General features: G+C 41.1%; 1 long non-coding RNA gene across 1 annotated transcript; it reads right to left on the bottom strand.

Moving 5' to 3' along the window:
* Nucleotides 1–24613: 24613 nt before the first annotated feature.
* Nucleotides 24614–56710, bottom strand: LOC129324575 (uncharacterized). Its single transcript, XR_008596544.1, has 3 exons — nucleotides 56617–56710; nucleotides 55884–56153; nucleotides 24614–24670 (listed from the first exon to the last, which is right to left on the bottom strand). It is a non-coding gene; the product is annotated as an uncharacterized LOC129324575 (long non-coding RNA).
* Between the last annotated feature and the right edge of the window lie 15379 nt (nucleotides 56711–72089).

Below are 72089 nucleotides of genomic sequence, written 5' to 3'. Positions count from 1 at the left end.
TGAAATTTTATACATCTGTATGCACCAGTAGCTTCCTTCCTTCTTTATTTGCATCTTCTTTCTTGGGGCCAAAATCGGCCCACAGTGAAGCGTGGGAGTGCTCTTGGGGCGGCACAATAATGTCACTCCTGGGAGTGACGTTGTTGCACTGCCCCTGAAGCATGCCCAGGAAGCCTGTTCCTGCACCTTTCCCCTTGCTGGCCAGGTGAGTGGTGGTGGCAGGGATCGGAGGGTGAAAGCGGGGGATCCCTGCCCCCACCAGCAGAATGGGATCCCTGGCTTTAATCCATAAGACCCCAAATGGCCTGGATCCATCTCTAAAGCAGAAGGGAAACAGACTTTTGGGGAGCAATTTATGTTTTTTTTCCAAAGCCTTGGAAACTACCAGTTCCAAAATAGCAGCTCAGTGGGTAGTGCCATTCACAAAATGGCTTGTTCAAAAATTACAGCATTTCAGAGCAGCTCTGCAGTCTTAGCTGGGGAAAACTTTCCTCTTCTGTTTCCCAAAGCAAACCACCCCCACCCCACCCCCAAACTGTTACTTGTCTTTCAAGGGAAAAATATGTCTGTTTTTCCTGAAAGAGAACAATAACAACTTTGATGCAGGCAGAAAGAGTCAATAGTATTCTCCTTTTCTGTCCAGACCTCTTGTCCTTCCTTTTCATTCTAAAGGACCTCCTCTTCCCCTATTCACTTGCATGCCCATCATTGAAGACCCTTGTTTGCAATCGCTTTTCCTTCAAAGGTTAGGGGAGTGGTAACTAGGCTTTCTCTATTCGGCACTATGTCCTGGAATTCCCTGTGTTGAGACATCAGTTTATTTTCATTGGTGTTTTCTCATATATCCTTAATAAATCCCTCCATTTGTTCTACCCAAACTTGTTTTGATTTATTGTAGCAGTGCTACTATTTTTTGCAAAATTCCAGAGGAGTATGCATGTTTATCTTCAGTAATCAAAATAACAGAATGTCTTGTCACACCTTAAAGTTAAATGTATTTATTTTGGCACAATCTTTTTAAAATCATGGCAGAGTATACCTCAATAAATTTATTAATTGTTAAGGTATTGCTTGGCACTTTGTTATTTTTTGCAATATAATTTTAATATGACTTTATCATTTCATTGCCATTGTATTTGATTATTTTTTGTAAACTGGGTGGTGGTTGGTGATTGGTGGGGATAATCTGGAAATTGCCCTCATATTGACTGTGTGGTATCATTTTAGGGGTGAACCAGGCAGTCACATCTGGCCATAGATGTGAATCTTTAGGATTCACTGGAAATTCTGAGGTTTGCTCCAGCATTGTGACATCACTTCAGGGTTTGCCCCAGATATGTCATTATGCCCTCAATGTGATGATGTCCCTGTGTTCCCGACCTCAAGTCTCCCAAAGGATGCCAGCCACTGGCTGGCTATGTTAGGTGGAACGCAGGAAGGAGGAAACAATAGGATAGATTTCTGCATGGAAATCCAGTGAGGAAGCCTGGATTATGGTTATGTATTCAGGAATCAATGTTCTCTGGTTAAGCAATATTTATTTAATAACCTAACCATCCATAGACCAGTCACATGAACACATGAAGCTGCTTTATACTGAGTCAGACCTTAGTCGATCAAGGTCAGAAGTACATTCCTCAGGAAGGGAGAGCGCTCCTCTCCCATGGAACCTAGAGAAATATTCTCCACTTGAAACCCACAAGGTTGCCAAAAGCGACAGCGGGGCGCCTTTACTAAATGTTACATGGACCAGAGGAATGGGCATGAATGAAAAGCCTATGAAAGAGATGTGTGGGAAATGAAGGGAGATGTTCCTTCTAGAGACAGAACAAGGATAGATAAGATAAGCAATGCCAATTGGGTAATATTGTAATTGTGCTGTTGACCTAAGTTGTTTCTTCCAATAAGAATACCCCTGGACGCTTGTATCATGAGAGGTGGTTGCCCATTTGAGCCAATGGGGGCCCCTGTATTTTCTGAGCCAATAGAATAACAAATATTATAATTAACCAAAAGGCATTAATTGCTTTGTACTGCTATTGTAGCTTTGATGAGCGTTGGACATGAGGAGACCTTTTACACTCTGTGTAACCATCGTTCCTCCATCGTTTAATAAACAGTTATAGATTGCTTCATCCGCAGGACTCCGTGTCTGTCTCTTATTATGATTGGCTGAGGGACATTTGGACCACAAGTTGTGTGGAACATCTTGAATATATTCCTGTCTCAGCGCCATGCAGCCTCTATTTCCTAGCCATAAGCTACAGCCAGATCAACACTCAGGTGTGTCTGAGATTTTAATTGTCACACCTTAGAGCTGTAAGGTCTTTGATTACATTCCTTGAGCTGCTGGGCCTCAGTAGGTTTCATTATCCATCCGTTTCTGGATCAAAACTAATCACATTCTTGTCATATTTCTACTCAGTTTGAAAAAAAGGACATTAGCAGACCTCCATGGCATCAAGTGCTGTTTTTAATTTAGATGTAGGAGGTGTACTTGATTCAAAGTTGAAAATGGTTCAGTCAGAAGGAAAAAAAATCAGCATAACTTTATTAAATAATAAGCTTGATTCTGAACCCTTTCAACAAATTAAATACTGAGGTATTGCATGCATACCTCTAGCCACTTACTATCTTGAGCTATGGAGCTTTGATCCTGAAACAGAATTTGAAAGCAAAACATTTTCAAAAGTCATTAAATAATAACATGAAAAACAATTAGAAAGTGAAACAAAATGATAATTAGCAGAAAGACTGGAAAATATATTACACACAAGGCACAGAAAAAATGTTCTCTTTAAATGAACAATCCTGCCTTCCAGTAGAATAGAAGGAAAGTATTAAGAGACCTTTGCTATGTTTGGACTCTATTATTTAATGACTAAAGATCATTATGTGACTGATTCTGAATTAAATCCAGAATGTAATTTTTTATAATTCTGATCATATTTTATTCTTACATTAAAAAAGATGAAAATAAAATTACCTGGCGGTTAAGAATATATTTTCTTTATCCATACTTATTTTATATTTATATTTATTTATCATTTAATTGTTCATACATTGTAATTATTTGTGAAATTAAGGGATAATTCTTCTGTCTATAAAAATCTTCAAAATTAACAGAAGGTTTTTTTTTCCAATTTGATAATCTAGGAGACAATTAGATTGGATTCAACCAATTAAAATTAGTGGGTTTAAATATGCACAGTTCTTTGGGGAATGATACCCCTTACAGATAGGATGATGGCCTCAGATCTGGGAGACCTGCTTCTGTTTGAGGGCTGTAGGCTAAGCCCTGTGCAAGTCACCACTTCTCTACTATCTGAGTTTTGCTTATACAAGAATGTTCCAAGAATGTCACAAGTCATTATGTGAGACCCAGCCAACAACACTGAAAGTAACGTTAGCAACTTTTCACTTGTTCTAGTAAAACTATCTTTAAGATACTAGGGTTTAAAGGTGAGCAATTAACTGAAAAACTAGAAGTTTTCCCAGTGTTGTGTTGTTTGACTGCCATTTATTTTAAACTAAAAGAGACAAGAAGTGCAGAAAATGCCATTCTAAGACTGATGGTGTAAACCTAAGCAGAGTTACAGCCTTTTAAACTTCAATGGATATATTAGGCTGTAACTCTTAGGATCGAACTGGTAGCCTCTTGACAGTGCTATCACTAGTTCCACCTAATAGCTATGATTGACCAGTCTTTATTGCTATATATTTCCTGTTCCTTCCACGAATTGTTAGAATCTTTGTCTGATTAAACATCAGGGATGCTAATGTGATTTGCAATATCAAAAATCTGTGAATGTAGTTACGAGGTATTGGCATGGGACACCACACCGGGGGGGGGGAGTAGAGGCAACAGGGTGGGAGCTTCAAAAGGAGGACATGCAGCCTGGGGGGGCATTGGAGAGTGGAGTGGTGGAGGTGGAGCGCAAGAGATCGAGACAGGAAGGAGTGAGGAGCTGAGGTGCAAAGTTGAAGCCGCTGCAACTGGCGGTGCCCTGAAATGGGACAGCAGAGATGGAGGTCTCATCTTGGTGAGCCAGGGAGGTGGGAGCTGAGCTGCTTGGTGCAGAGCCCAGTTAGGCAACCCAGGACTCCCCATCCTGAAAGATGCTACAGCTTACTCACTGGATAAGCAATCTGGCATTGAGCTTGGGAGAAGCACAGGAAACACTAGAGACCAGGAAGTCCCAGTCAGGCCAGGGATGAGCTGGGAGGCTGCAGCTCACTGTTCATTTAATTGTACCTTTTACCAAAGTTCTGTATCCACCTATTTGCTGTTGACTTGGATATGACAAATATGATTCTCAGCACCTCTGTCTTTGGGATCCATATGGAGGAGTATGAGTTCTCTTGGCTGCTAGCATAAAAGGGATGAGACCCTAGGGCTGTTGTTTTTTTTATCAGAGGTCATCCTGGCTACTTTATGCTCACCCTATCTGCTTAGGTGGTATTGTGGGACAGGTGTTTACATAGTGCCATCTCTCCCCCAATCCATACCATTATCTCCCTCATATTCAGGTGAGTTTCCCGCTATTTTACTGAAGTGATTCACTCCTCTGGAAAAATGGTTGTTCTCATATCCTCCTTTCCTTTCTTCTTCCATCCTGTATTCAGGTTTGAAAAATATCCTAAAGGTTTTCTTATTCCCTTGTCAAACCCTTCCCTGTTAGTTATCAGTTTGTCTGCCCGCTCTGCTGCTTGTGCAACATCCTGAGGTAACTTGTCCTTGACAAGAATTTTGATGCCAGAAGGAAATTGGAATAAGAACTGGTTAAGTATCATTAGATCCTACACTTTTCCTACTGTATTTGATTTTGCTGAAGTAATCTATTTGTCAAAAAGATCTCCCAGCTTTTCCCGAAAGGATACATATGACTTCCCAAACAGGGGGTTGTAAAGTTCTGAATCTCTTTCTGAAATTATCAGGCCCTAACTTGAACCTGTCATATACTATCTGTTTAAAATCTTCATATTTTATCACTTTGCCTGCTTTTCAGAACCTCTGTGTACTTTACCACTTTCCAGTGTCTGATGCTGTATTAGAAACACTCTTAATGTCTCTACAGACTTCTCCAACTTTATACACTTTTCAATTAGTGTCCTTCCTCATTCCCAGAAACTGCCATTTCTCTCTTTGTTGTATGCTCTTCCCAATTCTTGGTAAAGTATTCAGTATACCAATATTTGGATCCAAAAATATCAGTATAGCATTCAGATGTGGGTTTGGTTTTTTTTGAATTCTAAATATATTTGGCTCGATTATTCCTTATGGGGAAGTCTTTATAGGCGGCTGGAGGAGCCATTTTCCAAGCAAACGAAACCAAAATTATAGGGAACCTAGTCTTGCCTGTCCACTAAAGACCCCGGCCTACTATTGTATATTGGTATAAACTGAACCACGCTTAAGACTCAATGGCCGTGTTTTACATTACATTTCATGCCAGTAATACTAAGGCAGCAGCCAGACTTCGTAATGGCTATGGCAAGCAAACACCAACACAGTAATGCTGCCTCCCTCCCTACTCTCCTGTTGCCTGGGAAACCTGGGAAGCCTGCAAAGGAGGAGAGGAACAAGCTGCTGCAATTTTTAAAATGAGATTCTCATACATTCCCAAAAATAATCAGATTATTTGAGAACGTAAATTCTGGTTTATTTGAATATATTCAAATAAGTCCGATATACCTGGATTTACCCAATAATACCAAATAAGTATTATTTATTTATGTATCCAATTTTTAGCCCTCCCTCCCTGCGAACAGGCTCAGTGCGGGGTGTTTTCAGGTATATATTCAGCTCAGCTATACCAAATCACACGCCCCAATTCAGATGTATATTCTTTCCTTTGGGAATTCTCTCCTTTTTCTCTCCCTGATTCTGCACGTGTTGGATAATGTACTTTCAATGCACTTTATCAATCGTTTGGGGTGGATTTTTTGTTCTGTACACAAAAAAATCAATTCCAAATGATCTATAAAGAGGATTGGAAGTGCATTATCCAACATGTGCGGAATCACTGAGAAACTCAAAAAACTGATGTTTCGTACACTGATATCCCACCACTGCTGCCACCAGTGGCATTTTTCTCCCTTTGTCAGATTTGTATTATACTGCCTCACTGTCTTTCTTGGTGTTCCCAAATTATTTTCACTGCCACCAAAGACCTCTCACCTTACGTCTCTCTCAGTTTGACCTGCAGTATAGGAAAGTTTAATAGTATTTGGTAGATTGACAGAACAGTAAGCATGTGGGAGGGTGGTTGTGAGGTAAGAGGGGATCCTTTATTCTAAATAAAATGGATATTTTACTTAAACAGTAAAAGAGTTTATTTGTAAGTACATATGTATAATGGTTCAGATGAATTCTTAAGTGTAATGTTTTCATGGTAGGTACAGATCTTCAAACATTTCTAAACAGACTCAGTTACAAAGACTTATTTTTCCTCAGCTACCTCTTTAGCTAATTATATCCACAAATAAAAGAAGACACAGTCTTCCCTGAGATTACAGCACCTCACTCCTTCTCCCACTTTCCCCAGAACAGCTCTCAACAACACTTAAACAATGCATTAAACTCTTTCCCTCAGAACTCCTTTCTAAAACCTATAGCTCACCCCGCCTCTTAAGGTACAGCTACCATGCAATCACAGCACACTTCACCCACCCATACAGCCCCCATCCTTCTTGCTTTAGAAGGCTGCATTTTTAACCATAGTAAACAGACATTCTAAACCCCACCCTAATAAACAGTAGGGGTGTGCGATTCGGGTTTCAGATTCAGGTAAAGTACCCAAATCAGACCCGCCAAGCAGCTGATCCAGCCAGCTGGAGTTTAAATGCCCCTTTCTGTGCCACTGTGGCGCAGCATGGAAAGGGCATTTAAATCCACAGATCAGCTGTTTGACGGGGAGATCCCCACCAAGCAGCTGATCTGGGCCTTTCTCACCACCCAGCTTGCTGCTGTGGAGGAGGAAGCAGGGGCCCTGCAGGAGACGGCTCTGTGCTTCCCTGCCGCCCAGCTGGCCAGTAAGGTGGCAGAGGAGGTGGCGGGGCGGAGCCCCTGCAGGAACCAGCTCCATGCTTCCCCGCCACCCAGCTGATCAGCCTCCCCTCTCCCTGCTGGCCAGGTAAGTGGGGTGGGTGGGTTTGCCCCAGGAGGGGTGGGGGTGCTGCTTCAGGATTCTGGTAATTCCGGATTTTTTCCTTGATTCGAGTAAACCCGAAGTGGGAAACCTGAATTTTGGGGGGTTGCACACCCCTAATAAGCAGTAATAAAACACACAAAAATATTTACACAGCAAAACATTACAACAGCCATAGATAAGGGAATTTGGTGTTGCCTCCATCTCCATTTTTGCATTGTGAAACCACCCCCAGGAGCTGCCATTGTGTAGCCATGTGTGGTGGTGGAGAGTGCCCTCAAGTCGTAGCTGACATGGTAACCCCTGGTGGATTTTCAGAGGTGGTTTGCCATTGCCTGGCTCTGGAACCTTGGATTTCATTGGAGGTCTCCCATCCAATTACCTATCAAGATCAACCCTGCTTAGCTTCTGAGATCTGATGAGATCAGGCTCACCTGGACTATCCAGGTCAGGGCATGTAGACATGTAACTTAATGTGATTTTAAAAGAAACAAATAGTGGTTCCCTGAGTAGTTTCATGATAGAAAAAGTCACTTATACAAGCACACTGCAGTTATGATAAGAATTGGGCCTGAATATGTCTGGAAGACAAAGTTCTATTGCACATCTGGCACAAATTGCTCATGGAAGTTGCTCATCAGTCACCACTAATACAAACACCATTAGTGTGTATGGTAAGTTGGGAGTTTTTGTCCCAATGTATATCACTTAGAGTTATTCATATTAAGCTGCGTTTGCTCATCAAATTTGGACAGATCCTCTTGGACCTCTTCACAATGTACTTATTTTTACCATCCTGAATAATTTGGTGGGATCGGCAGACTCAGCCACTTCACTGTTCACTCTTGATTCCAAACCACTTAAAACCAAATTAAATATTGCTGGTGCCAATACAAATCTCTGTGGGAACCTCCGTTTACCCCCTCCATTGTTAGAACAGTTGAATTTCCAGGAAATGGTAGTATACATTTTCTTCATATTATTGGCACATTAACACAAGGCTTAGAAATATTGTGACTGCTATGAAAATGTGTGTATTAATAGTAATGAAAACAAAAATAAGGGACAGCTGGTCCTTTTTAAAAAATATAGTTTATCTATAGCAATAGTCATTGTAAATATTTGAATTACAAATTTAAAAATTTCAAGGAATCATGAGAAGATCATTGGGAAATACCCTCTGCCCCTATTGCAATAACATGAGAATGCTGAGGAGCAGGATTAGGTGAGGAGTTCCCTGCTCACCTCCTTGCTGACTGCCATCATTCTAGCATTGTAACACGATTGCCCTTTAGTTCTGGTTTTGAGGAGAGGTTAACTATTCTAAACCCGAACAGTATGATTTGGGGAGAGAGCTATATTTTTCTTTCACCACGCATATGCTATTTGGGCACATCTCCTGACTTCATTTCCAGCATAGTACAAGGGGTTCAAGCAGCCAATTTCTGTGACTTGTCATCCTTTCTTTTTTCAAACCCAACATTCTCAGCTGCTCTCAACATGAAAGACAATGAGTATGCTCAGTCCTTATCACGATATTTTGGGGTGATTTCGCCCTCCGTTTGGATTGATTTACAAAGACATATTTTTCTGCATACGTGGCGGAGACTTCTGCTTTTTCTGTGAGTGGTTTTTTTCCTTTAATGATAGGCTTAAGTCACCCTCCACAATGTGGGCTGACTTATTATGTAAAGACACCTGGGATAGTGAAGGCAAGTGTCAGATATTCCTTTTAGTACATCCCCGTCAGGTAGGCTTTCAGCATATCTGTCATGCATCATATGTATTTGGTCTCAGTGCCTCTGAGTGGGTGCAGAGAGTACCAGAACTCTGTAAACCTGTTACTAACTGCTTATCTTCCAGGCAAGGTGTTTTGGTTATGAGTTCCAGCAGATGCCTAGGAATGTGACCTTGGGTCCACTGCAGAGACTGAACTGTGCTCCTCTTCCCCCCCTCCCTTCTTCCTAGGCGATGCACACCAAAACTCCTAACTGCTTCTTCTTCCTGCTTGGGGGAGGGGGGGAAGGAGACATTAACCTATAACTGATCTAACTTTCTCACCTTTAGTCATTCCAGTCAATTCCCTTGTTACAGTATCTTGAAACTGGTATTTACTCTTAATAAACATTTTTAACTCATACACTGGAGTGATGCAGTAAAGTGTTTGGGAAGAATACCTGGCAAGACCTGACAGCAAGATGGCTTATAATTTAGTAAACAAAAATGGGTTCTCATTAGAAGAAGCTGTTCATATTTCTCTTTTCATTCTCTGTTAGTGACATAGAACCAAAGTTTTCTGAAAACTGAAAGCCCAGCCCTACCAATTGTTCACACATATTTATTATTTATTTATTTAATTTAAATATTTACCCTCTTTTTCTATGTCATGAAGTGAAAAAAATTACAAAAATCAATCATCATAAAACCAGTACAGTGTACATTCTAAAAAAGTTACAGAAGATAAAAAAGAAGTATTAGATCTAAGAGAGCACGAGTATCCATTAGCATCATTGCTGAAGACAAGAGTTCAATAATTCAACAAAAAATGGACAAGCAACTCAAAAAAACTAAACAAATCTGTCATGTTTTCACTTGATGCCTGAATACCTTATAGGAAGGCGATATAAACTTTCCAGGGGGAAGAATATACCACAGTCATTGTCCCACCACAAAGAAAAACAATTGCTGAGCAGAACACAGAATACAGCAAAACATCTGATGAAAAGAACTGTGGTTCTCGAAAGGTACAATAAAGTTGGTTAGTCTTAAAGGTGCTACTGGACTCTTTACTTTTTTGTGACTATGGACTAACAAGGCTAACTCCTTGGGATCATTCAGATATAATGATGTAACGTGTTACTCCTTGATGTCTCTCTTGGGTACAGTTCTATTGTTTTACTATTTTCTCACTGTGGTGTTTATCTACCAGCACTACTTAGACCAGCAATGATTATGCCATTAAAATGGCTATATATCCCTGCCGTAGAACAAACATATCTGGAATTCTGGGGAATGGAATTTAAATGACTGCAAAGACTGTGCCTCCAATAAAGGCACAGAAGTTCAACACAGAAAGAATTGTGAACAAAAGGAATTTGTAGACAGTGCATAAAATTATGACAATTTAAGGCAGATGCTCCATTACACACAGAAAATAGTTTTAGTATCAAACATCCCAAGGGGAACTTGAATGAAGATAGTAAGTAAAGTGCTTTTAAATAATTAAAGGCATCATTCTGTAAAATGATGTACTCTGTCATATAGATAGTGGTACTGATCCTTGTATTCCTTATAGAACAAAAAGGAAACATAAATCATTGGACTACTATGGGGATTACTTAAGGTGATACATCAGAATGTATACTGATGGGCCTATCAGAACAAAAGGGAAACACAGCACTTTATTGGGTTGTTTCATATGAAAAATAAAGTCTAAACTAACTGCAGGGAGCACTAAAAGCCAGATAGTGGACATGTATTTCATCGTGCCATTCTCACAGCTAGCCGAATTATCTAGTTCCCTTTTCGTGTACCTCTGGAAAAATGCATAGCATGGCAGCACCTGCTAAAGGATGTGTGTGTGTGCTTGATGTGATCACTACATGAGACCTTTGTAAGAAATGTCTCATCGCACATCATTGCAAAGAGACAATATGTTTGTTTTCAGCAGTAAGCTGAGCATTATTTCACATATTGGATTTGTACATGAACAACTAAAATGTTTTAAGCGCACACTTGTAAACTGTGAAGGCAACAAATAAGTACATGGGCACATTAATCATTCAAGTACACTCACTAGGGAGATGTGATTTGTTGGTGTTCCTTCTTCTCTGTAGTAAACCTGGATTTCCTTTTCTGACGTGGTCCTAAGAACTGATTGTTTCATAAGTGCAAAAGGACTTTGTATAGATAGTGCTCCTATATTGATATGAATGACAATGATAACATGCAAAGGAGTTGTATGTACATCCCAGAGTTCACTCACAAGTTACAACTTTGACTACAAAGATCACTCCCCCCCCCCCCCCGTCCCACACACACCACAAGATATCTTGGTAGCTCTGTGAAAAAAAAAGTTTGCATTTGCAATAGCTTCGTGAAGAAATTTTTAGAATTGGAAGGTGATTTGCTTGAAGTTCATAGAATGATATTCTAGTGGTCAACATATTGTTTACGTGTGTTAATCAGATGCAGTGATATTATTGAAAGTGATAATATATGTATGTACTCTTCTGGGAACATACTGAACTGAGTCAGAGCATGATAAGGTGTTTTCAGTGATTGTGCTATGTCTCTAGAACACCTTAATAACATCTTAACACCTTAATAACATCTTAATGCCCACTCAGAGCGGTTTACAAAGTGTATTATTATTATTCTCATGACAATCACCCTGTGAGGTAGGTGGGGCTGACAGAGCTCCGAAGAACTGTGACTGACCCACTCTTCCAAAGAAATTCATTTGGTGCCTTTATTGTTAACATTTAACAGCTGAAGATTTTTTCATTACCTTTTATCTGGGCATTTTCATTTTGGGTATTGCTCTGCTTTTCAGATCAGAAGTGAGCTAGTGAATATCTGTTGCTGTGATTTTTGTCACAAATTTTATCTGTGCTTTAGTGTTTTGAATTGCTTTATTGTATACATTGAATTTCGATGTGACACTTGGAGCAACTAAAATTGGAAAAGTGAAGTTTAAGTGCTTTTAATAACTGAAAACTGTACATAAAGGAATTTTTGCAAATGGAGATGAATAGCTTGGGAAAGCATTAGCAAAAAGACTCCTTGGAGTGTGATTTAACATTTTAAAAAGAAAAAAACTTGTCCTTGCCTGATGTAGCAAGAAAAAGATCTATATTTCTATGTAATATAATGACCAGTTAATGTGATTTATGTTTCCACAGCTCTCTTGACAATGGAAATACTCCAAACAATAACTTTTTAGAAACAGAGGTGGACATGTTTTTCTCTCAACGCGTCTTCAAAATTGCAGTGTGCTACAGTCATGGCCGTTTTGGGTGCTACAAGCAAATTCTTGGTTTTCATCTCAAGATTAATCCAGACTCCAGGATGTAATATGTCTCAAGCCATATTATTCCTTAATTATCCATGACTTGATATACCATCTTCTGCTCCATTCACTGGAAATTTTTTTCAAAACATGTAATCAAAGTACTTATTTTTGTCCCCCAATTTCATTTATCTGGGTGAATTGTCTGAAATAATATGCAAATTGGAAGTCTGCATAAATGCTGCAATCTAATTATATAGGAGCATTATCCTGGGGATACACATGTGCAAACTGTGAGGGAGTTATTTCATCACTGCAAACTAACACAGCTACTTGATAATGACATTCTGATAATTATTTTCTTTGCCTGTGTGGAGATTGAGTAATCTTTTTTGCTCTATAATGTCATTTATGTGATAGAAATATATTGTCTGACTATTTCCCTGCCTAACACAGTAGATCAATTTGGCCTCCCATCTTCAAGCTATCCTAGGCAAGGCTTTTCCTAACCATGCCATCAAAGATCTTTTAGCTAGAAATTCCATGGTCTGAACTTGGAACTTCATGTATATAAGCATGTGCTGAGCTATGTCACCTCTCACTGATTCCAAACTAAATCACAGATTACAGGGCTTCAACTTTATTCAAATCCCTAACAGCACAATTCTGAAGAGGGAGATAGAAGTGTTCAGGGACCCAAACAGCCACTATGCCAGTGTATCTCAGCTGGATGACAGTGTGGCTATGCTGTGGAACCTTGCTGAAGCACCATCAGAACAACCTTCCATACCAGCAGGGGAAGGGGTGAGTCCAGGGGTATGGCAGGAGTTAGTAGGCTATCTAAGCTGCTCCAGCTTGCAAATACCCCCCAAATGGCTAAAACCCACAGCATAGCCCTTAAGCGCCCATGCAACGAAAAAGGCAAAATGCCCCCACCCAGCTGCAGTCCTGTTTACATGTCCCTGTTCCATATCTCAGATGACAGGATGGGCAGCATATCTCAGATGACAGAGTGTCTCTCTGAGGTCTCCAACTTGCACACCCTAGTCCAAGCTAGATATTACAGTGTCCACTGGTCTGACCCATGGACTCTGATGCCATTTTAGAGCTGAAACTGACAGTTTTAAAATGCTGCAAATAGCTGATCCTGGAGGCTGTTCAGCACTAGAAAAAGTGCAGGGGTGGAACAAGATTACCTCGTCCTGCCACACTATGGGCCCAATCAGGATCAGGGTTTCACATCATTTTTAAATGAAAAAATTCAGTTCTAAAATGGCATTGGTGATCACGGGTCAGACCTGTGGACACTGTAACATCTAGTTTGACCTTTAGACAGAAGACGCTTGCTACTCTTTCAGAGGTGAAGATGGAGTCATAAGCATGCCAGGCCTCCCACTATAGTTCCCATCTTGTTGTCAACCATTGCCTTGGGCACTGGCGGGAGGAAATGGGGGAGAAGAAACGTGCTGGTGTTGTTCCGGTATTGTGTAAAAACTGGAAGTGACATGACAGATGATCTAGCATTTTTCAAATACTCTGCCAGGCTTCTCCCTCCATTTCCTCCTGTGAGTTGCTAGCTGCAGCAACTGTAATGGTGTATTTGGTCAGAAAAGATTGCTAGGCTCTGACCAGCCAGAAAAACACATGGCTTTGAAAAAGTAAGAGTTGCATATCTGAATCCTGCATACTTTTACACATAAGTTGTCAATCCTTTCAAACTCAGACACAACCATAAATGCACGCGGGGCTCCTGGACTATACAATCCTCTTCCTTTCTTCTCCAGGGAAATATAATGACTTGGTTGTATGGGCTAGTGAGATAAAGTGCTATTCTCCAGATTTGTACCATTGTGGAGAGACATCATAAGCTCCTCAAATAGCATCTTAGTGTAAAGTGAATTCCAGTGGAGGCAGGGAGTTAAAATAACTTCAAGCTGCTCACCAGCAACTTGTGCTTGGAAAGATGCCAAAAGTGGCATGTGTTGTCAAGAAGGTGTCATGATGACTGCTCATGAGCAAGGGAAACAGACTGATTAATTGGCTAGAAAATATTTAGTATCTGGGTGTTAGAATAAAATAAAATAATGCAGGTCTGGTGAAAGTGGAAAGGGATAGATTATTTTAAAAAATTCATTTTAAGCTCTGTTGTTTTCATTATTTCCCTGCTTGTATAGAGAAATCACTCTTTTACACTTCGTATAATACATAAGCTAAAGGAGCATGAAAGAAAAATTAACATGTAAACCTTTCATTCACTATTAGAATGTTTGTGACCAGTTTCTCCTCATAACGGATTCTGGTCTGAAAACACTAGACTAGCTCCTACCCTATACTACTACTCCAACAAGCAGCATTTCCTCTATTCAAGGAAGAACCACTTAAGCTTGAGGAAGTTTCCTTAGGCTCCATGGAAGGTGGGGTATAGCATCTCCCTCTAGAGGGAAATGCTATACCCAGCCTGAGTGAGTGGTTGCCTGGCAACAGATCAAGGGAGGGGTTAGTGTGTAGAACAAGCAGTAAATGTAAAAATATTTCACTTCTGGATACGAGTTTGTAATTGATGGGCATAGTTGGATACCACTTTTGCTTTGAAAATCAGTTGGGGATCCGTTGGAGTTTGTACAAACTCACAGCATGAAGCTTCTTCCTAGCACGATCTCCCGGCACGATCCCCTTTAATGGCCCGATGATGTCAGAAAAAGGGCCATTAAAGGGGATCGTGCTGAGAAATTGCGCTAGGAAGATGCTTTTATGGCGTGAGTTTCGCGCGATCTTCCGGGTGCCTGGCTGTGTGAAAATGGCCACTGTCAGAAATGATTAAGGCCAAATCCACACTTCCTTTTTGTTTCCGTGCCTTTTTCGCAACTGCAGCGCTCTTCAAGCAGATGCTCACGATTTCCCATTCCGCGTGTTCCCCGCCATCATCATGCCACAATTAGGCCTCCTTTCCGTAACACGTGACAATGGCGGAAATCTGTTTTTGCCCACCCTTTTTTTTTTAAAGGGCTTTCATAGCATATTTGCACAATAAAGAAAGGTCGGTATACCGCAAAACCTAGTGAGCAGCGGTTTGTGCGGGAAAAGAAACAGATGATGGTCCTTTATCTTACCATCAGTTACTTTCCGCTCTCAGCTTTGTATGGGACTTGGTTCCCCCCTATAAGTACTCTGGCTTTTCCTTGGCTCTGCCTACATAAGAGTTGGAATATCGGTATAGAGCAAAATTAACTTCTTTTTTTAAAAAAGGGAAGTGACGTGCGCCGTCAACGCTGATGACGGAGGAGGGAACCGCCCACTATAATGCTTTATTCAGTGGCGTGTGGAGAACTGATTGCGCCATGAAGACGCACTGGGAGGGTGAATGTGATGATGCACAGCATGGTAGCGGAATGAACCCAACTGCCATGACTGTGCAAGATAAGCGGATGGTGAGTGCATGTGGATTTGGCCTAAGTCAGATGTGATGACATTATCAAAATGGCCACCACATTGCATTCTTTATATTTAAATACCTCAAGAACTCATTGCTTGATTTTAATGATTATGGTCTCATTTGAAAGATAAGTTAATACTCTGAAAAGGTTAATAGTAACTATACTGCAAATATAACACTTATTTTATTTGTATTTTAACAAAGATTAGATTTTTTCCCTTATGTATGTATACGAAAATCATGCCATCTTGGAGCTAATAATTTCACATGGTGCTCCATTAACCCCTTGTTGGGAAGGCTGAACAACTAATGGGAGAATAATCCTGTAACTACTTACAATTATGCAATCTGGCTGCCAACATGTTGAAAGCCATAATAAGGGTCATCTGACAACACCATCCCTAACCCTCCTCTGGGTTCTTCTGCGATGGCAGTAGACTCAACAGGCTCCCAACAGCATTCCTGAAACTCCATTGTGTGGGCCTGCTTAACTTTTTACTTTGTCATTCTTAAAAGCCAAGAAAAAACACACACCCTTGTATGGAATGTTGTCTACCTAGCTCTATTTTCCTACAATATCAAATAAAGTGTTAAGATATGCAGTTCTGAAATTCATAATTGCTCTTTCAAAGATCACAGAATGAGTTGCCATGGAAGCTTTCTGGATGATCGTCGGCCTGTCACACAACCTCACCTACCTCACAGGGTGGTTGTGAGTTTAAAACAGAGGAGGAGACAGTGATGTATGACACTGTAAGCTTATTGGAAGAAGAGCAGAATTAAAATGTACTTAATGTAATAATATTGATAACAACAATATTTTTTCTTAGGTTTCTAGGCAGTAAACACTACTATAAATAATTTTTTGGATTTATGAGGATAAAACTGATATTAAAACGATACAGAGAAAATCTAGCTCTGCAAGTTACTAGTTCCTGAAGGAGAGTTAAAATGTTAAGACAGGCTTTGATGGCCTTTAGAAAAGAGGCTGAGGTAAGAGATCAAGGCTAACATAACCAATGCCTGCTACTAATAGCACTATGTGAAACATCAGCATCTAAGTAATTTTTATTGAACATTGGAGATGCAGAATAAAGCCCCATGGGAGCTTAATCAATTTTCTCTCTTTGATTCATTACAAAGTTATTCTTCACTAGTTTGCTCCCATCTCAGCAATATCAATAGTATTAGGATACAAAAAAGTCCCTAGGTGTGCTAGATCTTTATTGAATGTTCTCATATGGATTTTCGATTGAGGTACATATTTGCCTAGGTAAGTGGAACCATCACTGTTTTCTGTCGTAACATGAGTAACATCTAGCTGTGTCTAGCATTGTAACCCCAAACGAAGATGCTTTCAAATAATTATTTTCAGGTATTCACTGTGCATTTATACGCATCTTGGCTATGTTACATTAAACAATGGACTCCTATAATGCAAAAGAAGCTATGGCAGTTTCCTCCAGATTTGAGGAGAAAACAGTCCTTTCTCTAACTGGGGGAAAATAAAATGATTTGCTTTTAATAACAACAACATTTGATTTATATACGGCCCTTCAGGACAACTTAATACCCACTCAGAATGGTTTACAAAGTATGTTATTAATATCCCCACAACAAACATCCTGTGAGGTGGGTGGGGCTAAGAGAGCTCCAGTAAGCTGACCCAAAGTCACCCAGCTGGCTTCAAGTGGAGGAGTGGGGAATCAAACCTGGTTCTCCAGATTAGAGTCCCTGCACTCTTAACTAGAGATGGGCATGAACCGAAATATGAACCAAAATTAAGCATGAACCAGGTTGGTTCGTGGTTCACGAACCATGGTTCGTCAGATCCCATTTCTGACAAACCGCCATGAACTTTTAGGCTAGTTCGTTTGGTTCATTTTTTGGTTCATCACTGCAGACAGCCTGGTGCCAATCAATCAGTTTCCTAGGCAACAGGGCATGGACTTCTGCTGGCCCGGAAGTGACCTTCTGCTAACCTGGAACTGATGATTTTCTGACCTGGATGTGACTTTTTTCCAAACCAAACAAACTGGTTCGCGAACCAGGGGCAGGCTCGTGAAAGTTCATGGTTTGTAGTTCGTGAAATTTGACAAACCGCGAACCATATGGTTCTTTTTTTTCCAGTTCGTGCCCATCTCTACTCTTAACCACTACACTAAACACTCTCAGTAAGTGATAACTAATATCTTCAATTGAGTTCAGTAACTGATGGGCTGATGGAGTGACTGCAGAATGGGTGTAATAGGTATGCTCTGCCTAGCTTCTGAGAAGCAGCATGAGATAGCATTATAGAATTACATTAAGGGATAGGATTGCCTGTGTGTATGGACAAGTTACATGTTTGTACTGGATCCAGACAAATGACACGGATCCTGTTGGACATGAGGGCATTTTATTGATGTATATACCGGGTGATATGTTACTCTGATGTTTTTCATTGAATATAGTGTACAGGAAGTGTACTGAAATTATTATAAGACCCCTTACTTATCAGATGCATTGACTGTCTTGTACAGTTAAAGGGTGCATAGGAGCCCTTTACTCATCTTTGATCATAAATCTTTTGGTACATATATTTAGGTTGCTAATTTGCATGTTTCTGAAGAAGTTGACTCAGTATTTCATTGCCTGCTGTGAAACTCCTACCATTCTCCTGGAAGTTTCACCAGTGGGTAAGAAGAGGAGGATTATATTTTTGGAGATTAATTTTAGCCATTTTACTGCAGTCAAAATGCCTATTCACTTTGCAATGTGCACAGATTTGGATTATCAGTATAAAATGTTTGGAGCTGGCACACTGATTCTGCTTTGTACATAAAAAGAGAACTAGGGAGTAGACTGCAGATTTCCTCTAGATCTTTGTTTGAGAGATCTTTGGGAGTTTTTTTTCTTGTTTACTTCAATCCTCATACAGTATAGCAAGGTAAGAGGAGAATGTACCCAAGGCATACAAAACAATTAATACTACACATAGAAGTGGACCTTCTTATTAGATTTCAAAGTGAATCCACTGTCCCAGAGTGGGAAATGGCGAAGAATTTAAGTAAGCGTACAGCCCTGCCCCAAGTTTATTCTCCCTCTATACTTCAAGTTACTAAAAAGAACTTCATTAAAATTTTATCTATGTGAATCCTTGAGAAAAATATCGTCCACTTCTTTTAGCTTGATATTAGCCAGGAATTCTAACACTAGTGCTATATTCAGATACAATCCAGAGTTTGGTTGTAACAAGCTTCTCTTTATTCTTGTGCTCTTGTGCCCCCCCCCCATTCCATGTGTAAGCTAACTTTTTGTTTTAAGAATTCTTTGGTCTAATCACAATTTATTATGATTTCCAAAGTTTTAAGTAGGGTTTATTTCTTCATTATGAACTGGGATTCTACATGACGCTTAAATCATGGTTTAGAATCCTGTTTTGCGGACAAGAAACAAACTCTAGTTTGTTGAACTGCCTAGATATGAATGTCACCACAAATTGTAGTTAGATGCAAGACCTCTTAAACCAGGAATCTAAAATAGCTCTAAGTACAAGAGGGAGGGAGAGGAGGAAGCAGGCAGGGAGCTCATGTTGCTTGAGAGAGTGGCGATTTCACTCCAGTTTGTCCTCTTGTTCTACTTGGTTGATCTTGGGTCTTACCACCTTTCTTTTACACACATTTAGGAGATGAAGTATTTACTATCTCTGCCAGTTACTTATTTTGTATGTTACGTTTTTATGTATCTGACCCCTTTTAAAGGCACAGGTGAAGCAGGGCAATTAAAAAGTTGGAAAGTAAATATGTCATTCATTGTCTGGGCTACTGATGACACAGACAGATATAATTAGCCATAACAACACATTTATTCTCTTTTATGAATGGTCTGGCCACCATCCCAGACAATATGCTATAGCAGAAGGATTCCCATATCTGACATGGTGATTTGTATGGGAAATCATGTGTTCTTAGATAAATAGCTTTGCCAGTTTTGAACTCACATTTAGGAAAAATAGTCACAAATAGACAAGTTATTGTGGAGAACACACACACACAAAACCACAATTTAATTTGCCACTAGCAGAGGCTTTCCAGTATCTTAGTCAGACAAAGGTTTTTCATAACACCTCTTTCTGTTCTTTTAACTGGGACCTCAGATCTGGGATTAGGGACTAGAGATGGGCATGAACTGAAATACAAACCAAAGTTCGTCATGAACTGGGCCGGTTCATGGTTCGCGAACTGGTGGTTCATCAGAGCCCATTTCTGACGAACCACAAAGAACTTTAGGCCAGTTCGTTTTTTGTTTCGTCACTGCAGACAGCCTGGCATCAACATTCAATTTCCTAGGCAACCAGAGATGGGCTTTTTGCAGTAGAGGTGTTCACCCCGCCACTTTTCAGCTGATAGGAGGCGTTTGAAAGCAGCAACACTTACCCTGCCTGCAAGAAAAGTGTTGCTGCTTTCAAAGAGCCTGCCCCTTTTTTCTGTTGAGAGGAGGGGCATCCCTCCCCATCAGCTGAGGTCCTTGCACTGGAACTTATTTTTTCTGCTTCCCATGTTTGCAGGAGTTTGCTTATTCCCTGCTGGCCCTGAAAGCAAGGAAAGGGTTAAATGGTTGGTCTTTCCTTCCCCCTTTGGGGTATGTACACTGTCTCTCTTTTTTTCCCAAAGGCAAGAAAGAGTTGTAACATTGTAACATGGCAATATTGCAACATTGTAATGTTACTGCACATTCCTCCTGGCTTTAAAAGCCAGGAAAGGATTAAATGGCTCCTTTTCTCTCCCTCCCAGGCATGTTTCAGGCTTTGAAAAAGAGAAAAAAAACCCAAGCGTTTTGCACAGTCCTTTGGAAGCAAAGTGGCAAGGAAGCTGCTGCTTCACCCCCTCCCAGCTTCCCTGCTCCGTTGTTTCCAAAGCGCTGTGCAAAACGCTTCTTTTTTCCTCTCTTGTTTCTAAGTACTACAGAAGTCTCTGCTACCTAATATTGTCATGCATCAATAGTTGTATCCTTGACAGTTTCTTGACTATAATGACATGTAGCACCTCTGGTTCAGCATGGATAATTAAGAGTTATGTAGCTGTCAGGCTTCTTGCTTATGTTGAGTGACTACCCACCAGCTGTTAATATACTGTATGCATGCTAATGATGACATATTTAAGGATATTACTCTTACATTCATAATGGATCTTCAGTGCTTTTATATTATAAATTACTTACTATGGGTTGGACGTACAGACATTTTCCACTGACAGTGGTGGTTTTTCCCTGAAGAAAGAAATATTTCATATCCTTCCTCATTAAACATCTCATCTATATTAGCCCAGACTTTCATGGGGTGGGGAGATTATTTGTCTCTGTCTCTCTTCAGTCAGCTCTGGAGTAATCAACTTGACTTCTTTCCCGAAGTACATGGCCTATTATTGGGAGGGGAGTGAAAGAAATAAAGCCTTTGTTTCTATCTTACCTCCTGTGTTCAATGCATCAAGTCAAAGAATACCAGCAAATATTTGCCTCTAACAGGTAGGCACAGCACATAGTACAGTCTATCAGTACTTAAGAGTGCTGCGCCTGGTACTGAGACAAGGCTGAAGTGGTTTAGGGCTTTGAGAAGCTCCAGGGATCAGTTGGGGAGAGATCTTTGGTTCAGTGGCAGGTGCTGGGTTAAGGAGTTCAGAGACTAAGTCCAAATCAGAAGGCAGGGCTGTATCCCAGGATGAGTGGGCTGACTCAGAGTCTTGGGGCTTCCTCCTGCACATCAAAGGCAACTCCTGGAGGCATGTTAATTGCCTTTTTCTGCGGTGGTCTTAGGTGTCCATCTGCCTCCTCTTCTGAGTTTTTTTATTTCTTTGCCTGATGAGGAGTCTGCATTCTGTCATATGACATCTGTCCTAATTTATTTTTGTGCTTTCAACACAAGTATTCTCAACACAGTTTACTTTTGAAAAGGTAAAACAATTAAAAACTGGAGGAAGGAACTGGGTATAGCAATGAAGTACTGCCTAGCTCTTATCTCTGATGACCTCAGCAATGCAAGTTGGAAGGTGGAGGGAGTAACTCTCAGCTGGTGTTGGCTCAGGGCACAAAGCAGGGATTCCTGACTGTTTCCTTCCCTCTCCCTGGTGACCTCAGCCATGGCAGTCAGGAGCTTCTAAAAACAGCAGCTAATCCTGCTCACAAGAGAGAGGGGCAAATACCTCTCTTATCTCCTGTAATCTGAGCTATGATAAAATATATTTAAACTAGAATGTTAGGAAATTCATTGCAAGGTAACAAACCTAAGTTGAAACTGAACATACATTTGACAGGGTGCTAAAGCTAGTCCTGTCTTCCTGATGCATATACCAGGATAACACACGTTTCCAAACATTTTTTTGTCTCATTTGCACCTTATATTTACAGTATGAACCCTAATATATCTTAGAAGTACATCTTAAATGCAATGTGTGAGTGCAAGAAGGAATGCAGACCTGGGAGGAAACTGAAAATTACCCTTGGATAAAATATAAACTAGATTTATTTTGGCAATATATGATTTATGTCATCCTGGTTAACAGTATTCCTGTAATGATAGAAAATCATTGCACCTAAATGTTGTGTGGTCTAAGACTCATTGTTTGCTTCCCAACTGGGCAGCTTTAAGATGCTGTAGATGATTCACATCCTCTCATGTCAGAAGATCCTTAAAATTAGATCTCCTGACTGAGGACTAGCCACATGGCAATTGTTTGGAAAATGAAAACAAGTTGGCTATGAATGAAATTATAATGGAGCAAAGCTGATATTATTTATAAAGCTCTGAAACCAGAACCTGTTTTTAATAACCTTGTCGATATTGAAAGATCATTATACAGTTGATAACTACATGCACTTGAAACAGGGCAAGAGATAAAGGTATATAGACAGGTACACTTGAGTAGACCAAAATATTTATTGGATCAATTGGTACAATCAAGGATTCTCAGGGAAGAGTGTGTATGATGATTGGAATTAACTTCCATATTGACTAATACCAAAAGTTACTACATAATTAGAATGCAGTGCAATGCATGGGTGTATTGACACATTCAACACATTCTACACATATATTAAGGAAGTCCCTTCTAAAGGTGCTAGGTTGGATACTCAAGACAAACAAATCTCCATATTTTGGGTACAAACAGTCAAGGAAAGTATCGTGTTCTAGTGTTCTTTCAGAGTGCCAGGGATTTTTTGATAAATACAAGGCACAAAAAAGGTTAAACGTTTTAGTTCCAAAGGCTTCAGCAGGAGCATCAGGGACAGACTTAGTGAGTCTGAGGCCCTGAACAAAATCTACGATGGGATCCCACTGCCTCCCCCCCCCCACTGACCTCCTGTCAGGGCCAAGCAAAAGGAAGTCCGACTCCTCATCCTGTGTAAGGCAGGTGGGAACTGTCACTGGAAGCTGGTGTGATGGAATTGGCATGGAAATGTCAGGATTGCCAAATGATACATCCAGCAAGAGGCAGGTAAAGGCTTGAAACAGCAGCAGGAAGGAAGGATGATTGACAGGTCCTTCCCCCTTCTGTGGCTAGCCAGAGAGAGAATGGCTGTTGGTGTTAGAGAATGGCACGTTACTTGGTGTTAGAATGATGAGCTGATGGTGCTAACAGGAGGAGGGGTGGATGGAGTAAACTGAAGAGCTGGGGTGTGGGAGCCTGTCCTCTGTGTGAGGAAGAATGGGAAAAGTGTACCTTTACAATAAATCAAAGTTTATGAAGCACTTTTAGTCCTTGAACTAAAGTGGGACAGGCAGCACTAAATTTTACTGAGACAAAAGAGATCTGGGAATTTGTAGTTGGCCCAGGAAATGGGTAGAAAGGAGTCTTCCCTTTGGCCAAGGGAACAGGGTTATATATTGTCGAAGGCTTTCATGGCCGGAGAACGATGGTTGTTGTGGATTTTCCGGGCTGTATCACCGTGGTCTTGGCATTGTAGTTCCTGACATTTCGCCAGCAGCTGTGACTGGCATCACAGGGTTATAGCTTGGATATAAGTATAACTCTTGCTCAGTATGTGGAGAGGGTTTTAATTTAGTGGAGTACCCTGCAGTAAAAGGGAGGAAGTGCTGTGGGTGCATAAATGGGAGCACCTAATCTGTGAAGGCATGAAAAAGGAGGAACTGTACTTCAAAGAGGTCAAGTCTGATAACACCAACCTCTGTCATCTAAGTCAGCCGACATAACAAACTCAACCAGACCAAACGTTTTTGTGCCTCACACAAGTACAGCAATCTGTTCCTAGTACCCAGTAATCTGTACCCAGTACCCAGTAAACAACTTCATAAGCTTTGGGAAGAAAATTTTACCTCAGAGTAGGGGAAGGACAGCAGAAGCTTGAGTCGGCAAAGGGTTTGTGACGTATAATTGGTGACAGCTGGCTACCCAAGTATTAGACAGGGTGGTACAAGCAGTCATTGCTGAGCCAGCTGACTGACCCTCAAAATCCATTGCATGTTTTCTTTGCTCCTTTTTTTTTTTGCTCTAATGTGTTTCAGTGGAGCCTATGCCAGTCAATGGACATTCATGGTTCCCATTTTTTTGAATGGGCATGCACGCCTCTCCCATTATTTCCAATGGGCAATCCTGTCATTCGTTTTAGTACATCCCCCGCAAGGGCACCCAACGGTTAATGCAACCAACATGGAGTTAGCACTTACTGCGCGGTCTCACCCCAAGGAACTCCTCCTCCACCAGATTGACCTTGATCTCTTTGATCAGGGAGGTCATCGACCGCCTGACCATCTGCGAGAGGTCCACACGATCAGGGAACAGTGACTCTAGGCGGAAGGGGCCCATGGCATCCTTGGCCAACTCGAGCTTGTGCTCCATGAGCTCTTTCATTGCCAGGAACCTCCGCTGCCCACTCCTGGTGCCAAGTGCTGGGCACCCACTCCACCAAGGTTGAAGAACTGTGCAGGTCTGGTTCCAAGGAGACGTTACTTGACGGCTTGCATGCGCGGGCAGAACAACTCTGGACATGATGCGGAGATACGCAGTGGGAGCAGGAGTTCCACAAAATTCACCCACCCTGGTCTGCTGCCTGGATTGCTCTTGTGCCTGCAGAAACAGACTGTAGAAACCAGCATGTATTGCTTAACTTTTTGCCATTGAAATGCTGAGAACTTGAAATTATTCTGGCTCTGCTCAGTACTGTTTTAAGATGGAATTCTGAAGAAACAGCACAGAATCCATGGAAGCACCAGTGCAAAGAAAGAATGAAGCTGTTTCTCAGGAATTAATTCTTCCAACTCATTCATTCTGATGCAAGGAACACTGATTTCAGCAAGTTTTACAACCCTAAAATGTATTTAATATTGCAGCCATAATTAAAATTCTAATTTATAGTACATTTCTATGCAGAGTTATAACAGTCTAATCCCATTGAAATGAATGGATTTAGACTGAAGTAACCCTGTATAGGATTGTACTGTTAAGATTCTACTTATTTTAATTTAGTTGTAGATAGGCCCTGCTAAAAATGCAAAGATTTTTCTGAAAAGGTGATGAGAAATCTTAATCTGTATTGCAGAAATAGGTTATGTTTAGGAGAAAACGGCTTGCCTTTAACAGCTGTGTAACTGAAATTCAGCTGAAGAAGTTTTCAAAGGATAGAGATGTACTGATGGATAGCTTCTCCTGTTGAACTTCTGCTAGTGATGCAGATATAAAAATCCTGGTGAGGGGGGAGATATCAAATGTTGTGACAAGTGCCTCAATAAATGGTTCAGTAAAGCAATCCAGATTGATCAAGTAAGTGAGCTGATCAATTTGACTTGGGGCAAGGCACGGCATTGTCCCGTTGGACCACTACAACTGGTATCATGATCTATGTGTGGTGAGACCAATATATGCCCGTGAAGAAGCGTTGCTCGTGAAATGGGGATGGATATTTTGCTGGCATAGACCCGTAGGCTGCTTTTGAATGATGATATGCAGTTCCCTTCCACTTGGAGGATGGTCTACACACGAAAATAACAACTTGTGTATTGAAGACTGTACCAGTTGGATTATTTGTGCTTGATATTTATCGCCTGGAATTTATATGGTCCAATGATATTATTCGATGTATTTGTATGATGTACTTATGATTGCTGTATTTATGACTGTAAATCATGCACTTTGCACCTTAAATTAGTAACAATATAGAGGAAGTTGCTTGTTATTGAATAGTGTAGTATTTATTTGAGCTATCTTCCCTTTGGTTGTTGTTGCTCTTTGAATGGGAGGAGACGCCCCTGGTTTAGTAGGTAACTAGTTGATACTGGCAAAAGGCACAGCTGCCACTTGCTTATCCAACAGTAGACCTGGGTCCAACTATGGATCTGTTCCTTCAAGGGAAGTGCAACCCCAATCAGAAAGGGTGATAGCTTAAGTCCCGAGTCAGACTTTCTTTTAAACAAAGAAGCACTTTTGTATTGTTGGGATTAAGTTTCAGTTTATTAGTCTGCAGCCACTCCAAAACTGTCTCCAGGGTCTGGTTCTGGGTCCCCACAGCCTGTTGGGGATCAGCCAGAAGTGTGAGATATTGGTGGCAGCCCAGCCCAAATCTCTGGATGACTTCATCCTGCAGTTTCATGCAGATGCTGAAAAGCATAAAGAGCAAAATGGAGACTTGCGGGATCCCACAGGCCAAAGTCTAAGGATCTGAGAAGCACTCCCTTCTGAAACCTACTTCTGGGTAGGATCAGAACCACCACAAAACTGTGCCTCCCAATTCTAGCCCAGAATGGTGATCCAGAAGGATTCCATGATCTATGGTTCTGAAAGCTACTGAGGGATCCAGGAGAATCTCTCTGCCCATCTCCTGGTGGCAAATCACCTATTAGGGTGACCAAATCTGTTTCAGTCAGTACCAGGCCTGAAACCAGATAAGAAAGGATCCAAACAATCCGCTTCATCCAGGAATGATTGAAGTTGTCCAGCCACCATCCATTCAACCACTTTGCTTAAGAATGGAACATTTGAGACTGGTTGATAGTTACAGAAAATTTTCTGGCTCCAGGGTATTCTTCTTTAGTAGTGGACACACCACATCCTGTTTCAAAGCTGTGGCAAACACTTCCTCTCTCAAGGAGGCATTAATGACCTCTTGGACTAGCCAGCCAGCTCTTCTCTCCCAGCAGATTTAAGTAGCCAGGAAGGGCAGGTAGGTAATAGCTAGGCTTCAAACCTCCTCCAAGGACCCTTCCCACATCCTCAAACTGAATAAACTGAAAAGTATCTCAAACAACTGGACAAGTTGGCACCATCGGACTTTGTCACTGCTAATGTAGAGGCCAAGTAAGTATGGATATGAGAAATTTCATCTGCAAAGTGTTGAAAAAAATGGTTACAGTGAGCCACTGGGCAGTTCACCTTTTTCTGCAGGCCAGATCTCAACAGACCTCTGACCACCTGGAACAGCACTGCTGGCCTACGCTGTGCAGATGCACGGAAAAGCAGTGCTTCTTTGCCACCATCACCCCCGCAGAGTATGTTTTTAAATGACCTTTAGCCCTTGTCTTATTGGATTTGTTTTAAGTCTTCCTCCACTGTTGCTCCCTTGTCTTTTCATCATCCACATCTCTTCACTAAACCAAGGGGCTACCTGAGCTCTAACACCTGAGAGAGGTTACCTGGGAGTGTGTGTCAACCGTCTGGACCATTTTCCCATTCCAGAAGTCAACCAGAGCCAGTTTGGTATAGTGGTTAAGAGCAGCAGGACTCTAATTTATGCCATCATGTGTCACTAATGCCCTTCCATCCTCTACATTGGACAAACTGGCCATTCCATTCATGCCATCATGGACAGAAGTCTGACATCAGAAACCACAACATTCAAAAATATTTTAACCTTCCAGGACATTCAGTTGCTGACCTAAAAGTAGCAGTTATCTTGCAGAGGAATTTCAGATTGCAACTGATAATGAAGCTCAATACAATGCATCCACCTGGACGGAATTGAGACCTAGGCTTCCTGTCTCATTACCAATGCTGATTTCTCCACACCCACCACCCCTCTGCATACCCCACCCTATCCAATCATGCCTGCTATTGTTATTCATTGGCTATTGTCATTTACCTGCTATTGTCATTTGGCATCTGAAATCACTTCACTCTCCAAAATATAAGGACAGATGGACTCACATTCTAGCTGTATCTGAAGAAGTGAGCTGTGAGCCAAACTACAAGTGACGCCTTACACAGGTTGGACACTTGTCAGCTTCCCTCAAGTTTTGATGGGAAATGTAGGCACCCTGGTTTTACAGCTTGGCTCGCCATTACAGCTGCAAGACCAGGATGCCTACATTTCCCATCAAAACTTGAGGGAAGCTGACTAGTGTCCAACCTGTGTAAGACGTCACTTGTAGTTTGGCTCTGTGATTCATGAAAGCTTATACCCTACCACAAATCTTGTTAGTCTTATAGGTGCTTCTGCCGCAGACAGACTAACATGGCCACCCATCTTGATCTACTACACAGGGTTATTGTTGGGAGGATAAGTATCGAGGATGGAGAATAATACTGTAAGCCACTATGGGGCCTCTTTGGGGAGAAAAAGTGCAGTGTAAATAAATATTTTTTTAAAGCGTCAGAACAGCATTTTGTATCTATTGGCAAAGTATATGAATCATCATTTTTCTCGATGTGAGATCATTTACTGTGGTTTGTTCCCCATTCTTTCAGTGTGAACTTTACAATCCACTTGTCACCCTACAGACCAGAGACTGACAGTCGGTAGTCTGCTACAAACTCTTGTTTGCTATTCGGACTTGATCTCTACTGCCTGGCTGCTACCATTTTGTTACATTGTATGACAAACTGTGTGATTCAAGTGCAAGATGGATACAGGACTGGCCCTAAAACTTAAGTAAGACTAAGGACATAGGGGACACATCCATGTCTATTCTCTAACATAATCAAGCAGTTCTAATTTGAAATAGCTAGGTCAAAGAACCTTCTTGTTCAAAGGCAATTATTTTTCTTTATGTGATACAAGACTTATATTTACAATGTCACTAATTGGGAGATGCTAACAATTGTGAACTCTCCAAGAAGGAACAAAAAAACTGACAGCATGCCAAGAGGAAGGTAGTTCAAATGTCATTCTACCATTATGCCAATCCCTCCCATAAGCTTTTAGATTCAATAAAGTACATGTCATATTAGAGGGTAGAATACAGGTAATTTTCAGCAATAATTTGCAATGTCTACCATTGCAAGTAGATACAAAGTTCAAAATTAAGGGCTGTTTCAAATTGTTTTGTGACTGTGTGAAATAAGATATAAAATCACAATCCTTTGTCATAGGGAAAAGCTAGCTTTTAAATTAGCAGAGGTGGGGGGAATTTCCCATGTGATCCTTACGTTCTGCCTTCTGCTTTGAGATAACACAATGGCGGGCAATTGCAGGTTTGTGCATTGTTGTCATAGAGACTGTAATTTTGGTGCTGTAAAGAAGTCTGTAATATGTGTTGTATTAAGAACATTGTGCAAAAAAATTGCCGGAATTCATTCAAGAGGAAATGGGAAAGCTTCAAAGATGCTTGTGTTATCAGCTGCACATGGTTTTATTAGACCCCCCCATAACTAAAAATAAAGATAGAGCAACATTAAAATTAATGCTCAATAAATTTCAGTGAGATTTACTTCCATGTCATGGGAGCAATTTGGAGCGAGAGCACATGAGAAAGAGAGCAAGACCAAGAGTCATGTGCTTAAGAATGCAATCTCAAAATTGACAAAAGCCCTTTCTATATATTACATCCATGCATACAACTGCACTCCTCCGAACAGCTGGAATCATCATGTTGTCTGACCTGGAGCAATGTATTTTACATGCATGTACAACTTGGGTACATGTGAACCTGCAGTTACACAAGCTGTTGCCAAGTTTTTATCCACAGTGGTATCTAAGAAATCCCTCTGTTATGTATTGGTGGGATAATTATGTATTGTCGGTACAATTCTTTTATTTGTTATTCTCTGCTTATTATTGATATACGATTGTGATTTTGTAAATATTGTACTGTTTGCTTCAAGGCCTTAGGGTGAAGGAACTTATTGTTAATAAAATGCATACTTAGAATTTTGTGGATGGTGCCCAATGTGTTAAGATTCGGGCTTATTAAAATATGCATATATTTGCTTAGTATGCTCAGTGTTTCTGATCATCTCTCTGTGACATGGTAAAACCAAAGATCAATGTTTAGTCAGCGATGTTGAGCATGTAATCATTATTCGGTACCTACCTATTTAAGTTTATTCCATGCCATTTCACTTTAGTGAGCTCAAAGGCTCAATGCAATTCACCCTACATGGAAACTTCTTTAAAATTTAAACTTGGTTTAGGGTGCTGACTCTGAGTTCTTAATCATTGTCATCTGAATTATGTTGAATTTTACAAAAATCTTGGAGGCATACTTTCATATGGAAGAAGTCATTTCTTGCCCATCCATACTGGGTATATTGGGCATATATGTATCACACTGGATATTAAGGTTGTAAGATATGGGCAATTATTGCAAGGTAAACTGGCATTATCAAGGATGACCTGCTTATGATTTTCCTTCATCTCTATTAAAGGTACCATTTTAAGCCTTAAGAGAGATTTCAGTGTAAATGATACAAGATTCATAGCAAGGATTCCTTGTAGACACTTTCAAGATTAACAAGGACGTGACAGCCTTGCTTGATCAGACCATTTCATGTGTCACACAGTGGCCCATTAGCTGACCTGGAGGGCCAAAAACCAGAGGTTCCTCTGATCTTGCCCTCTGGCACTGGTATCCAGAGATTTACTGCCCTGGATGTGAAAGTCCCCTTTAGTTACCATGGCTAGTGGCCATTGATGGACCAATCCTCTATGAATCTCTCTAATCCTCTCTTAAAGCCATCTAGGCTAATGGCCATTACTTTGTCCACTTTGGTAGCGAACTGCATAATTTAAATAACAAAAAAGGATAAAAATTTAAGACCATCTGTTTCAGTTAAAATTCCCAATAAATAATTACATGTGGTCAGAAACATTTAGATGTTGGAGACTGTTTCCTAGTTCTCGCTAATTATTTTAGTAAGCAATTAGTCCTACGAACATATTACTGGTTGTCTATGCCATGGTTATTTTTGTACTTCTGGCCTGTCTCTGGGATGAACTAGGTTCTATGAGAATTCTGGACATAAGGACATTTTCACTTGTATATCTATGGAGGATCTTGAAGTTCATGGCCAACAGCTTTATCTGCATCTTATGCAAATATACCCACATAGCCAGCAGCTTGTTTAATACTGCATAAATGCATGTACCAAGTCACAAAGCTAACAACAGAGGGAGGGAGAAAAGCCTGAACAACAACGGAAAAGAGATGATAAGATAGATCATTACAAGCAAGCTCTTCCAGATGGCAGGAGCTGCAAAGCTGAGAGCACAAAGGGAATGGTAATTACGCCCATCTTGGAGGTGTGCGTGCATGCGGGGGATTCATTCAGGAAGATGGAAGAGCATTGAATGTGCTAGGCGCAGCTGAACTACAAAAAGCAGGGCTGTAATTGAGCTTGAGTGACCCCTAACAGAAAGCTTTGTTTCCATCGGGCATCTACTGAGAAGAGAGAAAGCCAGTTTAGGCCTCTCAGTATATATTTACCTAAGCTGTATGCAGATCCCTGATGGCCACTGAAAGATAAGTGTTTCTATTGGTTACCTGGTTGTTAGGAATAGGTGAGGTGACTAACACAGAATACAGCTAATGGAATTCAGTGGATGCCTTCACGGAGAAAATCCATTGTTCTACTTAGCCGGATAGACATAGGGGAAGGGGTGGAGATGCTATAAGAATAGCTCTGCTGGGTGAGACAATTAGTCAATCCAGCCCAACATCCTATTTGACACAGTAGTCCTAGAGAATCACCAAACAGGGCACAGATTGGGGCCAAGGCCTGCCTCTTAGCATGAGTATTAAAGGTTTACTGCCACTGGATATGGAGTAGTCACCAAGGCTAGTAGCGATTGATGACCTCTCCTCCACGAATCTTTCTACAAGAACTAAGCTCTAAGAAAGTAATTTTATGTTAGATGGAAGTTGAGGAAATAAAAATGTGCAGGGATTGCTAGCTATTGCATAAGGAAATGTTTAAGAACTGTGCAGCTTAGACTTTTACTGTGTACCACAAACTCAGTCTGCAGTTTATGTTGAAAGCAGCCACAGAGATAGAAGGATGCAAGTGATGAAATGAGTCTCCAAAGACATTTTTCTTGCTCAGGCAACTACCAGAGGAAGGCAGTGTAGCCTACAATATGGGATTAATGCACTCCCATTGGTAACGTTTAGGAAGGAGTAAGAGAAATCTACCTGTATCCAGCTTCAGGAAAACCTCTTGTTTTCCAGAGATCTCTTTAGGAAATAGGGTTTCTTGAGGTGTTTGTTAGCATTGCCAGGCCTGGGAAGCTTGAGAGTTGGAGTGGGGGGTTGTGGAGGAGCATGCACCTGGAGGACTTACCTTTGAGTGCGTGCGCTGTGTGCTCTTGCTCTGGAGGACTTCCTTGTTGCGCAGGGAACGAAGTCATGAATGACTAGATTGGGGGCTGCTTTTTATCAACCCCATGTGGAGGCCTTCACTTCCATGTTGTGCCAAGAATGATGGCGTGACAAGGAAGTCTTCTGAAGCACATGAGACCATGTTGTGGGGCTCCTGGGCTCGTTCCCTGTGCCTTGTCCCCCCGCTGGCCAGTTGAGAGGTGACAGGGGGGCAGAGGTTGGGAATATTCCCCACTGAGGGAATAGGATCCCTATTGTTTGTGGTGGTGGAAGGTAGAGGTAAAATTTAAAGCAAGGCTCAAAAGTCCATTCTTGGCTACATTCAAGGTAAAATTGCAAATCCCCAGCATATTTTAAGAGCATTTGTAGGATTGGTTTCTATATTTCATAATGAATACAAATGCACTCAAGTCATATTTATAAATGATCTGAAACAGAGGGGGAGGGAAATCCATCTTTAGGTTTGCCAACCTCCAGGTGGGGTCTGGAGATCTGTTCCCCTAGATGAAAAGGCTGCTTTGGAGAATTGACTCTGTCATTCTTTTCCATTTTAAATTTTTTATTTATAGTCTACCTTTCTTGCTAAGACTCAAGGCAGATTGCATAGTGTAAAGTAATATATGCAGGGCACAGAGAGGGGCCAAGGCCTGCCTCTTAGCATGAGTATTAAAGGTTTACTGCATTCAACAAACAGTACAATAGGGTATGGTTTGCAGAAATTTGAAAACAAGCATACATTTGAACACAGATATGAAACATTGCAGAAACAAAAACATACGTAACTTGACATGACATATTAAAAATGTGAAAAATCCCAGTAGGAGCATATCTACACCAACAGATAGGACCCAGTAGTATAGGCTACAGTTCTTGTCTCTTTACCAAGACACCTGTCTGAGGCATTTCTTACAGCACAGGCCTATTACCTAAGTAAAAAGCCATCCTGAATAATTCAGTTTTGCATAGTTTGCAGAAAGACAAGAGAGCTGGAGGCCTTTCCAAGGCAGGCCATACCAAGGTGGGGGCCACCACAGAGAATGTGCATATATGGCAGCTGTTGATTTTTCCCATTTGCAAGGTGGTGTCTAGAGAAGGACCTGTTTAGATGAGTGATGCTTACATAGTGGAACACAGGGAGAGAGGCAGTCCAACAGATATGAGGGTCAGGCCATGAAGGGCTTTATATGTGATAGCCAAAACCTTAAACTGAGACCAGTAACTGATGGGTAACCAATGGAGTGAGTGCAGAATGGGAACAACATGTATTTCAGAATGCATGAATAACTGATGCATCCACAAAAAGGGATTACAGTGAATAAATGTATAACCTGTATACAGTGTACACTGGACTTTTTCATATGCACATTGAGTAATTCTCATGTTACATTCAACACATTTACAGTTAAATGTGTGATACAAACCCTATATTTAAATCCTATTTTTCTCACCAATGGGGGCCCAAAGCAGCTTACAACATTGCCCTCTACTCCTCCATTTTATCTTCATGACAACCCTGTGAGGTAGGTTAGACTGAGACAGACTGGCCCAAGTGAGCTTCTGCGATGGAGCAGAGATTTGAACCTGGGCACTGCCTCTCATTCTATTTTGGCTTCACAATGATGCCAAAGAGAGTCAGGCATCATTGGCACTGCTATGTCCAGGATCATGAATTAGTGGTGAAGAACAGGTGACTGTGATTAAGACTAGACATGGGCATGAACCAAAAAAAATTAACTAACTGGCAGTTTGTGGTTCAGTGCTGATGACGAACCCGAACCAGCGAACCACTACAAACTTTTCCCAAACCGGTTTGGTCAAGTTTGGTCAAGATTGCAATAGGGATCTTGGAATTATACCCTCTCCAATCTGAAGCCCCCAGGAAACTCCCACTCGATACAATTAGAGCCACCAGTTGACACTGGCCCAGTGCACAAGGGGTTGGCCATCAGAACTGCCTATCAGGGATTGCAGGGATGTGATTGGAGTGCCCATGGCTACAGAACACCCCCTTCCCCCTCCCTCCCCCAGGTGTCTTCTCCCATGTAACCAATTGTAACCAATTTGCAGCTCTATGGTTGGAAGGAAGACCTGCCGATGAAGGTAAGCTGGGCTTCGATTCGGGTTTCCAGGGCAACAGAAGGAGTGCAGACAGAGTTCAGGCATTCTCCCAGCTCTGTTTCCAAGTAAATTGATTGATGGTGCTTGACTGTCTGGCTTCACGAACCGCGGGTGAACGCAATGAACCGGGCTTCCAATGAACACTGGTTCATTGGCCATGGACCCTCATGAACCGCTGGATCATGAACAGAAGATCAAGTGGTTCGTGGGTTTTTTTGGTTCGTAATGCAGTTCGTGCCCATGTCTAATCAAAACGTCATGTCTGTATGTGTTATAAAACATTTGTGAGAGAGAGACACCTTTTTCAGTCATTCATGCGGCCAGGATCAGGCGTGGAGAAGGTGGCAATTCCCACCCCCCTGCCTTCACCCTGCTGGAATCAAGCATGGAGCAGGTGGCAATGTCTGCCCCCTGCCTTCACTCAGCCAGGATCAGGAGTGGAGGAGGAGGCAATGTCCACCTGCCTGCCCTCCCCTTTCTAGAGCCTGTTGTATTTTTTCCCACAACAGGCTTTGTTACTAGTCATATATATCAGAGCAGGAAAATACATGCATTGCCCTGTTCATACAAACACATACAAACATGGGAACCACATGTATCAAGAGGATTGCACTATGCCTCATCTCCCCTTAGACATGGTTGATTGTAAATGACTTTGTACTTCATAGTTAAGAAAATCCTACTGCTTACAGCTGGGAGACTTTTTTTTTTTTTAGAGTTTTGGAGTTATAAGAATGATATATAAAAATGCTTGCTGCCATACTAAAATTCTTTTTGAAGGTGCTATTTATCAATTTGTTTTCCATTGGGTATTCCAGAAATATTCCTTCTCTGAAAAGGTGAAGGAAGTGGGTTTGGAGCCACAGTAGATAAAAAGATTGTGCCTCTTTTGTAGCCTTTTCTTTTTCCATTGTGATTTAAATCAACGAGCACCTGCTCATGCTTTTTCCAGACAAGTTTTGTCTGCCATACTTAAACCATTGCTTAAATTTTTGGCTCACTTACAGTGGAGGGAAATGAGGCTGTTTTGAAGCGATTCTCTCTGATCTCTTAAGGCATGAAGCCTGTCTGTGGCTACTCAACAATGAAGGAAAGCAGACCTGCCCAAGGTTAGGCAAAGTAAGGCAGACTTTTTGGACACCATTTAAAGGGAGCAAAATGACAGTTTTTTTAAAAAATGAAGCGTTATGTGTTTACAGTAGATGGGAGAAAGATACCATTTGGATTTTTCATTTCAGGTGTCAAAATTCCTTGTGTGAGTCCTGAGGGAAAGGCACTCTTTATATGCTTGGTGGTTTTCTCTCTTTTTATTATTGCTTCAGATTTCCTAAATGCCAAACTACACAATATGTTTTTGTGAGTATTTTTCTGGACCCAACTCACTTTCCATACAGTCACACAGTAGCCAGAGAGAATATCATCTTTACAGCAGGTCTGTTCCTGATTTGTCTTAGTACAGCAGTGTGGAAGGAGGAAAGGCTCCTGCTTCCCCCGCCCCCTCATGCCTTTTTCCTGTGCCCAAACAGCCCTCACAGGGAGTTATTTGCATAACTTTGGAACTGCATAGTGTTGTAGATCTCCTGGAACTACAACTGATCTATAGGCCATAGAAATCAGTTCCCCTGGAGAAAATGGCTGCTTTAGAGGGTAAATTCTATGGCATTATACCCTACCAAGATCCATCCCCTCCTGAAACCATGCAGTCTCCAGGCTCCCCTGCCTGCCAAATCTTCAAGAATTTCCCAACCTGGAGCTGTCAACCCTGGAGCTGCACATACTCAGAATGCTCCATGAAGTAAATAACTCCCCACCAGAGCTCTTTGTCTCAGCAAAAAAGATATGAGGATGCAGGAGCCCCTCCTCCCCACACACCACCGACCTAAGCCAAGTTGGGCTCCTGCTGGCTTTAAAAACAACATTTCCTGCAGCTGATATGTAACTGCAGGGAAAGTTAGTCAGCTCTGGGAAACCCAGACCCAGTATGCTAAAAAAATTCAGCTCTCAAGAGAACCTGCCCATTCACAGATAGTAAACCTTTGACTGCTACTACCAGTAGGAAGCATCAGGGAAGGCCTTGGCCTCTGTGCCTTGTTTGTTGGTTCTGTGGGATGACTGGTTGTAGGGTTGCCAGGTCCCCTGGAGTTCAAACTGTGGGATGGGAGACGGGGTGGGGGAGTATGAGCGGGGAAAATTTAATATGCTTGAGCAAAGCCCACGTGTGGGCTCTGGAGCCTTCCTTGTCATGTTGGGAATGATGTCATTTCCAGTACAACAACAAAGGCTATGGAGCACACAAGAGTGCTCTCCAGAGCTCCCATTCCTGTTCTTCACACCTCCCCCCCCCCCCGCTGGCCAGGTAAGAGGTGGGGAGGTGCTGGGAGTGGGGGATCCCCCACCCTAACCGGGGGACCTGGTTGGCCTCTGTGTGAAACAGGATGCTGACCTAGATGGACCACTGGTCAATCAGAACTCTTCTGAAGTTGTTCAGATGTTACAGATCTGAAACTAATGACTGGAACCAGTTGTAAGTTTTAGTCCTGTATCAAGTCTAGCCATGCCTTTCCTCCTTAATTTTTTTTTAATCGGAATGATATTTTTTCTGTTTGTTGTATCCTATTAGTTTAGCAGCCTTATTCAGGTTTTGCCATTTGGTAAACAAACCCCATGGAGATGCCCTTCATACCCTGGGCTGTCATTGGAAGGGATGATAAATGTGAAGCAAGGTAGGGAAGGGTCTGGAGAATTGTCCAGCAGCACAATTATACAAAAACTGCAGTAGAATTTTCAGACACATACACTGTATTTTAACACACTGGAACTAGGAAATATATCTGAGCTGGACACTTAAAATCAATAACCTTGCACATAAGAATGAGACAAGGGACAATTCCTATGTAGCTTTTTGCTTCTTTCTTATTGAGACTGAAGCAACATTTTTGTCAACTAAATTTAAACTAATTTCAATAAGGTAAGTTGAGAAATCTTGCAGCTTTGTCAGATTTGATGATACCGTTACTTTCCTTAGTTTTTTAGAACCGCCCCCCCCCCCCCGGCCACTTTTGTGTGCAGCATTTAGCTCTGTAGTAGAATGGAACTTTCCTGTGTTCTGGCTGAAGTCTCCTGAGCTCCCTGAGAAGCTACTTCTGAGGATTGAGCAACATACCAGAATGCCATGAATGATAAGAATCTGCATTGGGGAGGGTGTGTGTGTTGTACCTTGAGGAAGAATCTGTAGAAATCACCCCCCCCCCTTGCAGAGGTGGTAACCTCTGCTTTTGCAAGTGTCTCCCTGGGTTCCTTTCATTGCATATTGAAACATTGTAACATATTTTCACAGTTGATTAATGTTAGAAAAATAATTTTTAAAAAAATTGGCTGCATCTTCTGCTTTTTTCCTTTATACCCATAAAGAGTCAGATCTTTTGGCTCCATTCTATGACCAGTACAAGGAGCCTTCTGTTGGTGTAGTGTCAGAAAAAGCTGCGTATCAGGATTGTTCTCAAAATATTGCTGAGCATGCTCACTTGCTACAGAGAACACTTGGTGGAGCAACTGAAGCCCTTTGCCCTTTCGTTGTCCTCATATGGCAATATATTTACCTACATAATAGAAAAATGTGGTCAAAATAAGTCTAAATTAGAGAAAAGAGGCTTTAGAGATTATGGTTTTTTTCTTCTTCTCCAGAGCTCTTCTGCAGGAGAAAGGATATCCGCTCACAGAGTACAACTTTCTCAGCTCCCCTCTCCTGTGGGAGCCTGTAAAGCCCCTCAGTGCAGGAGAGGGGAGGTGAGAAAGTTACACTCCATGAATGAATATCCTTCCACCTGCAGAAAAAAAACTGTATGCAATGTGATATTTGGGCTATGAATATTTTCTCTAGAGGCTCTTGTATCAGCAGAAGGCTCCCTGCACCAGAGGAAATGGCTCCTGTTAGGAAATGGAGTCATAGGAGTCGACTCATAGCTTAAGTCTGGCTTATCCCATACCTTATCTATCAATTCCCTAAGTAGACATTTGTCTTGCATAGAACTATTCTGGCTTCAGTTACCCTGATTTCAATAGGCTTAGACTGGAGTAACTCTGCTTAGGATTTCCCTGCAAATCTTTATCTTTTAAACAACGGTTGTCTTTGGTATATAATAGTAAATATTTTTTTAAATCAAATTGTATATTTTATTCCTGAATAAGGAATGAACAAAAAGCAATATAATCACAGATCCTAGCCCAGCATTCTAGCTACTACTCCAACTGCAGGCTGTGAAGGCCGGCTCAGCGGCTTTCAATCAATAGATCTGCTGCCCATGCTAGCTCAGTGATTTAAGAAGAGATTACAAGACAATCATGCATGTTTCCTGCTCACAATACAGGACATTTTAGAAACAGAGAACTCTTGTCTCTTCGTTGTTTAAACTAACATTTAGCTAATTGTGGGTGCAATTTAAATATGACAAATCATTTGCAGCCAATTGGCGTAAGTGTAACAAACATAAATATGCATAAATATGAACATTCTGGCCAATGGAAGGTTTAAATCCACTCAGAACAAGGTGATTTGAAGGAAGAGCTGATTTAACTTCATGTGTGAAAACAGCCTGCCTGCCTTAGGGCTGTCGATAGAGATGGGCATGAACCAGAAAAAAATGGAACCATGCGGTTCATGGTTTGTCGTGTTTCACGAACCACGAACTTTCATGACCCTCCCCCGGTTCGCAAACTGGTTTATTTGTTTCGTGAAAATCGTCACTTCCAGGCCAGCAGAAAGCCACTTCTGGGTCAGCAGAAGGTCTGCAGAAAGTCCATCCCCTGTTGTCTAGGAAACTGATTGATTGGCGCCAGGCTGTCTGCAGTGACAAACCAAAAAATGAACCAAATGAACCAGCCTAAAGTTCATGGCAGTTCATCAGACATGGGCTCTGATGAACTGCCAGTTTGCAAACCACGAACCAGCCTGGTTTGTTGCCGAACTTTGGTTCATATTTCGGTTCATCCCCAACCTCCATGTGGGGCCTGGAGATCTCCCCAAATTTTAGGTGATCTCTATACTACAGAGATCAGTTTCCTGGGGAAAATAGCTGCTTCGGATGGTGGACTCTGTGGGGTTATAACTCACCAAGGCCTCTTCCCTCTCCTAATGCTACCCTCCCAAGGCTGCACCCCTAAATCTCTAGGAATTTCCCAAGCCATAGGAGGTAACCCAAGCAAGCCTCTACATTCTGCACTGTTACTTGCATCCTGGCTCAGTAGGTTAGAGATTAAACCATGCTAAAGCGCAAGGTCTAATGGCAGAGCACATGTTTTGCATGTAGAAAGTCCCTTGCACATCACATGCTAGATGATGTGCAAGATGTTGACCTGAGATCCTAGAGCTGCCTCTCAGAACAGGCAATACAGACCTTGATAGATTTCTGGTCTGTTTCAGTATAAGGCAACTTCACCTTAAAGTTGCAACTCAATTATGGCAACTCCAGAAAGGGTCTTTCAAGACAAGTGAGGAGCAAAGGTGGTTTGCCATTGCCTTCCTCTGCAGAGGAAGACTCTGCAGAGTCTTCCTTGGTGGTCACCCATCCAAGTACCAGTTCTGCTTAGGTTCTGAGATCTGATGAGATCGGGCTATATCATGCCATTTCACCACCAATGTATGCCACTAGGGAGGCACAATCTCAGAGGATTTGAGACACTTGCCAAAAAATGTTGTCTGCCACTGTAGTCAAACAGAAAGATTTAGGAACTAACTGATCCTTATTTCATTCTGTATCTAAAGTATGTGCTTTTGTCTTTTTGGTGTTTCAGCATATGCTCTTTATATATTGTGCAGGAGTGTATTAAATATGGGATGGTATGAGCTGTATTTATCCAGTCGTTTGTACTCATGAAAGCTTTAAACATTACAGATCTCTGGATGTGTCTGTATATATGGAGCGATTTTTGTCAGCAGTGATTGTGATTTTGGCTTAGGATTTAAGCAATGCAACCCTTCATTCCTTTATTTTATATTATATCATCAATAGTATATATAAAGCACTTTTGTTCTGCAAGCTGGAAGAGCAGATGGGATAATTTAATTCCTTTAAACTGTTGGATTCGTGTCAGATATATACCACGGAGTGAAGGGCTCCATCTGGCATGCACATTGGCTGTTGCAAAGATGCCTAGTAAGATGATGTCAAAACAGATGTAATGGCATAGGCGTGGAATTAGCAAAAATATGCTTTTACTATTTTTGCAGAAATAGGATGTCTTTCACAGTTACAAATATGGTCTTTAATCCACAGTTCTGTGAAACCCGTGGGAGCACTTGCAATGACTGTACTGTGCTTGTGCCATAGAACCATACATTACCTTGTCAGACATGGGCTGGATCCAATGATTCCCTTACACTGGGAGGAATTTTCTATTGATCTAATCCCATTTGCGTTTGTTGAGCTAGTGAAAATACAAACATATTGGTGTCTTTATCGGGGAAATCAGCAAACTGTTGGGGTGCCCTCTTACCCTTGCCCACTTAAGCCTTGTACTTATAACATATCTATCCAGGGCCAAAGTGCATAGAAAGGAAGCAGCACACTCCCCACAACTGCACCTACAACCACAGTAGCCCTGATTTCTGCCTATGCAGAAAGGCAGTACTGTGTAGTGGCTAGCATGCTGGATGAGGATCTAGGAGACCCAGGCTCAAATCTTGTCTTTGCTATGGAAGCTTGCTGGGGGGTCTGTGGGCCAGTGTGTCTCAGCCGCACCTGCCTCACAGGGTGGCTGTTTGGATAGAAGGGAGAGCAATGTAAGCCAATTTGGCTCCCTGTGGAGAGAAAGGCAGAGTATACATGTCTCTTTAGAAATTAAAGTTCATGAAAAAATTGTTAAGGTGATATACATAAAGGTGGAAAATATTATCTAGATTTTCTTCTCTGCCAAATAAGGCAGAGTATAAATGAAGTAAGTAAATAAATTCACCTCATGTAGGCACAGTTCCTGTGATTATACAAACTGCACACCCTCAGGTTCCTTTCAATGGCTGTACTCTGCCCATACTACAGAACTATACATTATTGTCAAACAATGGTTCAGGAAAGCTGCTTTTTGAATTTTCGTGATCACATGAATGGAACTTAAAACTATGTGTGTGGAGGATGGATCTCTCATATCTGTTCTGTTCACAGGGGCACATTTCTCTGATGCTTTGCAGTGGAGGAAGCTGCCACTGTTACTGGAACAGATCAATGGAATCTAATCCACTATGTCCGCGTCACAAAATCTGTTTGTTGGAGAGTAGTGTCTGTGTGCTTGTTCTGAGGTGTATATTAGGGTCTTTTCTCCCATACAATGACTTGTGAAATAGCTTCATACCATCTGTGTGGCTATGATGCAACTTTACATCCACCGATATCTTGGTTTCCTTGGAGGTCTGAGACTGTATAGATCAATGCAGACTAGGTATGGCCAGCTGGCAGTCTGTAGGCCAGATGTGGCCCAAGGGGATTTTTTTAAGGAAATGCACTATTTCCTTTGGCTCCCCAGTTGATGACTTCATAAAATCCAAAGCCATGTGCTCCCTACATGTGAAGGCCTTTTCATTAGTGATGCTAACTGTATTATAGAACTTGACTATCTGTGAAGGCCCCCAGACTAGTACTGGGAGAAAAGATTGGCCCTCAGTAATGAGACTGCATGGAGTACATGCAATAAAGAGATACATTTATGAATTAACACATGGAAGTAAGTAAATTGCATTCACAAAGATCTATGCATATGCATTCAGCAAGCTACACACAAAGTGAGACCCAGAATTGGGGAAGGACAGAGTTTTGGTTGTGACCAGAGATATGATTGCCAGGGTTTTTCTTACTGCCCCTATGCTTTAATTGCATCCCTCTCTGTAGAAATTAAGCATATAAATTATTTCATTTTGTTGCCATTTCTGTACTGCTAGGCTGATAGTAAAGGCAGAAATAAAACCAGGAAAAACAACAGTCCTAGGGGCCAAGCTATACATGACGAATGATACTTGAACGGCAAGTGTATTTCTCCCTGTTCACTTGCCCTCCACTCAATCCACTTGCCGTTCAAGTGTCATTCGTTATGTGTAGCTTGGCCCCTAGTCTGGGAAGATTTGAGGTTCAAGTCTCCACTCACCAATAAACTTTTCTTGATGCTACCAGACATCCATGTCTCTCAATGTATCCTACTGATTTCCCCCCTAATTTAATAGAAGTTTTAATGATTTTCCTCAGTTCCTTAGGAGGCTGCTTAAAGAAAATGGTTCAAACAGTGTCCATACTTTTCAGATGAGAAAACAGAGGCAGACCCTCACAGAGGTCTAAAGAGGCCCAGGCCATTATCAGGTTTTGAAGGCTCTAGCCATAATAAAAATAAAAATGATGACACATGAAAACAAAATAAGAAAGGAATGAGACAAGTCGTGAAATATATCAAATACCAAAAAAGTGTCTAAATTTTGGGATCCAGAGCTTAGGGGTGCCAATAGTGTTGCCAGAAGGGCTCCAGCCTAGTGTCAGACCCTGGAGGGGCAGCACTCACCTTAAAGTTGGTTTTAGTGTTCGTGTAAAGGATGCATATGCTCCTGAACCCAGCGCGATGACGTCAATTCTGGAATGTCATGTTACTGTGACAGGTTGCATAGGCCCCTTGAATTTTGCAGCTGGGGCAGGCTGTGGGGAGCTGGCCTGGCCAGCCCACTGGTTGGTGTGTCCCAACAGAGGCTGGCCACTTGGCCCAGCTATTCTTGCCCTACATAATTGGTTGCAGCTGCTGCCAATCCTCAGAGCTGGCCATTTCCTGGCTGGGGACCAAGGAAGGAAGGAAGGAAGGGACTCCAGTCACACTACCATGTGCCAGGAGCTGCACAGAGCCTGGTGGACCCATACAGGTGAGAAGAGTCAGGAGGAGCACAGGTGCGGGAGGGTAGGTGCCCCATGGCAACCCACTCCGGGACCTGGCACAAGTCGCTTCAGCATGGATCGAGCCTTTTGTGTTTAATGCCAGGTCAGGGAGTCTCACCAGAAGAGCACCTTCCAACCTGTTCCACAGCAGTGAGTAGATCAGTGTCCTCTGTGCTGTGCTGCTCCCTCCCCTTTCCCTTCCCTTCCTCATCTTTTCCTTCCTCCCTTCCAGTCAGGTATCCAGTATTTTCAGGACATTTCCCCAGATAGACCAAGGAAGTAGCATACTCTCTGGGTGAAAAGTAGACACCTGGCAACCCTAGTTGACAACCTCCAGCCAGTTCTTCTGGTATTATGATTGATTTCCAGACCACAGAGATCAATTCTCTTGGAGAAAATGGTAGCTTCAGAGGTAGAGACTATGCACTACTATGCTGAGCTCTTTCCCCTCCCTAAATACTGCCCTCTCCAGGTTCTGCCCCCAAATCTCCAGGAATTTTCCTACCTGGAGTCAGCAACCCTATTTGAACTTGAGACTTAGGCTCAAGGCTCCTTTTCTCTCCCCTCCTAAGAGCCTTGAAGAGTACCTCAGTAAGAAAAATACAATTCTTGTAGGGTTTTTGTCCTTCAACTTAAAGGAGTAGCCATTCAGTTTACTACAATGGTTATAAGCTTCTCTTTGGTAGTATACAAAATGTCTGGGTTTAGCTGTTGAAGCTAAACCCCCAAGAAAGCAGGCAAAGATATTTATCGTGACTTGAGAAATTCCCCTGAAAGATCACCACTAATTTGATGTAGTCATAAAAAGGCTATGTCTAGGGATTCCAGGATCCTCCGCCCCCCACCACCACTCACCTGGCTGGTGAAGGGGGAAGGCATGGGAACGGGCCTCCTGGGTGTGCTCCTGGAGTTTGCCTGACCCTTGTAGTGTTGGTTAAGAGCCTGGGGGTTATACTGGATCCAGCGCTACTACTAGAAAAACAAGTTAAGGCAGCTGCAAAAAATGCTTTCTATAATCTCACTCTAGCCTGGAAGATGGCTTCTTACCTTGACACAGCCGACCTGGCCACCTGGATCCAAGCTATGGTAACACCAAAACTTTATTAATGTACTGCACTATATATTGGTCTTCCATTTAAGTTAACTAGGAGGCTCCAATTGGTGCAAAATGCTGCAGCTCGACAGTTAGCAGGAGCAAGCAGGAGCATGAACATCACTCCCATCCTGCAGTCACTTCATTGGCTACCTATCAGCTACTGTGCTCAATTCAAGGCCCTGGTTATTACATACAAAGCTCTTCATGGCCTTGGCCTGACATACCTACAGGACCACCTCCCTCCCTATGTCCCTCCACGGCAGCTTCGCTCATCCGAACAGGGTCTCTTACAGGTGCCAGCCTACACATGGGCAAAATCAACTGCAGCCTATACACGGGCCTTCTCTGTGGTGCCCCCTACCCTATAGAACAGCCTGCCTGAGGAGGTCAGGAGAACCCCCAATCTCCTGGCATTCTGCAAACAAGGTAAAACCGAATTATTCAAAAAGGCTTTTTTTACTCAGATAGGAGGGAGGTATTGTAGGGAGGGGATCTCAGATGTTTCGCCAGTGAGTTGGGAAGTGGGAACCATGGGCTCTACCATTATGTTGCTTTACATATTATCTGTTGCTTTGACTATGTAGTTGTATATACTGCTTGTGCTTCATGTTGTCTAATGTCAATCCTAGAACTGATTATGTTCTTTTTCAGCAATCCTTCAACCCTGTATTGGATGCTTGCTAATGCTATGTCTCTGTAAACTTGTATTCATCTACCCTATGACATTGTTTATGGAAATGCTCTTGACACTGTGTGGAAATGCTCCCATGCTGTGCAGAGAGCTGATTTGGCCCCAAATGGGCCAAATTGGACCCATTTGGGGCCCAAATCAGCCCGCTGCAAAGCACATGCATGCTCTTGTGCCTGCACGATGATGTCACCTCCTGGAAGAGGAGCAAAGACAAGATAAGTGCCACCCCTCCTTCTGCTGGAAGGGGACCTGGCAACCCTAACTATGTCTGTTAGTAATCTATTAAGTTCAAAATTGGATCTGCCAGAACCTATTAATTGTGTGACCGAGATAAAACTAAAACTCCTAACATAATCTTCTCAAGTCAATGGCTTTCACTAGAGAACACTTTCTTTTGCTTATTTCTGCACACGGAAACATCTACAAACTCCCTGAGGTTCAGTTTCTAAGTGAGGATCTTTAGTCTTCCAACAATTTTGGCTACCATGAATCTTTTAAAAGAATATTAATACAAAAATAAGCACCTCATTTCCCTGCTCTGTGGTCTTCATGCCTTCCACTTCTGATATTTCCCATGTAAAAATGTACATTCAAGGCAGCAAAACAGGAAAGCAGACAGGTAGTGGGGGTTCGGCTTCCTTTCATGAGGCACATAAAAAGCTTTCCCATAGTTATCTTATTTTGGTCATGAATGTGAATCTCATGTTGAAGTTAAATATTTATATGATTTCGCTCGCCTGGGGAAACATTTTAATTTACATTTTAATGTAAAGGAAGGAAGCATTTATTGTTGAGACTTCTTCCACAAAAATTACCCAGGGATTTGTAAAAGAATTTATATTCAGGCTATTTGATACTATGTGACTTGAATTTCCTCTTCTGCAGAATATATTAAAATTGTTAGACACAGTTCATTCCTGATGTATAGCCCTGTGATGTGGATGGTTGTGGCTCCCCCCGCTCCTTTGGCAACAGTTTGTTTATCTGAGTATTCTAAGATGTCCATCATCACATGACTGATAATGTGAGAACACTTTAAAATGCTTGCTTATGGGTTTATTTTAGCCTGTGACTAATAGAGCCAAATAAACAGTTTTCGAAATATGGACATGATCCAAGAGTTAAGCACTGTAAAATAACTTTAAATTCAATGAGAGAGTTAAACAGATGCTTTTAAAGGGATTTTGAAGTGCTTAACTGGCTGGCTTGTGCCATATTCTTATATGTATCACCTGCCTCTGATTGGACTTCATTCAATATTCGTTTTTTTTTAAAAAATGAATGTGTTTACTCTAAGAATCACTGAAATGAGTTTTCCTGATTCAGCACGGACAGGCAATCTATCTATGAAAACTTGACGACAGACTTTTCCTGTTCTATCAACTTAGCTGGGGAGGGGCGGGGGTTGGTGGGAAGAATAGGGAAGACAAAAGTAAGTGGGGTTGCACTGAAAAGGGGATTGCATTTTGTGAATGAAAAAATGCCCTTCCCCTTTCCATGATTATTCGGGTGGCTGATCTGAAAAGGTAGAAATGTGTTTGCCAGAGTAGCAAACTTTGCATTGTATGATATTGTCATATAGCCAAATCTATATTTCTACAAATCTATGTGATCATTGACTGGCTGGAACAACTATTCATCTCAGCTAGTCAGTGATCTCATCATCAACCATTCTGTGGAACTAGACTGGATCCCATTGGGAAGGTCAAGCTCATCTAAGGGGAATACCTATTTGTATGGACTTCTACAACTCCACTATGTCACAAACCATTTACAGCCAAAGTGATTCTTATCAGGACATTGACAGAACTTTCTTTACGTAGTTTGTGCATTCTGGTTATGTTATGTGTGTTACTATTCACAGCATACAGCAGTGCTACAGAAGTTTCTGGGACAGTAATCCAGATTATGTATGTTCCACGTGCCCCATACGGAAGTGCTGTCTGATGGCTGATGAAGGAATTGGCATTTTAGGAATCAGAAATGTACTTGCATTCCTTTGAAAAAGAAACCAACTAAATTTCTAGGTTGTAAAGAACAACTTGGAAACAATGTGAACAAAATCTGGAAAAGACTCACAAAATTGACAGATGGTGGTAGATTTTAGTGTCCCACCGAGGCATTAAAATTTGACCATTCTAAAAGGCCATTCTAAAAAGAGACTGTATCCCTCTCCGCCCCCATGTCTACAGTTCTGTTACCTTTTCTCCTGCATTTTCCCTGTTTGTAATCTCAGTGGTCTTCCCTCGTTCCTTGACTTTTGACATCCAGAAACTCAGCAACAGCGGTAATAAATCCTCTTATTATTTCTTTGCAAATCTTTGCAGATCTGAAAGAAGAACTAAGCAAGCAAATATGTGTTTGATTTGTCCATCCTATTGCTTCTGCCTTCTTTTTATGGATTTATTTAGTCAGAATGTTGTTTTTCCTAATACTGAATACAACATTAATTCTGCCTTGGCAAATGGCCATCATAAGAAACAGGCCTTATGACCAAAAGGCTTTGAAGAATGCCAGGACACAACAAAAAAACACAAACAGTCTTCCAACTGAAATGCTTAAAGGAAGCGTATTCATATCCTGCACCTTAAGAAGAATATAACTTCCTAATGTGGGGAATTTATATAGTTGCGCTAATAAGGGAGGGAGCTTAGAATGCTGCAGCCCCGAATGATACTTAGAGCAGGTACTCCTATAAATAATTAGGCATATAATATTTCCACAGCTGTTCAAAACCAGATGTTTTTGCTTTTTTAGGCTTAAAGTAACTTCCTTCCTTTTCAGGGTGAAGAGCCAAGTCTGTCAGGATCTATAAACTCATCCTGAAAGGAGTGGACAAGTTCAGAGAGACCTAAATCTGAACTTAAGAGAAAGGAGAGCATCAAAGCATGGCACTAGCGAAGTTGATGTAATATGGCCAAAGTAAGTTATTTAAAGGGGAATTTGAGAAGAGATTGATGGATGACTGCCATGACCATGGCACATATCCTTACCAGGGAGTGCCTCCATTCAGGAAACGAACATACAAACCATTGTAGATAGTCACGGGAGATTATCACATGCACATCTATTTTTCTGATTGTTGGATTGTCATTCCTTTGCATATAATACCTTTTGGCTAAGATACGCAGACTCCCAGACTTAACTGGGGGGATCAGTTGTGAACTGCATCGGAGGAGGGCAGGAGACTGGGCAGCTACCACATTAGAGGGAAGCATGGGCTTCCAGCAGCCTTGGTGGAGGCAGAGCCTGCACAGCCCAGATTCAAAAGCCAGGGCCAGCCAATCAAAGCGGGCTAGCCCAGGCACAAAGGGATGGGAAGAGGGCTGAGGACCCGGGAGGCACACTTTCCACATAGGTCCACCACCCCTTCATTAAGAGGGAGGTGACCTCCACCCCTCGACATTTGGCTTATGACTGGCATCCCGCCTAGCCCTCCCTTTTGTCACAACTTTGGAGAGAGCAGGTGGTATGGGCATTGGGCACCAATCTGTTTGGGGGGAAACAGGGCTTGTGAGCTCAGTTTACTTATTATGGGGATCCCCTTAAGGGGTTTGGGGAATGGGGCATGGCAGGTGCATGCCCAGCTCAGAGGCTGTCAGGTCCGCCTCATTCCAGGTGGCAGGGGATCCACACAGGGGTGCACACCCATATGGTACCCCACTAAATGTCATCCCATGGTTCTCCCCCTCAGCTGGGGTCTGAGGGGGTGTGGTGGTCATCGGCTGGTGGGCGGGTCAGCCAAAGTTCGGATCAGTGCCCTATGCAGCACCAGTGCTCTGTGAGCTGTAAATCAATGAAGTTGTGGCCTCTTTTAACTCCATCATGGTTGTCTGGTGTATTTTGTCGCCTTGCCTCCTAGCTCTCCTCCCCCTTTCAGCGCTGGCCTGCAACAGGTGTACATCCATTGGTGCGAGGAAGCTAGATGTCACTCTTAGGACTGAGGAGGCAGTTGAATAAGTTAGGATGGATTCACATACTTCTGTTTATTTGATGACTGCAGACACTGTGTGATGCTCTAATCCTAACTTCAAGCTTCAGGTATTGTACATCTTCTGCCATGCGCACTAGGAACTTGTATGTGATAATAAGATATATAAATAATCTAACTGCTATCCTAGCTACTCTTGTTTAGGAATATGCTCCATAGAACTCAGAAAACATTCATAGGATTGACAGTTGCTCATGGAACTCTACACTGGGTATTTCCCTTTTGACCACACTCCAATAATGTATAGAGGCACAGCACATTTCTAACATTAAGCATTCCCTCTCTGAACCCACATGCTCTAGTATGTTGTCCACAAAATAGCTCATCCAGAGCATATGCACTTTAAAATCACAGTCATATGATTTCAATGAATTTATGGGCTAGTCCTTTGGAGAAAGTGCTTAGCAAATGCTATCTTTAGCCTTACAGTTTTGCAAAAGCTGGGCTAGTTTTTAAGGTCCTATTAACCATGCTAATTTCACTGCATCCTATAAAAGAAAATGTTTTTGATAAGAACATAAGAAGAGCCCTGCTGGATCAGATCAGTGGTCCACCTAATTCAGCATCCTGTCTCACATGGTGGCCAAGCAGTTACTCTGGAGGGCTAGCAAGTAGCAACAAGGCATAGAGGCTTCCCACCAATGTTATCTCATGGCACTGGTATTCAGAGGGTTCCTGCCCCTGAATGTGGAGGTTCCCTTTAGTCACCAGGGCAAGTAGCCACTGATAGACCTATCCCCCTCTGTCTAACCCACTTTTAAAGCCCTCTACACCATGACCCTCATTAAATCCTCTGGAGCTAATTCCACATTTTAATTATGCATTCAATAAAGTATTTCCTTTTGTCCGTCCTGAGTCTACTGCCCATCAACTTAATTGGATGTCCTTGAGTTCTATTATTTTGGGAGAGGGAGAAAAAGTTCTCTTTTGCCACTCTATGTACTCTGTGCAGAATTTTATAAACTTCTACCATGTCTCCTATTAGGCATAATCTATTTTCTAAACCGAACAGTCCCAGACTCTTCAGCCTTTCCTCATAGGAAAGGTGTTGCCCTCTTCTGTTCTTTTTCCAGCTCTACAATGTCTTTTTTGAGATTTGGTGACTGCACACAGTATTTCAAATTGGGTAGCACTATAGATCTATACAGGGCCATTATAATACTATCTGTTTTATTTTCAATCCCTTTCCTAGTAATCCCCAGCACAGAGTTTGGCCTTTTCAATGCTGTAGCACATTGGATTAACACTTTCATTGAACTATCCACTACAGCCCCAAGGTCTCTTTCCCTCTCAGGGCCAAGCTACAAGTGACGAATGACACAGGTTGGACACTTGTCAGCTTCGCTCAAGTTTTGATGGGAAATGTAGGCATCCTGGTCTTGCAGCTTGGCTCTCCAACTGCTGTCCAATGGACTTTTCAACTGTCACTTGTCCAACATTCCACCAAGCTGCCTACATTTTCCATCAAAATTTGAGGGAAGCTGACAAGTGTCCAACCTGTGTCATTCGTCACTTGTAGTTTGGCCCTCAGTCTCAGCAAGTTCAAACCCTATTAGCATATACTTGGGGTTTATGTGCATCACCTTAATACTTATCTAAACTGAACTCCATTTGCCACATTGTTGCCTTCTCACCCAATGTGTGGAGATAACCCAGGAGCTCTTGGTTTTTACTATCCTTAATAATTTTGTGTCATTTACAAACTTCGCCACTACATTGCTCACCCATAGGAAGTAGGAAATAGAACCAGCCCCAATACTGATCCTTGTGAGACTCCACTGCTTCTTCCCTCCATTGAGAGAACTATTCATTTATTCCTACTCTCTGCTTCCTGTCATTTATCCTGTTTTTAATCCTTAATGAACAGGGATTTAGAGATACTTCATAGCATATGCCCAGAGGCAGCAAGAGGTTGTAAAAGATATTTAATACTGCTTTGAAGTACTGGTAACTGATTAAATTGTTACTGCTGGCTGGACCAGTGATGTAAGAGCACTTAAATCATTTTAGGGGGGCAATTTTAAAACTGTTGAAATATTAAGGCTTGCCGTCTATAGTAATGAATCAAAATCTGACCCAAAAATTGTGACATTTTAAAAATATAGTTAATATAACTATTATGACTGAAATAAACATTTCAATATGACCGTTATCCTGGAATTTTGATATTAACTTTCAATTACGCAGGCTGTGGTAGGAATGAGTGACACTGCCGCTGTGTATTAGACAGGGATGCCCTCCAACCAAAGAAGCTTACTGCTGTTCGCACCAAACAGGATGATTTTTTATTAGTATTTCTGTGTGTAGCATTTCTACTTTTTGTTGATCACTGCACTATCTCAGTGGTTTTGGGAAGGCTTTCTGATGGTATATTAACCAGGTTCTATTTACATGACCCATTTAATTATCTGGGGCTTACCAGGCAGGCAGTCAAGGCAGTACTGTGGAGCTGGGTGTGAAGAAACAAAGACAGAGGCTCTGTTTTTTTCTCACCAGAAATAGGCAGCCCCTGAAGGTGATAGACAGGCAGTTCACTTGCTTTGCAGACTGGAGAGTTTAGAGAAAGGTGCTAAGGCTTCACACTTTAACAGTAAACACAGACACATGCCAAACCATATAAATCTTGAGAGATTAGTACTGAAGAAAGATCAGATCTCCCTATGGGAGGTAAAAAGACTAACTGAGGTTCTGAGATCTTTTGACATGTTTGATTTTATTTAAAAAGAGCCATTATGGGGCCAGATTTTGGGAGAAATATTAGCAGCCTTTTAAGGCCAAGATAAACTAGGTGATTCTCATGGCTACTAGTCTGTTTATTTGTAAAAGCATGGTAGTGGGCTTATTGTATGTTAAAAATGGGGCTTGTGATGAAAGAAAGCTCGTGTTGCTTACATTGCTCACTGTCTGAACATAGTTCTCCCAACAGGGCTCTGATACAAGAAGCCAGGTTAGAAGAAAAAAAAAAGATGGCCTGGCAAACCAAGGTCAGGGAGCTAAGGCAAGGTGTGCTTGGATACGTATGAGGGTTATTTCTCCTTGCCTAGGGAACAGTTTCATTAAAAAAAGAGAGATCTCTCTTCATTGCCCATATCTTCCCTGCAAGCATATTTCCTGCAACCAAATTAACAGCTTTAATGTTGGTTGTTGTGGATTTTCTGGGCTGTATTGCCGTGGTCTTGGCATTGCAGTTCCTGACGTTTCGCCAGCAGCTGTGGCTGGCATCTTCAGAGGTGTATCACCAAAAGACAGAGATCTCTCAGTGTCACTGTGACACTGAGAGATCTCTTTTGGTGCCACACTTCTGAAGATGCCAGTCACAGCTGCTGGCGAAACGTCAGGAACTACAATGCCAAGACCACGGCTATACAGCCAGGAAAATCCACAACAACCATCGTTCTCCAGCCGTGAAAGCCTTCGACAATATAGCTTTAATGCTGATATTATTTTAAAAGCTTCCAGTTTTTTTTTTAAACGGTGTAGCGGTTAAAGTGTTAGACTAAGATCTGGGAGACCCATGTTCAAATCCCCACTCTAGTATGGAAGTCCACTGGGTGACTTTGAGCCAGTCACACCCTCAGTCTAACGTACCTCACAAGTTTGTTGTGAGGAAAAAGTGGAGGAGAAGAGAATGATGTAAGCTGCTTTGGGTCCCAATTGGGGAGAAAGTCAGGGTATAAATGAAGGAAAGGAATAAAAATGAAAAATCAAGTTTGTAGAGAGGCAAAGGAAGCTACTTTCAATGCCTTTTCCAAATCTTTTTGCACACCGCTATAGACTATGGCTTGGATCCAGACTAGCATTTCTGCGGGCACAAGGATTTCTGCTTGTCGAGTGCCTGCCTCCACCCTCTTGCAGCAACCCAAAATGCGCTCTCAGATCCTGTACCTAGAGCTCCGATGTCCCCCAGGACAGGAACATAATCCAAGCCTATATCTAAACCTGTTGCATGAATTCATGGTGGCATGTATGTCTGAAATTCAAGGCTTAATTTCAACTAGAATTTCAACACAAACCCTGGAACATCGTAGAAGTCCCACAAAGTATGCATGCATCGTTTTGCACATGCACAAAGAAGAAGAATCAACACCCCTTGCTCACCCAGGACCTGATTTGAAGGTGGGGGAACCTGGCAACCCTGATGTTGAGAGTCCTTCTGATCAAATGAAAATGAACCAGAATTGGTTCAATAAGGGAAACAAAATGGTAAGCAAAAAAATCTGGCACTGGAGTTCCAAGTACGTTACGCTAAGTTTTCTTCATGGCCCTTGTATAGGAATAAAATAAATAATATTGAATTACATCAGTGCATACAATTCTTTCTTTGAGCAGAATGGGAGAGCTTGCTGTACATATGGAAGGTACACATAGACCTTCTGTCCTCCAGACTGCCATGGGGCTTACTAAAGAGGAGAGAAGAAACAGGATTCTGTTGAGTGCAATGACCTTTCAATGGGTGGTGAACCCACACAGGTAGTGCCAAGGTATTTGATGCCAGTTTTATGCTGCATTACAAATTCATGTAGGATTTCTATGGGTTTAAACTCAGAAAAGGCTTCTGAATGATAATGGAAATAAGGTATTACAGTGGAACATCTTTGAGACAATGATTTGCTCACTTATAAATTATTTTATTTTGCAGAGACTAGTTTTGTAAAGACTTTGCTTCCTTCGGAAAGCATAACAGCTATGGCCTTGCTTTTGAATGCACACTTGTTTTGTGTGGGTGTTGCATGATGGCTGAATCGGATGTGTCAGTCAGATACATTTTGCTTGAGTCACTCTCTTAGCATGGTTTAACTCTATGTCTATAACTATATGAAAGAGACATCAATAAGTGAAGAAAAATACTGTCGGGTTTTAGCAAGTGTTTCCGTTTCAGTCATGAAAGAGCTAAACTATTTGTGTTACTTACTTAGTAAATTTACTTTGCATGTAACCACTAGGGCCTGGAGCAAGGATTCCCGCCATAGAAGGGGAGTCTCTAAGCATAATGAAGTAGAATTAGAAATTTCTATTGGACAACTTGTTTATTGGTGGTGGGGGGGCGGGGTCAATTAAGTGATGCTATGTACTGAAGTTTTATTGCCCTTTGTTCAGTCATTAGTTGTTGTTGTTCAGTTCAGTTCTCTCTCTGTCTTTTCTATCAAGACGTAACCTATTTAGCAAGTTATTATTTTCTTCCAAAGTAACCCTATTTTTATCCTTTTAGTAAAGTATTCTTACAGAGCTACACTGGAGCGCATGTCTATTCTTATTATTTCCAATGCACAATCTCTAAATAACTGCTGATTTCCTACAAATACAGTTTTAAAAAACTTCTTTGCCTCAGGAACATCACAGTCACATCAAGCCAGATAACTAAGTATAGACAGTTAATTGATCCAATTGAAACAAACAAACAAACACATAATTATTGAGGTTTGGTTTGGCTGGGAAAAAAACCAAAAACTATGCCAAAAAAGCATTTTCAGATACTCTATACATGCAGTCCTGCTGTCCCCTATACATACAAGTATAAAGGGATAAAGAACAACCCTGCTTGAACTATGAAATGCTTGATTGTTTCCTTAGAAAAGATAATGCAGATGTTATCCAAGCAGCAAAATAAGCTTCGAAAGCCCATGCCAGAAATACAAAGAGGATGCCTTTGTCTAAGCAATGTGGAAAGGAAGTAAGCAAAACCAGCAACTCTTGTCATTTACTGTATTCCCAGTACCTGTGTATAACTTACTCAGAAGTTGCTCCAAAGCCACAGCTGGAAGTAAGTTCTCTGTGAGCAATATAACCATTATCTGGTTTGCATTAGCATCATTTGTAAACAGATATTAGATATTTTATTTTGTGATGTTTGATGAACAGTTACACCAAATGCTTTCATTTAAACCACTTTATATATGACTGAAATAACTTCTGTGCTACCTAAACTTTTGAACTGGGAAGGCATTGGTAACTGCAGGGAGAGAACTAGGGCGTCAAAGCAGCAGGAACTGTGCTATCCCACCCGCATGTCAGATCTAATTTTTTGTTAAACAGTTGGCCATTTGTGAACAGTTTGAGCCTGTTTGGCAAATGTGGCATATTTCAACAGTACTTGTACAGTACAATCTCTCTTACAATAAAGTGCAATTAACAGCATTTTTTGCATGTTGGTTTCACACAGTCTGATAGGAATTCTACATACCCACCCCAGACTTGTTGCTGCATGCAGCTCTACTGCCAGTTTTTAAAATGGAGTATGCAAATTAGTCTATTATTTGCAAATAAACATGTCTTTAAAAAAGTCTCATCATTTGGTGTTATCCCCATTCTCCTGTAATCCCACAAGTTAAGCAATGTTCTGTCAGTTTTATTAGTATCTCACATAATGTTACCTCATCTTTTGTTGGCCTTTACTGATTTTCAAAAGACTATCTTTTGTGAAAGGTGTCTTCCCAGAGTCTTTGATTTATGAATTTGTTGACCCATGTTTTCTGTGTTCGCCTTTGATTAATTTTTTGACCCCCACGAAGAACAACTGCTGAGCTAGCTAAGGAAATAATGTCCATAACTTTTAATTTCTCAGAGTTCTGTATTTTTTGCTTCCCCTGAGACTTACTTCAGTTGCCCCAAAGCTAGGTGTTCCTCTCAGCGTCTGCAGCTGGTCCAATTTTAGCTCTACTGCCAAATGCAATTTTCAAGTAGGAATTCATCTGACATCTCCTGAGGCTTTGGCTTGTCTTATTGTAATTCACATTTTACTCAGTTGTGCGCAAGGCCTGTCAGCAAGATGGGTGTGTGTGTGTGTGTGTGGATAACTGCAGACACATTCATATGTGAACCCCAAGTTTCCTTCCTGAGATACTAGAAATGTTTGATTCTGAAGAAACTCCATGCACTCCAGCTTTGATTTCAGTTGTATGTAACTGTATAATCATATACAGACACACAGAGAGAAATTTAAATATTTTCAGTCTTAGGGAAATATGAAATACGTTACCTGCATAAGTCAGAAGCAGCTTTTCACTTCCATTTTGCCTGGGGATACAGGACTGAAGAATCTCCACTTTCTTTGGTTTGAGGAATCCAAGGGCATTTACAGAAAGGAGGAAAATGTTACTGGCAGACTGGACAACAGTTTCTGCTTAATTTTCTTGGATGTGCCATGGACTCTGACTCTAGTTTCTTTTGTCATGTTTTGCCCAACTTACACAGAAATCCAGCTTTCTGTCACCCCTCTTCTTGGTTCCTTGTCCATGCCACAGATTACCTGTTGATAGGAAGTTAGATGTAAAAGGAACACGTTTCAGTTTATTATTTCAGAGGTTGAAACATCTGGCACAGACAGCTATATCCACAAGCTTCCCTGAGTGGGAACTCAAGAGCAAAACACTCAAAAATGCGAGTGAGTCTTCACTGCCAGGGTAATGAGTTATCACCAGCCTCTCTTAATTAAACCTTTAGCTGCGGAACTGAGAGCAAGTTCCCAGCCCTACCAGGATTTAAACTAGAAGTCAATCCTGCAAGGTAGACCCCTTTGCAGATTTGAGTTCCATTAAATAATTACTTGGGTAGCTGTGGCCTAAATGGGCCAAAATACTGGATTCAAATTGAAACTTGCAGAACACACAAAGTTATACTCCAAAGAGTTTATTAACATAAATGCAGAAAATACAAATAAACAACATAGAGAAAGATAACAAAGAGAAAGATAACACAACTTGCTAGCTTACCCTAGTGCACTTAAACAGACTTTCGGTTTCCCAGTCCAAGATTACCTAGAGTTCAAACAGAGTTCCAAAGTCTCAGTCCAGAGACACAAATCCTGGGCTGGCACCAATCCAGGCAAGCAGGTCCAGAGCAATTTCTTCAGCAACCACACAGAATCCAAAAGCAGTAGGGGGTCCAAAGGGCTCAAGGGCACAGGCTAGAATGAGGGCCCTTGTTTTATCCAAAACTGTAGCAAATGGCCAGATCCCAATTAGCCAGTCCAGGACAGAGCATGCACTCTCACCCAAGGTCCTTTGCTGGATTAATGCAGTGTAGGTGCAAGACCTTGAAGCTATGACCTCATTGCACCTGTGTACTTCAATCCCAGCTCTGAAACTGCAGAGTCATGATGACTTTACAAGCATCTATCAGACCCTAAGCCTGAACAGAATCAAGAAACAGACTTGAGCAAGTCAGTTTCTTGACAACATCTTCCAAGGATATCACAACTGCATGTGAAGGATTGTGTGCCTTCCCGATGATTTCCTTGACTGTGGAAACCTGCTCAGTTAGTGGAAATCCATGATAGGTTTGTTGCTGTTGTATTTGCATAAGTCTTACATCTGATGTTACATTCTTCAAAACCTTCCTTGGATCACTTAGAACAAATCACAGAGAGACAAGGAGAGGGATCCCATGATGTATCAGTCAAAGGTACTAACCGTCATTGATTTTCCCGGCTGTCCTCTCCCCCCCCCCCGTCAGTCCTTTCTCAACAAAGGAAAGTTTATTTTGGGGATTACAGGATCCATTCTGTGTAACAGGCCCATGAGTTGAGAATGGGGAGGTAGAAGAGAGCAAAATCACTCCCTCCTGCCTTTTATATAAGTGGAACTCTACTGACAGAACAGCGAGTAGAGAGCAATTTTGCCCCTCCCCCTGCAATCTCTTGATCCACATGACCATGCAGTTCCCATGATTCTTGGCTCAGAGAGGATCGTTGGGGTAGGGGAACAGGGCAGCCTGGAAGATCACCAGTCTTTCAGCAGACCTTGTTCTGGATCCTAGTCAAAGTTATCCAACTATGATTTCAAACATGCTCTCTGGGATAATCCAGGGACAAGAAGGACTAAAAGACACAATGGATGGATCAAGTCAGCTTTTTAAAATCATATCACCCAGTTCCCCTCCTTATTACAGCTTCTTCTCCACATGCCTCTTGAGAGCTAGTGTGGTATAGTGGTTAGATTGAGGGACTAGGATAGAGCTGGACGACCCAAGTTCGATTCCCCATTCTACCATGGAAGCTTGCTGTGCGACCCTGGGTCAGTCACATATTCTTAGACTAAACTACCTCACAACGGGATAGAAATGAATTAAAACATAAAATCAAAGTCCATGTGGGTCCGATGATCCACAACATAGGCTTTGTGGTGGTAGGCTTTGTGGAGGCTTTCTCCCTCTTTCACCAGTGGAAATGAATATTGCTATAGCCCACAGTTCCATTGATACTCTTCTGGGGTGTCTGGGAGCAAATGGCTGGTCTGGGGTGGACAGAATCAATCTGAAACTTAGGAACCATATGATGTCCAAGGAAATCTCCACTCTGTTGCCCTGGCAGTACACTTCACGAGACAGTAGCACATAGCTTTGTGGATTCCCAGTAGCTCCTACTATGTTTAATCCAGTAAAATGTTTGCGGCTTTACCACAAACTTCTCTCTCATGTTTTTGGTTCCTTCATATGTTTCGGCCTTTCACGTCCTATGATTAAGTAAGTGCAGAAAAAAGAAAACAGGTTGTAAAGAAATATTGCTGCTGGAAAGGGTTGCTTTCATTACATTTTTTCTCCCCATGAAATGCTTTGCTTTATCTCCTCAGTGCTACACGTTTATCCCCATATCATACCTGCCATTCTTATTTTAAAAAGTAAAAATATCAACCCCACTGGAGCATAGTCTGTTCTCAAACTTACCTCTTTTATTTAACTGCTGAGGAACATCCTAAATCTGGTTCATAACAAGCATCTATTATTGAGCAGAATATGATCTCTAGGCCATGACATGTAGACCTCACATCGTGATTTCAATATAAAACAATACTTTCAATGCCAGTTGAATTTTCTGGTGCTTTTTCACCCTTTCCCTGAAAGGTCCTGCCATAAGCTCTTTTTAATTGTGTTTTTAAAACCACATTGACAAAAAGGGAAGAAATCATTAATGAAATAGGCAAGAGACGAAAAATTACTCTTCTTTTTAATAGAAAGGGGATAAAATCTCCATTAGTGAAATGGTGAGGGATTTTCTAAACACATTGAACTCAAATTTGTTATTAAAAACATCAATCAAATAAGAAGCATGATAAGAAAAAATGAGGATTTGTCTGGGAGATTAGATATCTATGGTGTCTGGATATCTGGTTATCTGTGTTTTCATCTCATGAACTTTCTAACTTCCTCCCACAACTATCAGTGCTGAATTATATATTTAATGGACTTTATTTCTTCCCAAAGTGATTAGAGTAGCAAGAACTGGAAGAATTCTATTATTCTATTCTATTCTATTCTATTCTATTCTATTCTATTCTATTCTATTCTATTCTATTCAAGGGCAAACTATGAAGGCTGTAAAATAAAATAAAAAGTTTTCTTTCTTGTACTTTTTCATGATAGATTCCATTATTAGGATTTTTTTTATTGTACACTAACAAAAAGCCATTAGAGAAATAAAGTAATCTTTAGACCAGCTCAGGAGCTTGATCTCCAGATTAGAGAACATCCATAGACCATGTTCACTGGCCTCATCCCCACCTCAGTACATTTAGCAAAAGGTCTGAACTTACATGTCTACATGTGAACTCACAGAGCAATTGGGAACTCAGCTTTTTTTCTCCAGTATTTCCAGGGTGCTAATTCACACATTACAATGCTCTCATGCACTGATGGGTCTGCCCTGGGCCCTGTCTGTTAGGCATGCACTGGCATGTCTGTGCTCAGAACTTAATTCCCAGGGGCTTTCAGGCTGATTTGGAGTCGGACTGAGACTATGGCACGCATGGGCAGGGCAGTGATTAGGGAAGGAGCTGATCACATATATTTAGAAATAAGATTTTGAGGGAAGAATAGGCTGGATTTAGGATGGGATGCTCTACCTTGGATCATTGTGTAGTTCTAGATCACCTTATTACTAAATATTTTTCTAATAACATCTCTTCCTTGTATGCAGCTTTCATATATTTTAAATCTGCTTTTGATATGATACATCAGGACCTATTAGGGGAAAAGTTAAGGGAGATGGGAATTGAAAAGAGATTATTGGCCCTAAGAAAGGCCTTATACAGGAACACCAAGATCTGGGTAAGGATGGATCCACAAGGCCATTTTACAGAAGTCATAAAAGTAGGGGGAAGTGTCAAGCAGGGCTGCATCTTAGCACCATCTTTATTTAACCTTTTTATAAACAATCTAGGGGAGCACTTAAACTGCTCTGAGGTGCATGCCCCTAAGATCTCTGATAAGCATGCCCCCCTTTTATTATACACAGGTGATGCGGTATTAATGTCTAGAACTCCCATTGGTCTTAAACGAGAAATGGAAATTTTAGCTCAGTATTGCCAGGTCGACCATGTTGAAATTAATTATCAAAAATTGAAGGTTTTAGCTTTTGCAAATGGACCTCGAACATACCATTGTAAAATTAACTTGGTGGATATTGAGCAAGTTCGCTGTTTTAAATATTTAGGAACTGTCTTCCAGGCTTCAGGCCCTAGAAAAGTGCACATGGACCATATTATAACAAGTGCATCCAAAAGCACGAGTGTAGTTGAGAAATATTGGTTTTCCGGGGGTCGGAATGTAGCCGCAGCGGTTAGGATTTTTAAGGTCAAATCTCTAGCCCAATTACTTTGTGGGATGCCTTTGAGCATAACACCATATCAGTCCTATTGGCAGTCTCTGGAAAAAGTGCAATCAAAGTTTTTAAGGCATATTTTGCAAGTTCCCTTTTGTGTCTTCAGTTCACTTACTTGTTTGGAAACCAGTATGGTTACCTTAAAAGCATGCTTATGGATCACTGTTATTCTTTATTGGTTCAAATTAATGACTAAACCCTCTGGTTTAGCCAGTTTAATAGTGAGAGATTCTAGTGTACCATATTGGATTAAGGAAAGAGAACTTAAATTGGGTTATTATGGTCTCTCTAAACAGTTCTTGCTGAATATGAAAAATAGCTCTGTCAAACCTTTTCTTAAACAAAGAATTCTGGACATTGAAAGACAGCATGACCTAAGTTAAGTTAAAGGTTATCTTCTGGGAATAGAAAACTTAAAGTGACAATGATGTCATATTTACAAAATTTAGATAAAGCTGACTACAGGAGAGCAGTTACCCTTAGAATGGAAATGCTACCATCAGCGGTCATAGAGGGTAAACACACAAAGCAACCATATGAGGAAAGAGTATGCATATGTGGAGCTGGGAAGATAGAAATGAGGGGACATGTTCTTTTTGAGTGTAAACTTTATAAAAATATTAGAGCTACCTATATAACTCCAATTTGCAATCAGTTTCTGGGAAGAAATGCTAGATTTTATTTAGATAAGCTTTTAGCCGATAGGGACCAAGAAACCACCTTAAATGTGGCAAAATTTGCTGTGCAGGCTATACGGTTCCGGAAGTATTTTGTAGGGGGAAATATTTTATTAATTTTAAAGTTTTAAATATTTAAGAATTTGGACTCTGGGAATTTCATGTTTATTAGATGGATAGATTTTTAATAGTATGATTTACCTTGACTGTATGTTTTAATTAGATTGTATGTTGTTACCTGTCTGGTCTTTGACCATATTAAACATTGATTGAGCACATATATTTAGCATGACTTCGATAAAATGAGAAATGAGGCTATAATGAGCTAGATTGTATTTTCATCCAAAATTATGTTTAATTTTTTTTGAAGAAATAACTAAGTTTAATTCATTTGAGTGGGTTATCGGAAGGTGGGAGTTGCGGTAATTTTTTTTAAAATAAATTTTTATTGAATGGGTTAACATACATTCCCATGATACATAATACAACTACATTTACCCTTTAAATCAATATATATGCCCCCATCCCTTCCCCCTCCCCCTTTTCCCTTTTTGACTCCCAACAGCACTATAACCCTTTTATTTCTTATTATTATCTCTATTCAAATACTTGTCCCTATTATAAAAGGTAAAGCTTTTACTTATTCTCTATACATCTTAATAATTGTCCAGAGACCACAACTGTCTTTTCACTGAGTTGCGGTAATTTTGGATTACTTGTCTGAAAAACCTGTTATTGTCTTTTCTTTTCTTTTCTTTTCTTTTCTTTTCTTTTCTTTTCTTTTCTTTTCTTTTCTTTTCTTTTCTTTTCTTTTCTTTTCTGGAAGGGTTCTTTTAATTTGGCAAATAAGAGTAGCAAGAACACTCTTGGTGAATTTTGGCACTCTTGGTGAATTTTGCACAGAATTATTCCAAGAGCTGCTGTACCCCACCAACACCCTCCCCTGCTGTACTGCAGCAAGGGTTCAATTGAACCCCAAGAGAGCACCCTCCTCATGCCCGCTGGTCACACAGCTTAAATTGACTCCCTTCATCAAAAGATTTCTAAAGATGCACATGCAGCATTCCTGCCCATCTTAGTTTTTCAAAACTTCTTATATATCTATTTTCTTTAAATGTTTTTCAAAATGTCAGTCAAATTTAAATAATAAAATAAATGATGATTTTTCATGTACCCTCATTTGGTTGCTTAATAACCAAATGAATTTCCCCTTTCAATATATATTTTAATTTTTTAAAAATGTTAGATAGCAACACATTGAAAATTATTTTGAATACATGAAAACTGCTTTGCATTTTTTGGATCAAGATTTCCTTCCCAATGAAAAAGTAGGCCATCAGATTTGAAGATATGGGATGTTAGGTTTGATGGCAGAGGGTGGGGGATGTTAAGTTAAATGAGCTAGGAAGCTCCTCAGATGCCTAGGAAGGAATGTGTACCTTGCATGTGAGTGTCAAGAGTTTCCTACCTCTATGGGGATGCTTTAGGTGAGTGTATGAATTAGACTTGAATAATCTCATTCAGAGCAATAAAATATAGTTTAATTTTAGGGATCTATGTAAGGAGCTTGTGACTGTTGTGGTTGCTTCTTGTGATCACACATTCAACATGCTTAATTTCTTTCCTGAAGATTCATTATTCCTCCTACTCTCTTTCACTATGGAGCATTTCCATGGGTGGAAGCATTTCTTCCTAAGAAGCACAACTTTCTTACCTCCCGCTGCAGCCCAAAATGCTGCTCCCAGGGGACAGGGGATCTCAATGACAGCATTTGGGTGGTATTTTGAGCAGCCATGGGAGGAGGAGCTGCAAAAGCCACGCTCTGTGAGCAGAAATCCTTCCATGCATAGAAACTCTCCACTGAATCCAAGCATGTATATACTATTTGTTAATTACTTTTATATTTGCCCCCCACTTCCTTCCATGAAAAAGAGAGAGTTTCTAGGAGGTCTCTCATCCAGGCACTGACCAGGCATAGAATTGTTACCTCACTGCTCCGCGTCTGTTCACTACGCCTAATTTTAGTATCCCTTGAATCCACACATTTTATTTTGTCAAAATAAAAGCTGCATCAAATACATAAACCATTTGCCATTTGTGTCATGTGTAAAGTCACTACTTTGGTAACAGCAGGAAACCAATATTAACTGCTGAATCCCACCATGCTGTGTCAATAAAACTGGAGTTATCCAATAAAAGATTTTATTACCTGTTGTATACATTATTTAGAGACCTCTCAATGTACCAGCTCAGCAATATTATGAGTTTCAATCTGATGCAAACGACCAGTTTGAAAACCCTTTGAAGTATGATGTTGTGGCAGATACGATGATGATCTTAAAATATGTTCCATAATAAAGCAGAAAAGCAAAGGATATGATCATACTGTCATTTAGATAGGTTTTGTTGATGGCGTTTAATGGAGGGAGAAGACTGTGAAAGCATTCCATATAAACCAAACTAGACATGTCAACAGGAGAATCATAAATGGGTCTTCCACTCATTTGAAAACTCTACATAATAATATCAGGATTGGGGCGGGAGAGACTTAGATTGGGGTCACAGCATGGGGGGGATTTAACTCTTTCTTCCCTTCGCCATTATGAATTAATAGATCATTAGCCAGCCACCATATGGAATTTTTGTATTGTCTGACATTTACTTAAACAAAATAATTTTCAATGATGATAATACTGGGGGAACAAGCCCTAGAGGGCAAGTACCTGACCCCTCTGACAGTATGTGAACAGTTCACTTATTAGGGGTCAAGTAACAAGGCAAAGATTGGGTATGGAAAGGTATGCCCTAATTAACAGGGGTGGTAATGTTGGAAAGCTGGAGAAACCTTAGAGAGTCCTAATGGCATGACTTGTTCCTGAGTATATGTTGATTCTAATGTAAGGTTTAGATGCAGAAAAGCACTAATTTTTATGAAGCTTTAAATGAGTTCATTTATATCTGGTACATTTATGATACACTTTCTCATTTAGATCCTAGGAATGTATTATTTTTTAATACATTTAGAAATTCACTGCCTTTGTTTTATTTTTCAACAGAAATATGAACTTAGGCCATAATGGTCTATAAGTAACACACACACTAATAGTCGACTTAGTTAAAAAATTACACTGTTGGCTTTGGCATATCAGTACCTCCTTTGTTTTTTCAAATTGCACAAATGTCTTAGCTCTGTAATGCAGTACACCTGGCTCTCCCTGTCTGGGTCTGCTGTTGAAATCTTTAGAGAAATATGTGAACCGCCTATTTTTCTGATTAATAGCACATGAAGTCAATCTTTAGGCTTTTGGGCCCAAGTTCAAAAATATATCGCTATAAAAGTTCCTTGATTTACAGACCATTTCATAGACTGAAATGATTAATTGCCTAATTTACTTGTTTCTTTTTTTATGGTGAAACCAGCATATTATGATTTAAGGAGCAGACAGAGAAAACAGTTACTTAAACTGAATTTGACTTGATTGCACTGTAGAAAACGGAGATCCCATTTGTGAAGTACTTTCTCTTGTTAGCTTTTCCCTTTTAAAATGGTTTCTAAAGGGAAAATGACTTTTGAACACTGGAAGTTTAGCGGCACACACAACCTGCAAATCATTCTACTATCACAGTTTGCCACTGTGCGAGCCTACCACAGTTACTTCACAGTATAAGATCCACAGTCCCTCCAGGCTGGGGTGGAGGGAGAATTCCTTAGGAGATAGTCTTGGCTTTAGGCCTGGATTGTTGCACCACCAAGACAATGAAGGGAATTTTGTCAATTTCAGTTGTGTTATCCAGAGCCCTGATATGTAACTGATTGTAACTCTAGTTACAGAACAGAAATGTATGCAAGAGGGAAAATATTCACCGCATATCTCTAGAAGGTCTAAATAGAAAATAGGGGGGAAAAGATCTGTGCATGAATAATAGAAATTCTGGAAGAGGAAGGGAAGGAAAACTGGCTGTTGCCTTTCATCTATTCATGTTTTTTTAAGTGGAATATTAAAGAAAAGTGCAAGTGCTATCCTAAGCAGAGTCATGCCCTTGAAATCAATTGATTGATTGATTGTTTGATCAATTGATCGATCAATCAGCACTGTTGATTTGTTCATCATTAGTGATATCATAGGCACTAGCAAACAAGTGTCTGTGAAGAAGTGTGTAAAAATAAAGTTGGAATGTAGTCTTTTTTTGGTGGTCTATTTAAATATTTGAGGCATGTTTGTATTTCAGCAGAAAACTCATTTCTGGATAAACTCGCCACTTCAACTGGGATGAAATTCTCAGGCATTCTACCCAAGAGATCCTCACTGCTGAAGTGCAGGCAGATGGGGGAAAGGGTTCCCAATTAAAATTCTCCCTTGTGGAGTGGGCACAGGGAGATGTGAGAACATTGGCATGTGAGTGAGTTTTTCATCCTTTGCCAGGCTGATCATAATCCTGGGTGTGAAGTGGTCTATTTTTTAATTAAAGAAATAAATTGCGCTCATGGAAGAATGAAGCTAAACTCTACATACCTCTCCCTCACATTTTATCTATTGCATATTGGTGCTTTTAAATTTTTTTCTTTCAATTTCTCTCTGACACCAGCAGTCAGCCTAGTTGGAGGGAAAACTGCTTGAAAGTGCCAAAATTTAGCACCATTTAGCTTCCTGGGCAGTGTGCTCAGTTTTTGTTGAAAAATAGATGGCCTTTCCTCTTTTCTTTTACACAGGAATAGGAGGTAGCATAGATCAGCAATATATTTGACTATGTTGGTACATGACAACCTACTTAGGACAGCATGATATAGTGGTTTGAGTGCCAGCTAAGGATCTGGGTGAACCAGGTTCGAATCCCCGCTCTTCCATTGAAGCTTGCTTGGTGACCTGAGGCCAGTCACATGCTGTCAGCCTAACCTACCTCACAGGATTTTTGTAAATATAAAATGGAGGACAGGAGAGGAGATTTATGTAAGCCACCGTGGGTCCCCATTGGAGAGGAAGATGGGTTATAAATGAAATAAAATAAAATATTTTTTATTTATGGAATATTTAGGACACTATTGTACTGTGTGTTTATTTTGTAAATGCCTCCTAAATCTATATATAAACATATCCAATCTTTTGGAACTTTCAGTAAATTAATTTTGCAGAATTAGGCATAGTTAAAGAAAAATTGCAAACCTCTTCTGTTCAGTGGCTGCATTTACTTTGCTTTTGTCTCTAACATTGCATTTAAATGTGTGGTGGAGTGCCCTCAAGTCGTAGCTGACTTATGGCAACCCCTGATGGGTTTTTTATGACAAGAGACTAACAGAGGTGGTTTGCCATTGCCTGCCTTTGCAGCTCTGGTCTTTGTTGGAGGTCTCCCATCCAATTATTAACCAAGGCCAACCCTGCTTAGCTAAGATCTGATGAGATCAGGCTCACTTGGGCTATCCAGGTCAGGGCACATTTAAATGTCCAACAAGTTAATGGAAAAATAATAAAAAGCCCTAACTTACCAGGAGTGTGGGACAGGGGAGAATCCAGAGAACCAGCATGATGAGGCAGCCAGCATGGTGTAGTGTTTAGAGTGGGTCTAGTTTCTGGGAGGCCTGGGTTTGAATCCTTGCTCTTCTGTGGAAGCTTGCTGGGTGACCTTGGGCCGTTCAGACACTCTCAGCCTAACTTACATCACAAGGTTTTTGTGAGGATAAAATAGAGAGAGAGAGAAAAACAATGTCAGCTGCTTTATATCCCCACTGGGGAGAAAGGCAGGATATAAATGAAGGAAATAAATAGAAGTAAGTACGACTATTTCTAATTTGATTGAATGATAGTACTCAAGCAGATGACGAATATGCTGCTTGCTACCAGAATGAATGGCAATCAGGAAACAGAAATGACAAACGGAAAACGGACAATGTAAATAGAAGTGAAGTCAATGAGATAGAAATGGACCCAGTTACGTAAACTATTTAATTCTCCATTCAGTGCAGACTGTGTGTTTATGCGTCTTCCAAAATGAACAGTTTATGAGTAATTGTGTCAGAGGTATATTTATAACTTGAAGACTGGTGTGTCCTTGCCCAGCTACACGTTGATGGCTGCTGACTTGTTCTCTGTTAACAACAAAAAGGGAAGTGCTGTGAAATGACCAAGATTTCATCTTGAATTTTGTAAAGATGCATGACGTCTATGCACTAAATCAAGTATTTGGGAAGGTGGCTAATATAAAAGAAATGGAAATACATTGAAAACAATTTGTTCTGAAAAATGAAAAATTATCTTCCTTTGTAGTATGACATGGAAAGGCCATGTCTTTTGAGAGAGTCGCATAACTTTTTCCTGACTGTGCTTTGTGCATCATTGGGAGACTGGCACTAAACCGGATTTCCAGTTACCTAAACGTACAAAAAGACAAACCCTTAACTTATTCTAGAAGGAAACTAAATCAGAGTGAGAAGTTCTGAGATGCATTATTGTAAACCCAATGGGTTGGACCCTGCGATCCATCAGCAGAAAGCTGTGAGAGCCATAGGTCTTGCATGGAGTCATAGCCTTGCAGACTGAGAGGGGGGAAAAGAGACAAAGTTGCTCCTTCCTCTTGTGTGTGGTGACTCCAGCAAGGGGCTATCAAGGCAAGTGAGAAGCGGAGGTGGTTTACCATTGCCTTCCTCTGTAGAGTCTCCCCTGGTAGTTGTTCATCCAAATCCTGACCCTTCTTAACTTTCGAGATCTGACGAGATTGGGCTATATCATGCCAGCTTCTCTCCCGCAAAATGCCACAAAAAGTATCTTGATTTTATCTTTTTAAATTTTTTTTTATTTTTAATATCTAAAACAGAAATCTATAAAAAAACTACAAAAGTACTAGGAAAGGGGAAAAGGGAAAGAAGAAAGAAAAAGGGAAGGAGGGCTGGAAAAAAGGGGGGGTTACATACAAACAATAAACACTACACTACAATGTTTTCCCTTCATACTGCCATGGTTAAAAATTTAAGCCTTCATAAAGTAATGATGGAGTGGTTGACCTTGCAAAATACAAAATACAACCCATATTAGATTTTCTCCCCCCCCCCCGGGCCTCGGATGCAGTTCTCTCTGAGCAGCTACAGCCACTGCGCTCACTGCTTCCCCCCTCCCTTCAGGCTTCGAGTCTTCTTCATTTTGCATGGTATCTTGCCCGAATTCTTGATTTTTGTCCACAAAATCCCTTAGCTGATCCTCTGAGTTTATCTTGTAGGCTTGATCTTTATAATTAAACCAAATTCCTTCTGGAAATAGCCATTTATACTTTATCCCTCGTTCCCTCAGGAGAGCTGCGAGCTTTTTGTACTTAAATCTTCTCTTCCGAACTAGAAATGGAACATCCTTCAGTATCTTGACTTTATTTCCCAGAAAGTCCAAGTCCGCATTATATGAGTTAAATAGGATAGTGTCTCGGACCTTCCTGGATGAAAACTCAATAAAAATCTCACGAGGCAGCTGCCGCTTCATTGCATATTTTGAAGAAGCCCGGCGGACTTCCAAAATGGCGCTTTTCACCTCTTCCTTAGTTGCCCTCGCGGGTGACGCCAATAATTCCGAGGCAAGCTCCCTTAGATCCTCGTTTTCCTCCTCTTTAACATTCTGGAGACACAAAACAGTCTGTGTGCGTTCCATTTGCAGCCCGATCAGCTGGTTTTCGACCAGCTTTAGCTCCTTGTTCGTTGCTCTCAAGAGTGACGCATTTTCCCGAGCAGACTTCTCTGCCCCCCCCACTGCTTCCTTAATGGCTTTCACATCGCTCTCAATTAAGTCCACCCTTTGATCTGTTTCATTCAGCTTGTCAACAAAGGGTTTTATGCTTCGATGACCGATCTTTTCACCAATTCCTCGAGCGACTCCGCTTTTCCCTGCAGGGCAGCAGAAATTCACTTGCCCAAAGCGGGACTCTGCTTTCTCGCTGCCATTTGGGGGGGGGGACCGCCAACCTTCTGAAACTCAGCAAGGGGGAAGAAATCCGAGTCTTCTTAACTTCAGATCCCACCACTCCTTCGCATACGCTTGTAATAACAGAAGGGATTCGCTTACTTACAGGCTTCCGCCTAGTCCTATTCTTTGCCATTTTCCGTGGCCCGGCAGCACGCAAGGTGCCGTGCACATCTGCCGGCCTCTATGGGGACAAACGGGCAATTTACCCCCTGCCTCGATTTGCCAGAGGGCTCTTCCCTCAGTGTCCCGGACCCTGACTCCCTCCCTGGGAGTCCTGGGGGCTAATCTTTGCAGATCAGCCGCCCGGTCAGGCTGCTCGGACGTTTCCTCTCGGACCTGCGAAGAGGAGCGTCCGACATGGCCACGAAAACGAAAACGAATCAAGTATCTTGATTTTATCAATGTTGAACATAAAAAAAAGAGAATAGATAGCTGAAATGTTAATTGGCAGCTTGAAGCATCATAATATTCCTCTGGATAACTGTAGAGGTCAAGGATTTGATAATGGCTCTAACATGTTAGGGAAAATAAAAGGTGTTCAGGCCTGCATTATGTCCTAAAATGAACTTGCTGTGCACTTTCTTTGTGATTCCCACTCATTTAATCTCATAGGGGTTAATGCTGTTGCAGCCTGTACTGAGACATTAACATTTTTTGGTTGGTTTCAGCAATTTCAGTGTGTTTCAGTGTGAAATGGAAGATATAACAGATACGATTCATTGCTCACTTCACTCTCAGTCAGACAGACACTGGAATGCAGTGTACTGTTGACCATCTATTGACAAAGCATCTTCCAAGTATCCTAGGAGCAGTGGAATGTGCTTTAGAGTTAAACTTGACATATGAAGCGCAATCACGAGTTGAATCATTGAAAAGGTACTTCAGTTCAATTTTATGTCTTTTGATGGCTAGCTTCTGGTACAAAGTTCTTTCAAGTATTGAGGACAGTTTTTAGCCATGGTGATAAAGAAACAAGATTTTCATGAGTTTAGATAGTTTAAATTGATAATGACGAGTTATGTCTATGTGAATTGGGTATGTTCATATTTTGTTGGTGTTTGTATGGCTTATGGCTTCGGCCAGAAAAGCAATAAACTTATTATTATTATTATTGAGGACAGAGACACAATTTTACAAGCCAGAGGTATCTCTCTTGAATCAGAGGCAGCTCTCATTGCTGATATTATTAAAGAAATAAAACAACACAGAGATCAGTGCTGCAAAATTCTTCTGGAAGAACATCTTGTAGCAGAAGACACTGGAATTTTGGCACAATTGCCAAAGAAGAGAGGGATGAAATGGAAATGATTTCATGATGATAAAGCCGAGCCTGAGCAATCATGTTCTACAACATCTGGTGAACTAGCATCTTTATTCAGAAGAAATGTTTTTGATGCCACTTTTGACAGTGCCATGTGCACACTACAACATAGATTCAAAGCAATGAGTAACGTTTGTTTTACATTCTGTTCCATCCTAAAATATGTGACATTAAAGCGTAGGGAACTGGAAGAAGCTTCTAAATGTCCACAAATATCCCATGTCTTTCTGAGAATTTCCTTGCACTTGAAAAAAAAATCTTACTCTTGAAAAAAAAACTTCGTCTACTTTTTGAAAATATTATGAATTAGAAACAACTATGACTAATTTCCAGTGGCGCATGCATTGTCCTATAGATTTTTTGCACACTGTTGATGACTGTGGCAGAAGCTGAACAAAGTTTCAGCAAGCTTGCACTCATCAAAAACTGCAAGTGTTTTACAATAGGAGAAGGAAAGGGTAAGCCACTTAGCCATCTTGTGTATTGAGTGTGAATTTGCAAGTTAAATTAACTTTGAGGGGATAATTAGTAATTTTGGAATGGAAAAGGTCAAATAAATAAAGCTTTAAAATTAATTGGCCTGATATTTGCAGCAACATTGGTACATCAGAATAAAAAGAAAATTGAAACATCGCTAGGCTAATGACCAAAAAGTTACAAAACAGCATACTTTTAAGATTCTCAAGCTGGGTATTATAATTAAAGCATAGGTTGGCATTTTCCAGAAACGTAGAATACATAACAGTAATTTCAGAATTAAAACCACCTTTTTTCATGGCTCATCATGAGATTGTGTATATGGAATTGTGTGGTCAGTGTGTGGGGGGGTGTATTACAAGTTGATGTATAATACCTTGGTTTGTGATCTACAGTGATAAAATGATCTTTGTGTATTTCATCCAGATATTTCATTATAATTACAGTGGCTGAAAAGGATTGTAGTAAAGTTGTTTCAAATATTTGGTTTGGACTCAGATCCCTTTCATTGGCTTTTCAGTATAATTGTAAGGTGTCAGCTGTTATACTAACCTTGCGAAATCATTGTGATCAGTGAAAATATGCTTCCCTCATCAAGGCACTTCTTGTTTATCCAGATGGTAGCATTATTTGGTTGCCCACAAGGCACACTGACCTTTTTCAGCGCACTTTGGAAAAATAGCTATGTGCATTTGGAGGAATCTAAGAACTATAGAATGAATGCAGGACACATTCCTTTAAATCCGTTTTTGAATGTGCAGGTCATTGATCCATAAGCAGTATTCTCTGTAGATCTAGTGTACCAGGCTTTGATAGTGGGTAGTAATTACAGACCGAAATGTCAGGCCCTTCTTGGCTCTGAGTGTGATAGTTTTTCCCTTTTGAATGTATATTGCATATGTGCCAAGGCTGGTGGGGGTTGGTGGTCTCCAGATTGCTAGGAAATCATCTTGAGTGGGGAACCCAAAGCATAAAATATTTTGCTGGTTGTAAAGAAGGGTCAGACTACACATCAAATGGTTTGGAATGAATGGCTTTACACCACTGGTCATCTGTTGGGCTTCTCAGTGTTAGGAGAGGATGTAATAGTTTGTGCCATCATAGCAACGGCCTCTGAATTCCTATCTTATTCCTACAGGTGTAAACAGTAGGCCTTCACTTATATGGAAGAAAATAA

Source organism: Eublepharis macularius, chromosome 2 (genome assembly GCF_028583425.1).
Source record: "Eublepharis macularius isolate TG4126 chromosome 2, MPM_Emac_v1.0, whole genome shotgun sequence".
Classification (NCBI taxonomy): domain Eukaryota; kingdom Metazoa; phylum Chordata; class Lepidosauria; order Squamata; family Eublepharidae; genus Eublepharis; species Eublepharis macularius.
This window is presented reverse-complemented; position numbering and strand designations above follow the sequence as displayed.